Source organism: Pungitius pungitius, chromosome 5, assembly GCF_949316345.1.
Source record: "Pungitius pungitius chromosome 5, fPunPun2.1, whole genome shotgun sequence".
Classification (NCBI taxonomy): Eukaryota; Metazoa; Chordata; class Actinopteri; order Perciformes; family Gasterosteidae; genus Pungitius; species Pungitius pungitius.
In genome coordinates, this window is record NC_084904.1 from 13,070,672 (window position 1) to 13,131,619 (window position 60,948).

A 60,948-nucleotide genomic window follows, 5' to 3' on the forward strand; every position below is an offset into this window, starting at 1 on the left:
AAATGAATCCAACTTCCAATAATACTTTGTGTGACAGTGACCCAGAGCATGAAGATGAAATAAAAAAGGACATAGTAAAGCACATTATTTATTTTAAGACACAATCTAAAGCAGAAATAAATACACAACAATGAGTGTAGTGAACTTAACACTTTCAGTGATAACAAACAGAAAGAACAATGCCTCATCAGACCACTGAATAATCAGTATTTCTGCTTTTTTTTCCTTCTTTACAGATCGGACCATTGAAAAAAAGGGTTAATCTGCAACTGGTCAAACAATGTAAGCCATCAAGCGCTTCTATAATAAAAAAAAGTGATGTTAACATTAGAAATGTTTACAGACCTAGGCATGTGAAATAAATACCAAAGAAACAATAATCAATTAAATTAGTCATTAGGAAAAGCTAAATTTCACGGTTGGTAATTAAGAGCTCAGGAGGAGCTGGGAATGGGAGTGTTAAATATGTTTAGCATTAAAAATCACTTTCATCAAAATGATCTCGAAATCAGGCAGGATGGATACATTCGTTGTGTGCATATTCCCCATCATTTAAAAAGATACAAAACAGAAGTTAAGACTTTTGACTCCAGGAACTAAAACCAATGAAACGACTCTACTTGAATGTGTAAAAAGGTGGATTTCATGAATTACAGTTCTATGACACAATGCACTAAACGATTAGGTGATCTGTAATCAATCTGGCACAACGTAGTCTCCATTCCTGAATGGACTGGACAATCATATTGGCCGTTTCTAGCTATTTCTGCGCACATTCACCCACCAAAGAATTACAGCAGGCCAAGAGACATCATAAATACCACTGCGTCGTGCTGTGAATCAGGGCTTTGATTCCCTCATAATGAATCTACAGAAAACCGAAGGCCGCATAGTTGTAGTACGGTTATGCGTTTAAACAGTGGCGCACACACACCAAATCTGTAGCCATTGGGACGGGGAAACAGACTCACTTGGCACCATTCTAAAAATCAAAAATTCACACTTTGATCAATCAGAAAAAGATTTAAAACCGAAAGAAAATGGTTCCCAAATCCGCTTGAAAAACAACAGCTGGCTAAAAGTTAGCGAATAGGAAAGCAGACCAACCTCAGACAGTAGTTGGTATCATCCTCTTTTGATGTAAATGCCCGTTGAGTATACAGATGACCTACAGCAGAGACCTTATACATGCAGACACACAGACTCAAACACAAACCTCCACTGAGCCCTGAGCGCCGTCCTCCCTTTAAATCATTGATGATGGTAAAGAAAGAGCTCTAAATACTCTCATAACTTCTAAAATGGCTCAGTTAACACCGATGACTTTACAAGGCAGAATAAACATTTAAATACTTCAGCTTCAAGTCAATGAGATGTTTAACATCTTTCTCTTTTGTAGGAACAGCTCTTCATCAGTTGTCCTCTCTCCAGACTGCACCGTCCTCCCTCCTGCTCCCTCTTCTTTTAAGACTAGTTCAGACACTTCTTTGGTCCGAGGCAATGGAATTAAGTAAAAATATACACATATTTTAAAGTTTTGATCAAACAGTGTCACGGGGCACAAAAATAGCAGTTGTCAGTTTCCCCAAAACTTACGAAAAATACAAAAAGGTGATCTTACATGTGACCGAAGTCACATATGAACCTCCACCAACATCGCCAAAGGTAATGACCTAAATGTAGCTTCTTTACAATGCATCATTGTGGGAAATACGCCAAATCACAGACTGGAATATAGATGGTATTCAACGCCTAAGTCAAGTTGGTACCAACCAACATAACTAACTTAACAGCATGTTTCCACTTATGCAGAGTAAGTCTGATGTAACTCACTACTGACACACTGTTAAAGAAGCCTTAGTGAGCACAGAAAAAAGAAAGGATTTAAATTAGGACAACAGCCAGGAATCGGACAAAGACAGCCCGACTCAGAAGAAGTTGTCCCATGACATGAATGGAAATAAGCAGATCTGAACACTCTGAGAACAATGAAAAAGGAATAGTCATCGGGATCTGAGATTTAAAAACAAAAACAAACATGTTAACCTCATGTTTTTTTCAGAATTTACACAAAAAAACTGGACTGAATCCTCATTAGTAACCCAATGTATGACCTATGGCAGTTCCTACTCCTCTAACCCATGCTTTAGTCAATGATCAAGGTTTAGACATCTTATTCTCAAAATAAAAAGGTAGTGGATGTAGTAAAAACGATGACAAGAGTCATCTGTGGAGGAAGCACTGGAAGCTGAACCAGGAGCACTGATGATATGGTCAGTCACTGATGAGGTGGTCGGAGGGGGGAAGGAAGGGAGAGGAGGCGTTGCGGAGCCGAGTCATCGCCGGGCCTCCGCTACCCCGCCACACAGTACTTTCTGAGCGGCCCTCTGGCGACGTGACGGCGGTGCTACGCCGCCATGAGATACTGATGGTAGAAGAGGCCGAAGAGGGACGTGGAAAAGAGGCAGGCGGCGATCCACCACGTGAAGAAGGAGAAGAGGCCCCGGAAAAGCAACGGGCTGAAGACAGTCCGCAGGCCCCCCAGGGCCACCGACAGCTGGGCTACTGACGCCCGCGCTCCGGCTTCCACCAGTGGGGCTGGTGCGGGGGCTGCTATTGGTGCCGCCCCATTCACATAGTCAGAGTGAACCTCGTACAGGCAAGGCAGGGCTTCTTCTTCAGGATAGACCCCCCAGGAGTGTCCGCCTGTGATAGATGACGCAGGACGACGACAAGGCGTTGAATTCATTGAAGGCAAACGAGATGAAGCGGAAATGTCCCGAGCAGCGTTTGACTCACCTAAGGTTTTGAGCAGCAAGGTCGTATGCAGCAGCATCACGAGTGGTGCCACATACTGTAGTGCGATCACACACAAGTAGTAAAAAACACGAGCAACCTGGGGGAAATTAGAGAGGAGCAATTATTATACTTCATCAATACTTCATAAAATATAATAATATTATTTGGACCAGTTAGACTGGTCTGCTTTAGACAAGCCGTAAGTACTTTGTGTGGGTGAGGGCTTTTAAAAAGGGACAAACAGGAAGAGCTGGTTTACCTTTCTAGGCGGATTTCTCACAATGTTCTAAGATCACGCAAAATTGTATAATCAAGATCACATAAAAATAGAACTATTCAGGCTTCGGGTAGCGAGTTGTGTACAGTCAGCGGTCTCTGAGGCACTATCGGCAGCTTGTGGCAAGGATTAGGTTTGTGAGAGATGACAAAGAACAACAATGGCAACTCCTGCAGAGGTTAATGCAGATCCTGCAATACCATCAGTGTATATTTAATATATATATATATATATATATATGAGAATTGGAGAGTATTTATTCAGTGATGGGAAAGGTTTTCTGGCTCTACTGCCGGCGTGGCTTTGGTTAGGGTTTCATTCACAGATGGCTCGTACAATCATCTGCCACATATGTTTGTAAAACGTCAGTTTCCAGTGGATGGCTCTTTGTGACAAACCATCCGGTGTGTCAGGCTAGAGGCTGATGTGTTTAGCCACAACACGCTCACTGATCATGTATCCAATTCCAAGTCGCACCACAGACGGGCTGCACGCCTGCTGCATAACGAGTGTCCTGTGGACAGATGACTGAGTTTTGCGCTCTGTTCCTTAATACACAACAAAGGACTATGTGTCTGTATTTGCATTTAATTAATGGAACTTGCCTCACTCCGAAATTGCCTCACCTCCACGAAACCAGCAAGATTTTTTTATTCCTAAATGGTCTCAAAATGGCAGAATGATATAAAAAGCATTATTATATATTCATCTTGATCACCATCTTCTGCAGGTCAACGGTACTTATCCGTCCCGCCTCTCTCTTCATCTGGTCCACACCCTTCTGGGCCAGGTTGAGGTAGGCCTGCAGATGATGTCTCATCAAAACGAGCCGCAGCATACACATCATTATGATGGCCCATAACCGCAACGTATCATACGTGTCCTCGGTCATCCTTGTATTAATGGAAAAAGAGGAGTGAGTGAGAGAGATACATGCGAAAGAAGGCATAAAAAAAAAAATAATAATAAATCTACACATCATGTTTCTGCTCCATCATTTGGACATGGAGGGACAGCAGGAGCAAAGAGGTGCAAAGTAAAAGAGGGTGAAAATGAGAGACAACATTTAGCAGCAGAAAAAGGTTAACACATGACAGAATTCAAACTTGCAACAAATGACATTAAATGAATAACCAGCCAACACATGACAGCGGTTTGAGTTACACCAAAGATCTTCCCTGAGGTATGACTCACAGTCCAATATGAACCCACGTACACAATGTGTGTATTATCTCCCCATCTACAAGCTGAATACATTCAACAATTCCATTTTCAGAACTGCTGTTGCATTGTTTACATTGTTTCCAGCACAAAAGCCACAATTACTAATATTTTCACAGCTTGCCAAAGTTGTCCCATCCCTGTTGTTTGAATGGCGAGTAATTAGCTCACTAGGTATCAGGGGAGTGCAGCCCGCCGACCAATCACAGATCAACGGTACACCTCCAGCACAGTCAACAAATGCTTAGGTAATGTCATTCAACAGCTATAAAGCATCAATTCAGTTACTTGAACGTTTGCAAATAGTTACAAACTATTTATAAACCTCTCTTGTTAGCAAATTAGTTTTCCAAATGCAATGAGTGATGTTCCAGTGACATGTGTATCTAGACCACACATGTAAACAATGTTGGAAACAGAAAAGGACTTACAAAGGCACGTTCTCCTTTTCCAGAGTGGTGTTCATTAGGTAGTCCTTGGTAATGGGCTTCACCCACAGAAGGACCATGATAAGAGGGGACAGGAAGTTGATATGAAGCAGAGTCCTATAGAAAAAGAAAGGTGAATAAAGATGTGCAGTTGAACCAATAGTTATGCTAAACACTGAAAAACACTACAAAATCTGACGGCTGCCCAAAGGGTATTTGATAATAAATATAAACGACTCAATAGCATTTAAAGGGGAAAAACTCATCTCATGGAAATTGTTGCTTTTTGACCCTGCTATTGTCTGAGGATGTTCGCTTGTGACAGTTAAGAGGAAATGGAAGAGGAGGCCATTTTGATGTCTATGCCAAAGTAGATTTTCTAGATGTGACGTACACATCTCTTGTGTCGGACACAATCGGAGACGAGTACAGAAGCATTATGTTTGGCTTATTGTTATTCTAAAAAAAGATAGTTTGGTACTTAAGTACTGTTAGGAGCCATTTTGAACACCTTGTGCAGCCTATTCTGAAGTTCAATTATCATTACAAACATTTACATTCTAATTAACTATTCACTATAAACTAAAATGGCAATTTGTATGTATTCTGAAACCAAAAACAACACTGAGAAAAGGAGTGTGATTTAACATTTGGACTACTATTACTGCAGTGGACTCACTGTGTAAATTTGTCTGTGGTGAGATTCAGAGCATCGAGGTGCATCTGAGCCAATCGTAGACCGGGGAATGTTAGAAATGCTCCAATCAGGGAGCAGAGCAGAGCCAGGATCAGCTTGAAGGTGAGTTTGGATATGGGACCCCTGAGGAGGAGAGAAGAATAGTGAGATACTGCTGCTGCCGCTTGAAACATAATCACTATGAGAATACAAATGTCGCACTTACTGGGAATCTAAGCCCTGGTGCTCCAGAAATTGTAAAGCGCTGTCAGAGAAGTTTGCAAAACCTTAAAAAAAAGAAAAGAAAAAAAAGAAGTGAGACTCACTTGCTGGGGTCAAAATTCTTAACATTTGGTTTCCGCCAACAGGACCATTTTTTGCACTCACCTGTCTCCAGACCAAACTCCAGGTAGTTTTCAGTGACAATGAGAATGGCCATGGCTTTGACAAAGAAGAAGAAAGCGAAGGTAATGCAGAGTGAACGCTCGCCTCCTTCCTCCAGCTTGAAGTAGTGGGCCGTTAGAGAGAAAAGGGTCTTACTGTGAAGACAGAGTCAAGGAAACACATGGCTCCCACTGGCATATGAAGCAAATTTCAACCGCTCTGCAGATATATGTTTAATGCCGTCTACAGGTGCATAGGAAATAAAAATATGTTTCAGCAATGGAGCAGTCTTAACGCGAGCACAGAGTTTGGGCCTTCTGGCAGGTCCGTGTAAAACCTCAACCCCTATATGTCACACAGAAATGTGTGTGTACAGAATGGAAGGGTCTTTGGCTCCATGCCATCGAGCTTTTTGCCAAGGAGCTTAAAGTCGTTTCTCCAACAGGCAGGTGGCATTTTTCCCTCTCTTCTTTTCAAAAATGGTATTCAATTGAGGGAAGTCTTCTTTTTCTTCCCCTTCCCCACTCTATTCAGTACTAAGCACTCACAATTAATGTTTGAGCCAGCAAGAAGTAAAAAAGAGCCAAGTGGTGGACCACAATTAAGATAAAACAGAGTTCGTCTGTCAATGTTGGCCAAAAGTAAGGAAATGTAGTCAGTCATTCCAACAAGCCCCGTGCCATTCGATGCAGTTACCCGAAGAGCACGCTGCGCCAGGGGAATCAGAGAAGGTTAAGGGGGGGGGGGTGTCCCATTAATGCCTATATTGAGCAAACATATTCCCTCATCTTCATCGTGCCATTACATCTGACCCCCAGTGCGTCCTTTCCCCACCAAGCATTTGAAATTTGAAAATTGGGCCTCCAATCTGCGATGTAGGCAGGAAATGAAACACCGTCCGACCACGCGGTCAGCCAGGCTCGACCACAACCATCGGACAAATTGATCCTTATGGATAATGCATATCATTTAACCATCATTCAGTGTAGCAAAATATCAAGTAGCTGTGGAAGATAGAGCTTTTTCAGTCGTTTTATTGCTCTCCGCTACTGCTGCATCTACATATTGGAGCCGGAATGATTTGCTCTCCTATAGGCGAGAGATGTTAACCTTCGACATACATAGAGCGGTAGTGAATGTAAAGTGAAAACAACAAGAACGTGCGCGTGCTGAGAAGTGTCCGTAGGAAATACATTTGTTCCACTGAAACCTGAGCAAACAAAATGTGCATAAATGTTACACGGTTCACACCCAAATAGTGTTGAGATTCAACAATGTGATTTGAAGGCTGAGCGAGATGTAAAGAGTAATGGATGTAAGGATACAGGACAAAAGCGATCACTAACAGGCACCAGACCACACTGATGTTCATCTCTCCCGAGGGCTGAGCCATGCTGTAGTAGAGCTCTGTTATCAGATAGACCACAGTTGCCGCTACTGTGAAATCCACCAGCCACTGGAACTCCGGGAAATAGTGTAATGCTAGGGACATAGAAAGTACAATTAAATCAAAATAATCACAATATTCCATTATAAAATATATACACATCTTGTGGTGATGCTTAAACTATATTCATTGCACATTCAACCTATTAGATTCGTACCTAATGTGTCGACTTCCGCAATGTATTTCGTCTCCAGTTGCAAATCGATGTCCTTGGGAACCGTGAGTGGCTTATTCTCTATGTGGCCATTGTGCTTCCTATGGGAGAAGAGGAGAGCCATGAAAAACTGTTCGGATCAGGAGAACGGAAAGATGCAACTCTAAAATAGAGGCCAACAGGAATTTAGACCAGTCACATTTTGTTGTAAACGGGGGACCTTTTGTAAAGACATTCTTCTAGGTTGTTTCTCACATCTCGCCGTTTAAAGAGGTATCCGTTTAATCTAGTCTCCACTCAGTGTAGCGCTGGCTTACAAGGCCAATAGTTGGCAGAGGTCTGGTCAATTCTTATTACGGTTTATACAACTGGACTCGTCCATGACCAGGGAGAAGGAGGCTGCCATACACGGAGCAGCAGCGCTAAATTGCTAACAGCAGGCCATTGGAGAGGCGTTCTTTAAGCTCCGGGCTGGAAGAGCTGTCTGGTGGGCCTCCTCGGTTCGGTGCTTTGTTTGATCAGCCCCTGTGTGCACGCTGGATTCACAGGACAATACCACTGTAAGACTCTTGGCCCAAACATGCCCTGGACAGATTTCATCTGTGAGGCACCTGACAGGAAGAAAAAATAAATAAAGGGGGCTCAGCCTCACCCCTGACTGAGGGAGTCAGGCGGTCAACAAAGGGAACGGAGCTGCCTGGCACGAGCTGGCAAAAGGACAGTGGTCCATCTTTTTCTTGAAGGGATTAGTGAACATGTGCCGCTAGAGAGCCTCGACCTGCCTCATACGGGGTTAGAAGCTGGACACAGTCAGGACCAGTGAGGATTAACGTTCTGCTGAGACTTTAATTTAAATTCACACTTAAAGAGAGTACAAAAGAAATGGTACTTAATTTGCATGTTACAACATATGGTTCAACTTCCACCTGCAGCCGTAAAAATCTAATAGTGGGTATTTGAATTTCAAAGTAGTTTTGATGGAGACTCATCTTCCTGATTCAAATGTTGACATCTGACCACTTTGAAGACATCACAATGTTTGGGAAACTTTGATTGCAGAGAAGATGCAATCCTTTTAAAGTGTCATCCCTAAAATAGCCCAATAGTTATGGCTCCTAAAGAGGCCCAACTTCCCTTACATCCACTAGACAGGGACACTTCTAAGCCCAGTAGCTCTGAGCCTCCACGAAGATCCTAAACAACAAAAACAGACGGCTGCCTCCTTACTTCAAACAGGCCTCAAATGAGCCACATAAACACATCAACTTCATCCGTTTGCCAACACGACTGCGGTCTGCATCCATCTCAAATGAAATGTTTTCATCTTTTTTTTCCCCCTGTGATGAAAGGGGTGCCTTTTGTACCGTCTGTGTGCCCCTGTATTTCCTCAACTCTTAAACAATAGGCCGTCTTTGTAGCCCCGCCCTCCTCTCCCCCCATGCACCAACCTGTCTTTCTTCTTCTGTCCTTTTTGTTTTCCAGCTAAGCTCCTCAACTCATCTTCCGTAGGGTGCTGATACCACTGCAGACTGAACAAAAGAAAAGGAGAGAGATGTGGATTCAGAAGTAGAGACATTGTAAAAGCAGATTCTGGGGAAAATTGCTTACTTAAACATCAAAAATCGAATAAAACACACCCCCTCCCCCCCAGGCCACGCAATTAGGTTGTTATTCTAGGAAGATCACATGACCCAAAGCCTATATTTGCCACCGCTGACCACAGATAATGAACAGACTCAAGCTTTGCTTGATTTCAGCAACTTTGATACTCATCTAAAAAGCAAGTGTGAGAGGCACTACAACAGCAAGGTGGTCTGGCTTTAAATAGGAGCTCATTTAAGAGCATCCATTTGAACATTTCTGCACACTCCTTAACTTTGTTTATAGAAAACCCTCTAGTCAGAACATCTTAAAGAAGCAATTTGCATGCTAGAGGAGGCTAAAAAGCAACACATCTTGTTCCCCCCCCACCCCACTCGTACATTAATTTATGTACATGGAAATAAATTACAAATATTCTGGGGGGACACTCTTGACTTTCTATTCAGGCCAACAGTTACAAAAGTGTTTCAACAGTGGCCTGAAAAGAAGAAAATTATTAATTATTAAATGTGTTCCAAGTTGTTTACTGAATAACATATGCGGCACTAATTAGAGGAAATGATGAGGGAACATTTATTTTTATTCACAGTCCTCTCGGGTCATCCCAATATTTAAATGCCCTTTTTTTTCTTGGATTCAAACCCCTTATCGACAATCTGCTGTGCCGAGCTAATGTTTTTGACCCCATTGTTCTGAAATCTTTTTGAAATTAACTTTTCACAAGGCAAGAAAAAAGGAACTACAGCATTTAGAGAAATGATCTGAAACAACACGTGGAGGATTCTTCATTACCTGCCACTGCAGAGTAGCCATCTTGCGAAGGAATAATGAGGTATGATTTTCTGAATTACACTGGCCATTACCATGGTAACCACCAGCTGCACACCAATCACACCCTGTGGAAAAAGGATGGACGGGTTAAAAAAGACATGAAATGTTAATTATACATGCATGCATACATACCCTTCCTATAGCTCAACCATCAGGCCCAAAAATATTTTTTTGTTCAGTGACAAAAAAGCTGCTTGATGGAATGAAAATAAATTCTGCCCTTTTCTCCGTTTGATGCTTGATTAATGGCTCGAGGTTATATTATCTTGATAAAGAGCCAAAATTTAAACACAGAATAACCTTCATTTTACCATAATAGTGTACTCTGTAGAACCTGGGAGTTAAACTGTATTGTTGTCCAGTCAAATCTCAAAAGATGAATAAGCCATGTCAGAACGCTAAAACCCCTTGATTTCATATTTCATGTGAAGCCGCTGAGGGTATTAAAGGGTTTTTTTTCCCCATATATAAAATATTTGTATTTGTATGTATTGAAGGCACCAGTTTTTTCTTATTTCCCTAATACGTGATTTTATCATTAACCCACCAACTACAGTAATTTGAGTAATTGTTGTAATGCAAATACAATGTTTACTAAATCACACTGTCTGCAACACCTGTCACAACGTCTCAATGTGCCCAGCAGCACGAACAGCGAGCACACCTCCCAAAGATTTAACAACATGAGGAGCTCAATATCCACCCAGCACACTTGGATCAATATTCACTTTGGCTTAAGAGGCCAGAATCATTTCTACCATGCTGCGCTTTCATCCTTTCACCGCAGGTAAGGGTCTGCAAGTTGGTTTATCGTTTTAGCAATCATTGATATCTCTGCCTGCAGACACTTGAGCATTACATTACATGTCATTTAGCTGACGCTTTTATCCAAAGCGACTTACAATAAGTGCATTTCCACCATTGAGCAAAGAGAAACAATTAGCTAACCTTTCCCCAGTTAAGTATGTTCTTTATTATTATTATTAATTATTATCTGGTAGCACCTGGGTAAGTACTAGTAATTCTACTGTTGCATATCTCAAAAAATAGATAGTAATTCCGGCCGCCTTCCTTGTTTACACATCAATAGTTTAGGCCAAACAGCACTCACTATCCTAACTACAAACAAGCCTGCATTCACCTTTGGAGGGCGTTTTGAATTGCTAATTTCTCGCTGCCTCATGTGCGATTTGGTGGCAATTTAAGAAAAGTTTTTTTGGAATATGGAACTAATTCAGGTCTCAATCTCATAAAAAGTCCAATACAGACTGTGTTAGCATGTGGATTCTAAAAATGTGACCTCTAGGTCAGACACTCATCTATTGGGTGCTTGGCATATCCTGGGAAACTTGCAGGATGCGTGTGGCCTTTTAGTTATTGGCAATGTAGGCAGTGTTTGTCATACAATATCCTCCATTTCAAGACAATGCCCCAGCTAACCACTCTCTGGTTTGACAAATCTCCCACTATAAGTGGTCAGTGCACCATCGAGTCAAGTCAGCATACGGAAATCTTCCATCATAGTTAACTCTGCGCATAGTACTAGTAAATGTATTTCTGAGCGTTGGTTTGGACACACATTCTCACACTGTGTGTCAGATTGTTTTAGGTGTTTGGTGAGAAGGAAGGAAATGACAGCACAGATGATGTGGGCAGACTTGTAAACCAGACCTAGATTTTGAAATGCACACGGCATCCCAAGTGTCACTTAGCAGGGGGGTAGCTCCAGAAGCTAAAGTCAATACCTGTTCTGGAGGTACAGAGGGGAGAGTGCGTGACATTCATTTTGCAATTATACTTGGTAAGATGTGATGCGGGACCACACACCCACACACACACACACACTCTGACTCAAGACATTCACCCTGCGAGTAATGGTCATGATATATGGGTCAAAAGTCTGAGTTTGGTTGATGTTGACCATTCTCTGTGGGAGCCCTTCAAGGATCTCAGGTCTGGGAGAAATTGAGCCAGCATGGACTCTCTTATCATTCCGTCCGATTGACCCCCTCCACCCAAAAACCAAATGAAATCTGTAGGGGGTAAAGAGTCGGTACTACAGTGATAGCAGCCATCTTTAAGAGCTGAAATAACTCACTTCTATTTTGCCACATGAAACTAAATTGGAAGCAGTGAAACCCGTCATTGACCGATGCTTAGCCCAGTGTCCTACACATGGACTCCTCTTGGGTGTATTTTAGCTTCAACTATCAACTGGTAGGGATACAAGACAAAACTTTTTAAAATATAAATATAGCCGCTGCACGTAGGTACAGGATATACTGTATCTTGGAAGGACAATAGGGGTCAACATTAACAACAGTAACGGCGATCAGATTGCCGTTGGCAACCTTTTCAAGAAATTGGCAGCTAGTGCCACTTTTTGAAAACTGGGACAGCAAACTGCAAAACATACACATTAGCCAACTAGTAACTAATGGTGGTGTCCTTTGTGGGGCCCACAAGCCAAACCGTCAGTGCTGAAGGGCCAACGGATACAGTGGATACAGTAACACAAAACATCAAATTACGTAAACTATGAGAAAAAATAAAAACAAAACTACTGTGTTTGTGAAACACATTATTAACCTAGCCGATTACTACATAGTGTCTTAATTACTCAAAATACGGCAAAAAAAAGCCATTCATAGATTGTGTTTGGCCAACCATAAGATTAGATGGCATACAGGATGCTGAATTCTGATATATTGTGTAAATAAGGATTTTTGTTTTTCTTCCATTGCTAGCCTCCACTAGGCATTCACTGGTGGTGCTATGCTAAACTGGAGATTGCCAACTGAATGACCTGCATAACAACTAGTGTGCTGTCTCCTATAACAGAGGGTGGAGAACTCAGCAGGATGTAGGAATGATAGATGATTAATAGGAAACGTAATACACATCAACTAACCTAGTAACTAATGAACACTAACAGTTTACTAGTATTATCAGATTCAGTACTCGTGTTGAGAGAAAGGACACCAACTTTGTTTAGGTGGAAATTTGAAGATTGTTGGTTGCTATAACAAAATGAATGGAAGCATCCAAACATAACTGTAATATTAGCCGTGTCTTAAAGAGGTAAGGAGACATACACAGGGTGCTGTGGTTAACTACTATCACTTTCCTATCAAACACCTTCAAATGAAGGTGAGAACACCTTGACTTCTCCCAAAAAGCATGCTGCTGCCTGCTGAATGACAGCGCTAAGCTAACCGCTTGTTGGTAGGATTCATACTGTTAAGCTAGTCTTCCACTACTGACGTTACCATGAAACTCTAGCTAATGTCAGTGCAATTACTCCAAAACACTGCAGGTGAGTGCACACCTCTGTAGCAGTAACCGTTATGTGCTATTAGTCCATTAGACTGCAGCCTACGGTCACTTTCAACACCAGCTAGAGGGCTAGCGTTACACTGGTTAGCCGGCTGCAAGTACCTGCTCTAACTAGCAAGCTGAGATAAGCTAACGTTAACTTCCAATCTCAATAACAAATTGGTAAGCTATGTGGCAGTAGGTTCGGTAAGAATGCTGATATTAGACACTATTAATGTATCAGTGAGGTGCCACAGATGGTAGAAACCGTTGCGATCAGGTGCTAGCTGTCATACTCACCATGTTGATGCGGTGCAGCTGAAACGGACTTTACCCGAACAACACTGAGCACCCCGAGTCGGAAATCAAGCGGCGAGGAGCACATAAGCCCTTCGTGCGATGGTTATGCACACAATGAAGGGGATTCCTATTCAAATTGTCACAGTATTCTTGCGGAGTTGGGTCACATCGTAAAATATCAATGGATTCAACCTCCGGTCCCGAGTATTTTCAACTGCAGTAGAGGTCACGCTAAAACTCAGAGTACGAAGGTGTCTTAAAATATGCCTGTAAGAAAATACCAAAATACGGGGATTAAAGTATTGCATTTATCACAAATATAAATTGAACTTTAATTATAAAAAGATTGAACTCTTATCTCTGTTATGTAATGCTCAGTTCTACTTAATAAATACATAGCAGTTGTAATTCTGTGTAGGATTATATCAGACTACTATAACTATGCATCGGCATTGGGACCGCCGAAACCGGAAAAGAAAATTGATACGCCACTACCCGTGACAGATTTGTACCTTCATCCGATGATTGGCTGTGGTTTATTGTCACTCTTAAGAACAGACAAAACAAGACAGTCTCCCAGCTCCTGCTTTTGTAGTTCTTCGCATCTGGATGTGATTATTGTCATCGTGTATAGTCTTTTGCTACCGTGTTACCTGATTAATGAACCAGACACTGTGGGCTGTTACCACAACGTGACTGTTGAGGAAACCTTGACCCTCTCAATTTTTGCAACTGAAGTTGATGCGTTCTGAGAAGTCAACAATTTAACGCAAATCTGTAAGAAATGACAAAAACAGGTGACTGTAAGGTAGTCTGAACGAACCAAATGATATGCATATTTAGACCAATGGCCCCAGAAATTCACTCCAAATTCAACATCAAATCATAATTATGTTCAAAGGTTACACTGTTCTGATTAACAGTTCTACTCAAGCATCAAGTATAATGTCAGGGTCATGGCAATTAACTTGAGTGTTACCCTTTCGTGATACAATATAGTAAATTTTGTACTCATTTGTGAAGAAGTTACCAGATTGTCTATGGCAACTGCATGGGAATTCAAGAATAAGAAGTGAGGTTCTGCTGGAGTTTTAAGTATAATTAAACATATTAACACCTAAAAGGTACGCATTAATTAGTTACAACATTACACTTGAAGAAAAAATGAATTACATTTCATCGTAAAGTAATAAGATGGTGTACATTTGATGATTAAATACATTGTAGGCCATTCTCAGAACTTAATAATTTTACTAAAAAAGCTAATATTCTGTATTCGCAAACAAATGCTGAACACAAACAAAATCAACCATTTTTTGAATTTGTGTTGCAATTGTCACCTCAGTGTGGCTTCCACTCAACATGTGGGTATAATGGGGCCAGGCTGTAGTTGCACATGCGCATACGTTGGCTAAGCCCTCCTCTTTTATTGCAGGGGAGACATACCCCACCCCCTTGATGAATCATATCAGCCCCCCATTGCATGTAGACACAAACACACTGCACAGCATTGCATTTGCACGCCGTCTCATCCTACTCGCTAAGACATCTCCCGTGGAAGAAAGCATTTATTCACCCTGATGTCATCTTTCTAAGATTATAGTCTACTAACGATGATGTCAGGAAAGAATGCAATTAAGTTAAAGTGATGCAGAAATTCACAAGATTCTATTTATATCAACGACACATGTGAAATCTTGACTATTTTGAAAAAAATTCTGTTGTTTCACTCTATAAAAAACAATGTCAGTGCTTCTCTGGAGCAACTGACAATATTTTCTGTATCTTGGTTACTACATACATTCCACACTGATTTCCTTTTCCTTTATAGTTGAAGGAACTCTGAAACTGTACATTCTCCTCATTGTATTCCATATAAAACTTCATCCTCTATGGAGCATGTTTTTTTTTCATTTTATTGCAGTGTTGTCTGTTCTTTTTAGTCAGGCTTGTTATTTTTAGATGAAGCATTATAGCCAGGATCCTCAGTGAACTTTGAGTTTTACACCCTTTCCCAGTGTTTAATCCATATGACATCTCATCCATGCCTACTGCTACCTTTGAAGTTCAACTCAAGCCTTAGAATAGAAATAAAGATGATGAGAATATTACAGTAAAAAATCCCAGCATAGTCAATCAAATAGCCTTATTGTTCAATGTCACGATTCATTTTTAATGGCAGCATTTTTTCGTGAGTGAGTGCTGGTGAGTATTATACATCGTTTCCTTCTTTTATTAATCAAACAACAGTTTGAAATGTGTGCCACTGATCTCAGCAGTATACCTAGAAGCAGAGGAGGAAAGTGGAACAAAAATCCATGTCAACTCGTCACCAGTAAGACTAAAAATGGTTCAGAATGTAATTCTCTTTGGTGCAGCGCTTCCTTCTCCATTCTGTGTAATCTACAAGAATGCAAATCGCAATGCTAATGCAAATACTACTGAATTATTTATGTGCAGCGTAGTTCCGGGATGTTTTTGCTTAAATAGAGTAATGTGGCATTCGGAGCACACATTTGGTTAACCACAGAGATATACCATAGAAATGGACTGTTCAAATTTCAGTTCAACAATTTAGTGACCGGTTTTAAGGAATTGGGATTACATTTCTCCATTTTTTGAATGAAATGATCTCAAAGGCAGTTCGGAAGTGTGTCTATTTTATTGCTGAATGCTGAAGTCAGGCTCAGCACACATCAAACAGACATGTCTTACATTCTTGATTACTCTTTCGTGTTGATGTGTCATTTGGCGAGTGAATCGGAAACCAGAAACTAAATTGTTCTTGAACATGTAGGTCATGTCTCACAGAAATGTATTTATTTTTCATTTATTTTCATGTTTAGTGCAGCTGAACTGTATTTAATTGTGAATCCAAACAGTTGTGGACATTAGATCACATTTTCAGATATTTGATGCCTTTGCATCAATCACAGTGAATCCTGCCATTGAATACGTCAATCTAATTTCTGTAAATCAAATTGAAGCACATGCAGATTAGTTTTGTATTTTGTGTCGAGGCTGGGAAGAAAATGACACCCATTATAATTAATTTTGTTCATATACACTTGAACACATACATTTTGTATTTTTTGAGGAAAGGAAAAAGGTTCCATTTCCGTCCTAACCGTGTTGTATTAACGCTTCTCCCTCGTTGGTTTTTCCATCAAGGATTGTAATTAAGCAACATTCATGAGTGGGCATGCTCATTTAACCTCCGTCTGGGCTTTAGAGGGATGAAAGAACAAATCCTGGTGGAACGAGGCCATGTATGCTATAGCTGAAGTTACAAAATGGCAGACAGAATAACAACTAATCCAAAATTTAGATGCATCTTTCTTCTACAACATACATGTTTGTCTTTTTTCGTCATAGGAAGCTTACATATTTTCTGTTATGATGTACTGTTTTTGCAAATACCTCGACTGAAAATATGTTGTAAGCATATTTAAAATATCGCTATGTTTTGAATACTTTTCATACCTTTTGATATAAAGAATAACACCAACATCCTTGTATTCAGAAGTGTCTTTTATATGCATAGTTGCTTGCCTAACAGCTGACATTATTGGGATTACTAGAGTTAAAAATGTGGCAGTATGGTAGTTGGACGGATGGCTCAATTGCTCTGAAGGAAGGCAACAAAAAATCAAAGATATTAATAGAAAATATTGCAAACATTTTTTATAAAAGTAATTCAATCAATTTTTAAAATACAAAAAATATATGTTTAACTTGAACAAACTTATGTTTCATTCTCATTTCTATAAAATGGTCACGAAAAATTCTATGCTGTCCGGACTGAAGAATTATATCTGTTTTTGGGCCTTTACTTAATTGTTGAACTATTTTGATAGGTCACAGTCACAGTATCCTGAGCTACAAGTTTCTATGTTTTCTATGTAACGCAAACCAAAATTCGCAATTCATATGATTTTTTATATTCCACTGGGTTTTGAGGTTATCCCTTAGGTCAGAGAGTTTTGTTTTCATCGTCTATGTCTCACACTCAACAAATTAACAATGCAGCCTCGGGCAAAGAGCTATGCTTGGTATCAAATTAGCTTACCAGCAAAAATCAATTATTTCATTCATTTTTAGGATGGGTGTCACCATGGCTCGTTTTGCAGTTGTTTTTAAACTCAATATATATTTCTTGCTGTGAACTCTATCCGTCGGTCTGTTGAAATCACAGGAAAACTCTGCACAGCGCCAATGCATCACTAGGAAATATGAATGCAGATTCCTTTCCCCTATTCAATCAAAGGCTGATTTATATCAGAATAAGGCTTGTGTGTAATAGTGTGTGTGTGTGCTCAGTCAGCAACAGACACAGAGGAATAAAGGCAGAGCTACAGGGAGAGAGAGAAGCTCATTATAATCAGCCAATTATGCTGGCAGAATTAGAAGCGTCCTTATTTTCTCTTATGGCAGCCTGAGCACGGAGACGTTTTTTAAAGCGACTGCAGACTAATCCATGGATATAACTGACTGTTCTGTGCAAATGTGGAGCATCTGTAGTTGTGTATGACTACAAGATTTGCAGGTAAAAAGCCTTTGATTTGGGCTTTTTGGAAAACTGGGACTCAAGCAAGACTCCCCAGGTTCTGGGCTCTAATTTGCATTGATGAGGATTTTTTTTCCTTTCTCTCCAGCTGGAGGTTTTGGCTCAGTGGTAGACGAGAGCAGTTATACATGCCTACAACTCAGGACCGTGGATGTACACAATCAGTGGAATATAATTATATTGCATTGTTTTCTTTGAGACATTTTATTCGATTTCATGTGGTATGGTATGTGCATTGCTGCTGTTTTTGATGTGGTTTGTGAAAGCATGTGTGTATGTATTTAGGCGTGTGTGTGTGAGTGAGGGAGGGTGTTAGTCTATGTATGTATGCTTTATTCCTAAAATTGAATGCAATTGTTTTAGAAATCGATACACAGGAATATATATTTTAATAAATGAAATATCAAAATATGGCGTGTTCAAGAAATATTGTAATTAAAATGAATGGTTTTTATGATCAACTGTATAAAAAAATACAATAATAGTCTCACCTGTTTATGAAGACACTTAATTCAAAATAAATGCGCTGTTGTTATTATTGAGTCTATATTTGACAAATATGTCATTGTGCACCAATGGCATGTCCACGCTAAAGACTTTGACCTTAGGTCAAGGGTGTTTGAGCAGCATTTGACTCTTGACCTCTACTACACGTCTTATCAACTGGCCTGTTCATGTGTATTGATCATTTCTCTCTTAAGACAGAGACACTAAAACATTGTTAGGTCAAACCTTTTAGCAAAATATTTTTAACTGTTGACGGCATGTACAAAGATATTCAAAGATTTTCCCGATTCCTTTATAATACAAAACAAACAACGCTAATTTTTCTTGCTTGCAATGACAACATTTTACATATATAAAGACATCCTGAATGTCTGTCTGGAAAAAGCAGACCAAACACCCCACTTTACGCACCCATTTTCCACTTGTCAAAATTGTTGAATTGTGCATGGAATTTTGCAATGCTGATTGTCTGCTGGTGTGTATGTCTGTGTGTGTGTGTGTGTGTGTGGAAGGGCGGGGGTTAAGATGAAGTAGAATGACAACTCCCTGAAAGTTCTCAGGGAAGTGCTTGTGTCTGGCCATGGAGCAGGCAGCTGATTTGGGATAGGGTGTTAGCATAACAAAGGGCCTGAGCCTGTGAACTTGGGGCACCTTTCGACCCTGGCGCTGTGGGAATGAATGGTCTCCGGGCTTCCCCATAGAGCGCCCCCATGGCTAGCCTGATCGTGGCTAAATTGTTAATCAGGGTAATTTAATATAGTTTTCAATATGCCTCATCTTTCATCGGGAAAGCTTTCACCGCCTTCTTGCCTTCCCGCCCCTCAAAAATTCCCCCCCCCTCCCCCTATTCAACCAGGCGAGACAGGCAGCTGCAGGTCTTCTAGCCACCTCAATTGAAATGTTAAGACATCAACAATACAAGCCCTGCCTCAGCCCTGTGTTTGCATGTGTGTGTATATCTGTTTATATGTGTGTGCCATATATTTGGTTTGACCTGTGCTCATAAAATGAGGAAATGGGGCAGTGTCTTTACGCTCCTACATGACAGACAACCTCTTGCACTATTTTCCTCTAACCAGAGGACATAAGGAGGTCACTATGGGCAGTAACTCTCGCCCTCAGGACAGATGACGTCAGCTCTCCTGGTAGAAGCGTCCGGTAGCTGAGGTGAGTCATTGGACTCCTGGCCCTAGTTCTAGGCAGTGTGACTTGGAAAAACCCAACCACCCCTCCCCCCCACACACACACACTTAGACCCAAACATGCACAAGCATACAGGGCGTGCAGGTCCCGACTCTAGCATCTATTAATACATACTGTAATTGAGAATGACTCAGACACTTCATGGGTCTGTGTTGGGAGGCAGAAGATGGAGTTGGGAGGACAAAGAGTCCGTAGGAACAACTGAAGAAGGCGAGAGCGACCCTGTGTTGGTGTTATCTTTGTGTACATTTTAGCTGCAGGGCAAGCTGAGCAATAGTATGGTGGCAGTGAAGTGGAGGACAAAGAGCAGGAAGTAGGGTTTTTACTAAACGTGTTAAAACACAGGGTTCCGCATTTTATAGTCATTGATTGAAAATGAAACGTGATGAGGGGTGTGGTGACTCGTCGAGGTGATCAATATCATCTATTTGAATGAGACATCAATTTGCCTGACGTTGCTTTGCAAGAATGCTATGAATGAGAAAATGCCGTTACACACTTACAACCTTTTTATTTTCATTGCCATACACTGATGCAGATATTTCATTATCTTAGCTGTATTTTACTTCAGTGATAATTGTAATTTAGAAAGTAAAGTAAAAATACATATTATTCTGTTATAAAATCCAGTGAGAAAATTAACATGTAGGTCACACAGGTCTGTTTGTTTTTCACAGAATATTATTAGATAAATATTTAAATAATAATGAATCTTACTATTTATATTTATTTAGAAAAATAATCATTTAATTTACTATTATGTCTGGAGAGTCCCAGCCAATATGATATAATTTGGAATTTTCACATGCTGTGGCTGATTTTTTATGAACAGTGGACACCAAAAGCTACTGTCAGTGCTGTCAGCTTCTTGCTTATTTAGTTATTTGCTTAGTTTTTGTTCACATCCTCAAGTCTTTGTTCCTGGTCAGTTAATAGTTTTTGGCATGGAGACACAACAACATATTGATGCACACATATTCAACCAGCATATTAGCATAACACCTTGCCACGAGCAGACACTACAAGGATTCTCAGGCCAGCACAGCGGGTTCCCTTGTGGGCCGTTGAATAGATGAGGTCTCCTCTTGTGTCTAAGCCTGTGTGTTAATTTATGCGGTGTGACAAGATGATAATTCATGCCCAAATCACCCAACAGCAACCACCCAAAATCCAGACATACGTCAATAAGAACCAATGACCCTAAGTCAACATCACACCAAACATATTTGCAACCAAAGCATCAATTTAACTAACTATTGCTTTATTCTTTATCACCACTCATTGTTAGAAATTCCTATTACTGTTTGAACAACAAAATAAGTAGCATTTGCTATGTGGTTAACTTAGTTGGCTACTCTCTGTTAACATCAGTAATATTATCTATAAAATACAGCCTTTATTAAAATGAATTTACTCTGAAAGTCACTAAGTCAGTTACTGCTACGTGGGTGCCTGTATTCCAAGTTTCAAAGTTTGGATGTCACAGTATTTATTTTGTGGCTTGTAAGACAAGAAATCAAATTCATCAATATGGAAACAAAGGTATTATAGGCCCCTGGGGGGACAGGGTCTAACTGGGGTCAGGACTACGGTGACTTGTCTAGACGGCCTGCTCAGCCCCTGTCTCACCCTTTCAATGGGAGAACTTGACCTGTGTCTATAGCTGCCGTGGGATTCACAGAGAAGGGGAGAAGGAGAGATGGACTGGCGAGACACTGGGAAACCAGTCAAAAGACGTTTTGAGCAATGAAGTAGTGAAACTGAACATTGTACTGGAATCAAAATGTACTCAAAATTGGCCCTGGTTGACTTCAGGCCTTACTTCAACTCTTAACTTAACTAATTGTTAGTTCATTTTCTAGTTACCCTGTGTGCTCTTTCCACTCCAAACAAAATAATACAGAAAAAGTATTTTCATAAAAGCAGTTATAACATGACAATGACAATAAGAATACGGAATACAACCATTACTGTAAACGCCAAATTCAAATCATTCCCTCCTACTCTATTAGCTCCTGTCTTGGTGTGTATGCAGGGTGCAGGGCGAGGCTGCGGGGCATGCTATAATTGAAAGGCAGAAGAAGAACACAGCTTGTTTAAACCAAGGCAGTGAGGGCATGATGGGAAAACAAAGCCGGAGCCCCAGGAGTGCGTGACACGACATCACTAATGGCAAAGCAGAGAGGAATACTCCTGTGTTTAGTTCCTCGTAGTTCTTCTGAAAACCAGCAGGTTGGATACAATTAACAGAAATGTACAAATTTGAGTGTAAAGTTTGCACAGCTATACTAGGTTGGTCCACCAGGATCTGACAAGAATCCTGTACGCTGGTTCCAAAGTTTTTTCAAATTTTTTTACGGAAAAATATCGTCAATCATCTGTGTGTTTTGAATGACAAATATGTATTTTGTAGCCATGATGGCTTTATAAATGTTGATGTAAATGTAATTCCTTATTTTCACAATATTTCAAATACACAATGTTTGAAAGGAGCACTTGGGTTAATAGTGCACACACCATTCCCTTCTATGTAAAGCACTTACTGTATATAATGTAAATACACATAGCTGTGGACAGCGAGTGGTAGGAGGGGGAAATTGAAGAGGGGAAGCAAAAACAAAATCTATTCTGTTTAAACAATATCAAAAACCAGCAATGTTCACCGAGACCCTTTCATTCCTCAGAGCTGTTGTTTTTTTCTTCCTATGGATGAGTTTGACGTGTGCTCTATCTCAGCAGTATAAGCTACAGCAAATGTTAATTCCCTCAAATCACCAGGCATGTCTTTCTCTTATTGACCCACATCAGGAGTCCCCACCCACAACCTGGGAGACGGCGGCTCATTTTAGCCAGCAATAAATATCAATATTACATATCAATAAACCCATCTGAGAGGTGGGGAGGTGATAGCAGAGAGGAAAAGGGGTCAGATTGAAAGGGGGGGGGGGGCGGCAATGGATGTGGGGAAAGAGAGAGAGAAAAGTAAGAAGAAAGATGGAAGAAGAAAGTGGTGGCTGCTCGTCTGTTTCGGCCCTGTGGTCTCGTGCCTCCTGGGATGGCCGGAGACTCTATCGAGATTCTACACTCCAAAATCAATCTCGGTCGGTTTGGCGCAAAAAGAAAAACACACACATGTCTACACTCGCACACACACAAACAAATGTTCATTCCAGCTTAAACTAGCCTGTCATGGCAACACGCGATACAGGGCGGCTGTGGGGACAGAGTCCATCTCTAACTTTCTCCCAAACCAATAGATAAACGGTTTGCTAAAAGAAATGGGAATAGTTAAATGAATGGCTGTTTGGTTACAATATCCACTTCTATATACAGTTATACAGTGATATTCAGGACTGGTTACATTTGACTCCATCCAAAAGAAATTACAACACATTTTGTTTTTGATTTGTTTTTATTTTTGTTATTATTCTTTATTGATTTTCTCCGTACCTTTCATCAGTCAACGATAGAGAAGTGAAGCACAATATGAATAAACAATCATCACAAGTTTGAATACAGTTTGACAAATTGTGTTGTAATACCTTCAAACAGTGGCGATTGTTTCTCAATGAAGCTCTGAAGCCAAAGTGGCAGAGCCCTTTTACACAGGTTTGCAACCAAAAGTACAAAAATGAAGAAGTGCACCTGTACCTCATCGGAATATACGGGGCAAATACATTTGCAACACCATATTATCAAAGACACACATTTACATGGATCTCAACAGGATTGAATATTAAAGAACCCCACAGACCAATTCCAACACATGATTTGCAGCTCACCGAATGCTCGACAAAACATTACAAAAACACTCTTTTTGGGGGGAGGAGATGGTTGTTGGTTCCACCTAATAGCCGATAGTTAGCCGATTGACACGTTTGTCACCATATAGCCCCAAATATGATGCACTATATCTGGACTATGCACTACGCAGGTTGCTGGCTAGCCGCCGGCGTACATCAGACGAAAAGTATTGGGGACAGGCGATTTGCAGAATTGCATATTTAAGTTGTTGTATCTCATACGATAGAAAAGTAAGTGAAACACATTTCACATTTTTTTTTGTTGAAAACTTTTAATTTTCCAGTAAACCCTAACAACCTTAAATAATCCAATGAAAAGCCAGTTTCCTGCAGCAGATTTGTGTTGTCCTGTCAAAGAAGCCGGTTCATTAAAATCTGCACTTTATAACACATTTTATAGAGCTTGAACACTATGCAGCCTGCAGCTTCATTGGGTTCCAGATCTTCTTTAACCAGAGATTTTAAACACACACCAAAGGTTCAGTAAGACCTCATTTTTCTTGCTGTGAAGTTTCCAGACTTGGAGCTCTGTATCTTTTTGTCTGGTGGGATCATGGGGCAGATAGTACGTGTGAATCTTCTACCAAACAAAATAAGATAACACAAAGTGTGCTGTCTGTAGATAAAAGTGAAATACTGTGCCGTCTAGTGGAAAAATAATAGAAAGGAGACAAAGAAAAAAGCCAAAACGTTCCATTGTATTATAGAGTTTAGAAGGTTTATTCTTTACTTTTCTTCACCAGCAGCTTCAAGGTCATGTCAAATGGCCAAAAAGAACCTTCAAGTAAAAACAAGCTACTTTTTTATTAAACCTCTGCACTTTAATAGTAGAGAAATTGTGTGTGCATCCTTACCGCCTTCAGGATATAAATGCTGAGTAAGTGTTGCCTGAGATCTTTATGGTTTCCCAAATGCTTTCTGCTTCATTCAATTGTACTAAGCAAGTGACCTATATATATATATATATATATATATATATATATATATATATATATATATATATATATATATATATATATATATATATATATTCAAACACCTAAAGACACATATACATATGTATATGTGTCTTGGTGTTTGAATCTGTCTCTTTCTATTGGATTGCACAACGCCTTTATCGACCAGGTACTGTGACACAGTATGATATGTGATGAGGATTGTTTTTGGAAGGGGAAAGTTATTAATGAAGTATTCACCCAGACACAGAACTGTAATACTATTAGTCCGCTATTCCTGTGAATATACAGTATTGAGCGGGAGGGGTTATTTCACAGCACTGCTATGCGACTTTGTAAAGAAACATACATAAGACTCCATTTATATTTTAAATACTGATACCTTCTTAACGAAACTTCATCTGCGACATAAAAGTAAGAATTCCTTTTTGAATTTGTTTACTTTCTCCAGACCTCCAGACCATACAGTACTGCACTGACACGTGTTTCTCCACAAGCAGCTGTTCACAATTCACAAACACACATCTTTGCCTCTTTTTTGGAAACTAGTGTGTAATTCTATGGGCCGTCTTGCAGGCTGTGGGTGGAGATCCCTAGTCTAACTACAGCAGATAAATGCTTGATAAGCCATTTCATTGTAAGGCTAATTGTCTCAACATTTTGAACCATTTTCTATCAGCAGCAGGAAATACTGGATATCTAAGAAAAGATTTCGTGCTGCATCCTTCAAGTTGACACCAAGACACGTTGGAGCTATTTTAGCACTCCTGAGACACTATAGGTTGATGCTTTCCTTTTCCTTTTGCTAGTTACCTGTAGATGTGACACCGCTGGCTTCGGGGCATCCTTTGTCTCATGACAGAAGCTACTAGCAGGAGATACAAACATCAGTGGAGCATCTTGGAATACACACCACCTCACCTGCCACACTGTAACAATCACATCGACAACTTGGTGCAAACACGGCGGGTAAAAATGTACACAGACCCAGCCACCAGCTTGGATTCACGTCCAATACGACCATTGACGTGTGTGTGCGTTTGTGTGAGTGTAGAGTGTGTGTACGTATGTGTGCCGGTCTGTCTCTCTGTGAGGGGAGAGGTGGAGGCCATCTTTCATCTCTTGCTGTGATCAGATATTCTACATGATACGATATGATGATACAGACCCAATTAAGAGATGGGCTTGTGTGAAAAATGTGATGACAGGGCAAGCGGAAGAGTTGACTGTGATCTGACATCTGAGAGGGAGAGGAAGACAAGGGAGGGAGCGAGCGAGAGAATGGGTGAGGGCAGGAGAAGGCTGGGGTGGCAGACAGGACCGAAGACAGCTGTAGGATAGAAGGGAAGAGTGATGCCGGTAAAGCAAATGCAGATCGGGTTAGCGTGAGAAAAATAGGGAGAATGAATGTTAAAGAGGAGGAGACAGAAAATGAGTGTGATTGGTGAGAAGGGAAAACGAAGAAGAGGTGAAAAAGATGGGTCAAATGAAAGATAGAAAAGGGAGACAAATGAGGCCTCTTTCCCAAAGGAAACTATTTATCAAAGACTTTATGGGTCCTACTTGTAGTTTGAATGTAATTTAAGGAAAAACCTGCCATGAAAACTACAAAGAAATTGTTCTACTTTTTTATTTTATCAAACTTAAACCTGACATGCAGATTTAACATGGAGAGGAAAAAAGCAACAAAAGGAGTTATGCATACAATCATTGTAGTTTTTAATTGTTCCATATTTTGCACAAACAGGCACATTTCTTTTGGCAGTCAGAAGAAGTGCACAAAATATAAAAAGGAGCTGATTTTGAACAGTAAGGCTTCTCGGAAACTGTCTGAACCTGTTTCCCTACGTTTCGTTAATCTGTCAGGATAAACTACAACCATGTCATGCGTATGATGTTGATCTGTGCTTTGATCACCCTTCCAGCTTTTATCAGTATGCGTGCTCTTTTCATAGCCAAATAGGACCCAATTATGTCAAGCACATTGTTCTATACTTGGAGTGCACACGCACAACACATAAAGGAGAGAAATAACTCGCATTAAAACATCAGTTAAAAGAAGAAAAGGCCTTTATTAAGCTGCAAAAAATATATACTTTTTAAACTCAATAATAATATGAAAAGAAAACAGGTCTCAACGTGAGAACATTTTTTATCCTAAGTATTCTTCCATATAAAATAACAAAATATATAACACAATTAAGTATGTTGGTATGCGTGGTCACATGATTTGTCTGTGACCAGTAGTCTGCCCCGGGGTGTGTAATCGGGAGAGTTCCCGGTGGGCAATTTTATTGAACAAACCTTCCAATGGTAACAGTAATTTTTTGTATTATTGTGTAAGTATTAAGATATTTTATAGGTTGTAAAGAACTAAAATTGTCATTTGTTGAATTTGAAGCATAAGCAGGTCATATTTAATGAAATCAAAAAAAGTTTGAATCAAGAACTTCTTAACAGGTCACGTTACATGTTAACGTAGGACCCCTTCTTTGATTTCAACTTCCCAATTCTTGCATCCATTGAACTCGTGAGTTCTTTGATAGTTTCTGCTTTAATGTCTTTGCAGGATGCCATAATAGCCTCCCAGAGCACCTGTTGGATGTGAACTGCCTTCCACCCACATAGATCTTTTGCTTGATGATGCTCCAAAGGTTCTCAATAGGGTTAAGGTCAGGGGAAGATGGGGGCCACGCCATGAGTTTCTCTCCTTCTACGCCCATAGCAGCCAAAGGCCCAGAGGTATTCTTTGCAGGATGAGATGGTGCATTGTCACGCATGAATATGACTTTGCTACGGAAGGCACGGTTCTTCTTCTTTTTGTACCACGGAAGAAAGTGGTCAGTCAGAAACTCTACATAATTTGCCACGGTCATTTTCACACCGTCAGGGACCCTGAAGGGGCCTACCAGCTCTCTCCCCATGACTCCGGCCCAAAACATGACTCCGCCACCTCCTTGTTGACGTCTCAGCCTTGTTGGGTGGTTTAGGGGTGGTCGAATAACAGGTTTAAAGGCACTTGCAAACCTCTTGAGGATCCTACATCTCGAAGTTCGCGAGACTCCAGAGGCACCAGCGGCTTCAAACACCTGTTTGCTGCTTTTTAATGGCATTTTAGTGGCTGCTCTCTTAACCCTACGCATTTGATTGGCAGATATCTTCCTTATTTTGCCTTTGTCAGAACGAACCCGCTTGTGCTGTGACGCGGTGACAAATTTCTTCACCGTCCGATGATGACGCGCAATTCTTTTGGAAATATCCAATGTTGTGATACCTTGACCAAGGTATTGCACTATTTGTCGCTTTTCAGCAGCAGCGAGATCATTTTTCTTCCCCATTCTGCCTGAAAAATGTAGCTTGCTTAATAATGTGGAACATCCTTCTTAAGTCGTTTTCCTTTGATTGGGCTCACCTGGCAAACTAGTTATCACAGGTGTCTGAGATTGATTTCAATCATCCCTGAGACACAATACCATCCATGAGTTTAATTGAAAAACTAAACAATAAATCTTTATGACCCTTAAATTCAATTTGCATAATAATGTGGAACACGGTGTATGGCGATTTGGAAATATTATGCAAATATTCATTAAAAAACTCAAACTTGATCTGTGACTTAATCTTTGTAGTTTCTGAGCAACACGTAAGCTGAAAATGATGAGCCCAAAATTTGCATTGAGGAGGCCATGACTACAGGGACAGATAGAGAGGAAAACTGAGTAAACAATATGAATTAAAGTTATTTAATGTAAGAAAGAGCAGTATATGACACAGTTATAGATAAAGTGAGCCGATCTTGGGCCTGAAATTCCCAGACTGAAAAGTGGCCCCACTCTGGGCCTGCTAGTAGTGCAGTATTATGCAGCCAATTAACAGAAATACAGCAATGGAAAGTACAGTGCAGGTTCAAGGGTTGCAGATCATGTTAAGCTCACAGAGCTTATCACTGGAGGTCTTGATGCTCTTATTTTGAAGAAATTCAGCCCCCTCTTGTTGATCAGGATGACCCTACAAAGAGATAGAGAGAAAATAATGAAAAAACTGTTTTATTACATATTATTACATCAAAGCTCCACGAAGTAACGCTCGTAAATCTTCACCACATTCTGTGTAACACAAGACCTTCTACAGCAACTTCTCTTGTAGAAACAAAAAGTGAAACTAAACCCCTTTTTCCCAGCCAGGGGAGATCTGGCATTTTTTTCTGTGACAAACACATAACTTCCGTGTGTAAAATCTTCCTTTACTGTGGGAAGGCACTTGTCGTGTTTTATCACATCTTAAAACAAGATCCTTGAATGAAAAGAGTTCAGTGAGCTGTGTGTTCCCCGTGTGCTTGACGGTGACAAAGGCCTCAACAATAGTCGCTGACATTGGTCCCCCCTTGTATCGCGCTGCACTTTCCTCCCATTGTTTGCACTGCACTTCTCACATGTATTGTCTTACGTGATATCCTTAGAACCTGATAAGACGCCCGGTGGAAGTTTTTGTAGCTGAGGACACAGGCCTGGGAGTGTCTCAGGGTTACAGCTGCTTATTATTCTCGCATAGAGAGCGGGAGCCTGTAGGGTCTGGGGAACGCCTTATCGGATCCCCTTTGCACCCGGGCCGGACCCGGGTTACCTGCACTTCAAGCCCTTTCTCCATTACTCTAGCCATACCTGACACTCCTTCCCCCAGAAAGACATTATGGTATTACATTTCTCTGGAACTATAAAGCTTGTTGACAAGCTTGAAAGGTATTCTGGGGTCCAACATGAATGTATGGGCTGTACAGAACAGCAAGGATGCCCGACTGGCTCGGTTAAATCTTCAATGGGGTCGTTATCTGCACAAGATAACAAAGGAAAACCAACATGATATTTTAGGATCCCACGGAAGTGTTCCTGAAGGTCTACTCTAAATGAATTTGCTGATTCATCCAGTCAGACACTGGAAATCTCTGGAAAGTTGCTACAAGTCTGCAACTCCCCTCAGTGCTTTCCACAGATTTGAAAAAATAAGAAGGTACTTTTTTGGCCACATTGTCTCCTTTTTTGGCCTCCATTTCTTTGATGTTTGGCTTCCAGTATAAAACAGTTCAGGGCTGGCAGGGGGTCCCTTGGACATCAACACCCAACTCAACCCAAGTGCAAAAGATGAAGGAGGTGGATGTAGACAAGCCAAGCAAACCACCCTGCCTGCACACAGCACCTCAAGGGCACACGCTGCCTTCTTGGCCTGCCTGTCCATCTGTGGCAGCTGATCCTCGTCAAAGCTACATGTGCCTCCCTTGGCATCCTCCTCATCTTCTCTGCTGATACAGCAGTTGTGCAAAGCACCGGGATGTGTATATTCTGTGTGTGCGATTTCACTGCTTTGCTGATAATTCTTAGTGCCTTTGATACTCGGGTTACATCAAACAAAGCATTTGACATTTGCTTGTTGAACAGGAGAATTAGAGCTTGTTTTTTAAGTTGAATTAAAAATAGCGGCAACAATGATGCACAAAACTAGTAAAAAATTACTACACAAAAACATCAGTTGCAGAGGTACTTCCTTTCAATTATATGTAAAATTATGGAAAATAATTTCTAAATTATATGTAAGATATGCATTTTGCTTCCTAGCCGCTTGATGCCTTTCTTAAACTCAAACATGGACAGGTATGCAAGTCTTCTGTCTTTAAACCAAGCCAACCTTTCAAAACAGGATAATGGCCGTGTAGAAAAAGTAATGTCGCCTCTTACAACTTGGGGCAGTTCTTCTATCGACTAAATCGACTGCCGAGGTAGACATGTTGAGGTATTTCTCGATGTTGCTTAATAGCAGACCCACAGGGCATTGGAATATGTTTTTCTTATAAGGTTAACTTCTCTCCTTTGGATTGCCAAATGGACCCAGTTTGACTAATCCAAACAGGTTGGTGTTTGGTGGTTAAAGTGTTTCAATGTTCTGGCACTACTGTGGAGAAATGGAGGATTTTTGGGAGTGGTCCCCCACCCCCCCCCATTCCACGATAAAGGATTTTATGTCAAAGTGTCCCCTGGGAAATCGACAAGTGGTGCCTTGTCTGATAACAGGGTAGAATAGTTGAATGGCACTCCTTCTGCTAACTACTCCCAGTGGACTCTAGTCAGTAGTCAGATGCTTCCACTCTCCATGAGGAGAGGACTGATGCTGCTGCCAATCTAGAGAGAATACGACTCAACTAAAGTATCAGAACTGGAAGAGACAGTTGATACAGACTGAGTTGAGGAGAAACCTGATTAATGCACCAGCATTCACACATACAGGTGTAAACACGTGTAGGACTACTTGCATTATGTAATCTAGGACTGGGGTGACTTTGGACAAATAGGGATGCCAACAAACAGACTTTGTGAAAAAAGAGTCACAGATAAATAAATATACAGATATTAATACCAAAAACGGCCGCTTGCAGCGATGCCTGACACGAACACAAACACATCTCTTCACCATCATATTCTGTCCCTCTCATACTTTCTCTGTATATCTCTGCCCATGCTTCTGAACCTTAGGGAGACATACTATTTTTCATCTGTCAGTATGGATCGAAACAAACATGTTCAAAACGCACGACAATATCCTCGCCAGCACCAAGAAGGTTCTATGTTTTGTATGCTTGAAACACTGCATTACCTCCTAAGTGTCTAGCAACCCCAGTATAGTAAATAATGGATGCTACTCTTCCTTCAGAAACAACCCTATTTCACTTCAGGGACCAGTCATGGTTTACCTGTATAAATGCCCTTTCTGTGTCTTTGGAGAAATGGATAGCACTAAAAAATGTGGGTCAGGCAATTTCATTAGCTGAGAATTTTTCTCTTTGTGTCTCCATCAATCCTTCATCATTTGTCTAAAGCAATGTCACTTAAATATACAAACTCGTTCATATAGAATTCACTGAGAAGAAAAAGGCAACGACCGCTCATCCACAGCGCAGGATTCATAAAATATAGCCCATATAAGATGGCAGACATTTTGACGCTTAAAAGGAGAGAGTGAAGTCACCTTTGAGCTCAGCTGAATATCCTTGACGCCTGAAGAATCCACACATTGTGCCATTTATTTCTGAGTCACAATCCACAAGATCTCCATCCAACCTGGAAAGACACAATAAGCATATTGATTAGTACAGTAGACGTACAGATACACTGAGATAAGCACACATACATGCAAGGTGTCATTTCATTTCACAGATTCTGCCAAGAACCAGACTTTGAACAATAAGAGTCCAGGATGACTTATTGCTTTTGGCTCTTGACCTGCTTGTTTCCCTTTACTTTTTACTACTACTAACTCAAAACACTGAGTAAGAATGAAAAGGATGACTTTGTGCCACCATGCAACTCTTACTAGTCTCCATCCCCCATTATTTCTGAGGTTACATCGAAAGAGTTTCAGCTATTGTGAATTATTCACTTGATTCACCATTCCGGCCTTTAACCCCACAGCAAATGCACAGGAAGTCGGGGTTAAAAATACACTCCCTGAGGATCTGAGTCTGAGTCTACATGCATGTGTATGTGAGCATGTGGGCAGGGATGTGGGTTTAAAAAAACGATATAACCCATGACGTATAAAGCATCTTATATCATCTCTTGTACAGACACGCAGGATCTCATCAGAGCATCATTATGTGAGTACTCTATGAGTGAGCATCTGGGCCGTCCCAGATGGGATTATTATAACACAGCTTGATCTATGCCAGCGCTACTGTGTGTGTGTGTGTGTGAAATAGTTTGGGTCAGTGTGTACGCATGTTAGTTATAGATTCAGTGAATCCTGACCTGTGCTTTAGACCCGACTGAATGTGGAGACGCAGCTGTCTGTGACTCTAAAAGTAAAACACATGGTAAAAGAATGAAACCGTGCGGTACGAGAAGTTTCTTTTTAATCAATGCATACTGGTTATGACACAGCTGTCAAAAAAAAGCAGCAGCTTCCCTGTCAGAATGAGTGAATATTACTGTTACTGAGATATGTAGGACTTAATGGACCCCCCCCTCACCCAACCCCTCAAGGACACACACACACTAACTCTACCAGGCCATGTTGCCGTGGTATGTGCCTGGCATGCAGCAGTGTTGTCATGGATACCCCCAGACACATCCGCCATCCCGTAAGCGGGGGGATGCTGAGCGCTTCAGAGGGGCTGGCGCCGAACCCCCCCCCCCCCCCCCCCCTTTATTCCCCCTAACCCTCAGCCCCCTTTCTCTATCCCCTTCCCCCTAAACTGAATCCCTGTCCCTTATTTTCCCCGAAAACCAGCTCAGCCTAGAAAAAGCTTTCTTCCTGTCAGCTGGGTAGGCCTGCAAGAACACAGCTGCTATCTTGTCCCAATGTGGGGGGCGTGCGTCCATTGCTCTTAACGGGAGTGGGTTTTAATGTAACTGCGAGGGAGCAATAACATACAGAAAGAGCAATTGCTTTGCATGCACACGTTGAATCTTGTTGGAGAAAACCTATGAAATGTGTCAAAACTGTGAAGAAGAATGTAATGTAGTGTGTGTATGGATTTGTGTGTTAGCCCTGAGGGCCATGGTTAAGCGTGGAGTTAATCCTGATCCTTTTCTTTAGCCATTATCAATAATTCAACATTGCAGTTGGTTTAATGATTTAATGTGGGCAAACCCTCAATTCACCCACACACACACACACACACACAAACACACACACGCAGACGTGCACGGACACTCTCCTTAGTAGCAGTTACCCTCTTTGCTTCCGCCCAACGCCACTCAGATGAATATAAGTGTTGTAAACATCAATCAGACTTGTTTTTGCCCTAGCAGGCATATGATCCCTTTATTTAGAGAATAAATCCTTTATTATTTCTCTACAAAATTCAGTTTTACTATCAAAGTTATATTTGCAATAAAAAGGCACATCCATCTTCTACTCTGAGATGAGGAAATGAAAGGGTTAATCTTTTTATGACGCCTCCCCTCACAACGGTGCTTCTTTTGCCCTCCCTTTCATATTTTCCAATATGGCTGTGCAATGTCTGCACATGTGCTGCAAAAAAGGATCTACTTTGATTGGAAGACTAATTTGAAGTGTCAATTATTCTTATGCAAATTAAGGAACCGATTCTCTTGTCTGAAATGAGTTTGGGGCACAGATCGGTGAGTGTGTGTGTCTCCCTGCAAAAACATGCAGCGCCATTCCATCCCCCCATAAACTCTTCATCTATGCCTCTTAGGGAAGAAAGCTGACCTACAAAACAGCCGCCACAGTGGGGCAAGAATATATGCATGCACATTGTCTACCATCAACGTCAAAAGGATCAAAAATTCACAATACGATGGTTTAAAACATTAACTAAAGCGTAAACAAGCACCAAAACTTAACACAACAATACAGCGAGTGGGTTCTGATGTAAATCACTGGATAATGTTGGGCCAACATTAACACCATGAGATGTTTCACAAAGAATGTTGTGGTCAAGCAAAAAAAATGTACTAAATTCTTCCCTCCAACTTTTGTCATTTAGACACTTTCCTGTATCATTCTCCTCTGCTGTTGCCAAACCAGAGTTGCAAGCGAGAAATATAATCCCAGCGTATGTGTCGAGAGACCGGAACAATAAGATCCTGTTTAAAGAAAAACGGAGAGAGACGCAGGCAGGAATAGAGAGCGACAGACCGTGTCTAAAAACATATGTCCGTGTGTAAATACAGTTTGTGAGTGAGGGCACGCTCCTCTTATGGTAATTAAAGCTTCAGACTCAAATCTGAATCTGTGTTTGGATTTAGACTGACAAAGAGGGACAAAGTGATGAAGAAAAAGAAGAAAGAAGAAAAAAAGAAGCAGACAGACAGCAGAGTCTACAAATAGTGTCCGTTGTCTGAACTTCTCAACTGATGGGATGGTAAAAAAAAAAAAAGGGCTTTTCAAGGCGAAAAACCGGATCAAACAACCTGCTGTGGAGTCCGGTTACACCCTCACAAAGGCTTACATTCACTCTCAGCCCCAACACACAAGCTTTTACCTCAAAGGGTGTAGAGGGAGAGAGTGGTCGGACGGGTGTGTACGTACAGGTATGGAGGGGGTTACAGCGTTATCTTAGACGATAATGGTGTTCAGCAGATTAAATGGATAGCCTAACGTGTTTGTTTTCAACTGTCGGCTTCTGCAGCTAAACTGAGATCCGTGGTCAACCCTGCAGGCCCTTTAAATCTCAGTGAAACTTGATTTTGCCGTTGAAAGTAATAAACTCTTAGTGAAACACAACTGGTGAAGAGAGAGCAGTTGAGGAGAGACTATTGTCTTTAAAGAAAAACACATGTTTGTCTTTGTTAGAAATCCGTTATTCTCCAACTAATTGCTTTGAACATTTGATGGACTTTTACCAGACTGGTGAAGAAATAGTGGATGTTTTTTTTTATTCTTCGCTCAGATTTTAAATTCAGCCATAGTGACGGATCCTAAAGATCCCTGCAAGCTTCTCTGCCCACACCTGACAATCGGATTAATTACAGACACACAATAGACAGAGCTACTTTCCGCTATAAGACCCTGCCTCCCAAACCCTCAAGAGCAGACCTGGCAATTTGTGTTTGTTTTATTTTGGTTCAATAGTTCTGGAGAAATTAGTATGCAGTCAGGGATGGGGGAGCTTGTCAAGATCAGGGGGGAATCTCCCCCCCCCCCCCCCCCCTCCCCTGGATGGATCTACATCCATGAACAAGGTTGACAAGGAAGCTGACTTGAGTAAAGACAAGAGAGGCAAATCAAATGGCGGAGATCATGAATTTTCGTTTTCATGGGAAGGCAAATAGAGCTCCATCACAGACGGGCTCTTTCTCTCTCTGTCTGTCTCGTTTGTCAGTTCATCTGTCAAGACACTCTGACTCTCTTTCTCTTCTTCACACCTTCGAGCCCCTCTTCTCTTTTCCCAAACTATGTGTCACGCACATCAAAATGCTAAGGCCATTCCTTTTTGAGGGTGTTCTGCTGGACCATAGAGCGAATAAACATCTATGTCAGGAGAAAGCAATCCGGGGCCCTTCTCCCACTGAGCTCGATCCCTCCTGGGAAACACACCGCTCATACAATGGATAGAGGAGGCCTTTTGTTGAGTCTCTGGGAGCTGTAGGGCTAGCTCTGGATCAGACGGGGGTGTGTGTACATTTCTGCATTTTTTACACACACACACACACAAGAAGAGTCAAGAGCAAACCACACGCAGGAGTGAACACACACACACACACACCTACACGCAGAGTCACAGATTTTACGCTTCTTTCTAAACTTCTTCACTCTTTTAGCAATAGTTACTGAAGCTAGGAAGATTAATTTTAAATAGCCCGTAGGAAGGGAGACCAGGAGGAGAATGTTGACGTCGGATTGTTTTAGACTGGTTGGGCATCTGTCCAAAGGGGCTTTTTGTTGCTTTTCTGTACAAATCAGAGTTCAAAGCCTGTGACTGGCCTCCCTCCTGGGGTGAAAAGTGTGAACAAACGTGGTGGCAATACAGACACTAGAATACAAAACTTTTACAGTTCAGCCACGCCACCCACAACGTATTTTAATATGTTTCCGCTTGACCCTCTGCCTTCCTCCTGGGCGTCTGCCCCTCGTGTACGATCTGTGGGAATTCTCCTCACTGAAATGAACTGGCACCATCTGACCCTATTCATTCCCAGCGCTGCACTTTCTCTGGTTCTCCCCCTTTTCCAGTCCCCCATGTTTCCCACAGAACCCCCTCTTTCGTCTCTCCCTCTCTATCTTTGCATCCTCCACTTCTTTCTTTCAACCTTCCCACTGCCCCCCCTCCCAAGTCTCTGCCTTGCATTCAACTCCAATTTTGGGCACAATGAAGTTGTTCTGGCTGACAGTTTGGCCAGTAGAATAAGTGTTGTTTGAGCATGCTGTGTGGCACTGCAGTGGACCCATTCTCCCCCTCGCCGGCTCAGTTACTGAGAGCCTTGTTGGTGGGACACGGAAGCCATCCGTCCCCACGCTCCCACCCTGACCCAAACAATTAGCTTCAAACTGCACTCGGGCTCACCTGCGCCTCTTCTTCACACACTTTGCATTAGCTATTTAATCCTTTGCTTCTCTGCTAATTACCAGCACGAGCGATTTATAAGTGCATAGAGGTCTTTACGCTTCTTTCTTTCACATTCTTGTTTATGATACCAAGTGATTCGCTTCCATATTTTTTCCCTGCCACACAACAGCCAGGTTGGGCTGATTTACTCAGTTACTTTTATGTCTTGTAGGATGTGTCAGAAAGGATTCTGCATTGGGGTCAGCTGGAAAGACAATGCCTGCAGCCCTCTCTCCTCTGTCACTTTCAGTAAGCATCAACCAGCCTCCCTGCCATTTGCCTCCCCCCCCCCCCCCCCCCACTCTGTGTGTTTCCACGTCGGTTCCCCGTTCCTCCTCTGTTCAAATGAGTTATCAAACAAGCACAACATCCCACACTATAAACATGATTCCTGTGTGTATCCCCTGTGAGACGTACACAGAAAGAAGTTCACACACAGAAGCCAGGGCATGAGATAGTGGCTGAGAGGGGGCCCAGTATGGGCGGGGTGGGGGCGGGGGGGGGTGACCATATGTCCTGGCGTTGTATATCAGTCGGCGTGTCCTCAGCGCTCTGCCAGACCACCATAACTTAGTTTGTCTTGAGCACAAAGTTTGGTCCAAGCTTGGCTGGGTTCATTAGGAAGCCATTCTCTGGAGCCAATGAAGCCCAACAGACCTCCAACAAAGGAGCTAATCACACCCACTGCTGGTGGCTCTCTCTCTCCCTCACCTTTGTTCCGTCTTTAAAAAAAAAAACAGTGACACAAATTCTCACTCTTTTAATTCATAGAAACCAAAAAAAGGTATACTTTAGTCTGTAGAATAATAGTTACTGTCAACAAATATTCAGGCAATTCAACACAATATGTGGACTTAAGCTCAAGAATGAACAGAAGAATATCCAAATGATAACAAACATTAGCAATTGCCCAACAGTGATACCTTTCTTTTGTGTCTTGACTATTTATGGTACAGAAAATAACCTTGATAATTGTGCCGATTGGAGATTCACACCAGTGACTGTTAGTGCATGTGAGTGGACTTACAAAGTGTCATGTTCTCACCTGACAGACACTTCTCTGTCTCGGATGCAAGCGTTTGTGAGATGGGGTGTGTAGAATGTACGCCTGCCCACAACAATGCGTTTGCGCGTGCATCCGAGAGTGTGTGTGTGTGTGTGTGTGTTTGCAAAAGGATGTGATGCACTGACAAAGGACAGCCCCAGGCTGCTGAATACTTGAAATGACCTTGAACCTCAGCATTCTCCAGTCCCATGGCTGCAGGGACGGTGAGCATGTCTGTACGTTTGTGCGTGTGTGTTTGAGAAGAACAATAATGAGGCTTTGCACAAAATAGCTCTTACAAAGATTTTGTATTGCAGTCAGGGTCAAATATTTCCCAAGAATCTAGTGAATAATGTCGATGAGATTATATGGCCAAAGAGAAAGTAAGTGTTACTTTCTCCAAAAGTGGAACTTTTAAACAGTTTCCTACAACAAAGACATAGGACATCTTTTCGGGTTATTGCCTTTCTTAGAATAGACCTCATGTGTTTGTACTGTAGTATCATATGAGAGTGAGCTATCCACTTTGTTGTGTGCCTGCCTGCAGTGATTTGCTCACCCTGCATCCAGCAGAGAAAGAGGCTCGCTCTATACCATGTCCCCGACTGTGCACACATGCTACAGGCAAGCACAAAATGTGGCTGATCTGGACATGGCTTAAACACACAGCCTTTGTACACACAGGAAGGTCCCAGAGTACACAAATACAAACACAAACAGACACAAGTTCAGTGTGCAGGTGGATGAAGAGGAATTTGTGGGTTAAGAATGGCGGTGGGGGGTAAGTATGGCGAAGGGTGACCCAGCGAGGGGTAGTAAAGGCCATGTCATCTGGCGTGGCTTGGACACAAATGTTAGCAGCATGACCACCTGTACATGGAGACCCAGTGGTGAGGGAGCACAGGAGGCACTGAAGGAGCAACAGCTAGAGAGGAGAGAACGAGACGTTACTGACCAGAAAAACATAACGGTAGAGAGAAAAGAGTGAATGGAGATGGATGAATTTTTCAGAGATATAAAATCATGTGTGCATTCCTTTCTCCATGACCCACTTTTCCTTTTCCCCATTTACTAGATGTCAAACATTCCAACTTTCGAAGTGGAGTAAGAGCAAAATGTGCAGCCTAAAAACACTGAATACATTATAAGCATTTGGCAGTTAAATATTCCAAACAAACCAACACCTGTATATAGTAAATAAATGCTATTCCATCACTTTGAAAGGTCAGAACACAACCTTGCACCATTCTGTAGCACTGTGAAGAGCAACAAAACACTTCTATGCATGCACTCCATGTTAAAAGAGATAAAATCCACTTTACAGCCCCTTGAGCGAGAATAGTAAGTAGATGCTTTTCTATATTTATGCATTAGTGAATGTTAGCGACTGGTATTTCATCTACAATGTAATCAACGTGTGTCTTATTTCAATACTTTTTGAGGTAAAAAAACAAAAGTTTAGTGGGATTTAACTTTAAAACTGAAAGACAAACACACATGCAAACACAAAGAGACACAAAATTGTGCAAAACAAAACAAAAAAAATGACACAAAGTCAGTTTCCAAAGAACAATAAAGGGGCAAAATCCGACAACCTGATATTGACTTAGCTTTAGTCAGTGACGTGAAATGTAATTACATACATGCATAAGATGGACAAGCTACACATTAAACAACATTGATTTCAATTGCAACGTAAACAATTTTTTTCTTTCTTAACTTAAAATTGCACTTTTCTGACAAAACTAAAACACCATCACAACCAAATGCCCTCACTTGCCTCAACACAATCATCTTCTGGTCCCTATTTGATTTGCCTTCTCTTAGCATTTGATCACAAGATTGGCTTAGTTATCTGCAGTTTTAAAAAGCTGGTAATAGAAATACACAACAGGACAACACCATTTTTGACTGGATCAAACTCACAATCCAGATGGCCAAAGAGGGTACATGACCTGTCAAACATTTATTCAATAGATGAACCCGAACCAAAGGCCTCCATCTATTCATCCTTTCGCAACTATGACCTGGAATCACAGCAAAATTCCTCAGTGAAAGCATCGTGTTTGACTCATCGCTGACACTTTCACAGATCTCCAGCTGGACAGCGGTTGTTTGAGCCTGTGTTGAAGCAGAACTACTCCATGCTTCTTTGACAATATACAACACTACCATTATCTTGAGCTATTCCTATAGCTGCCTCAATAAAGGCATGGGAGGAATGGATGAAGAAATTTCATCCATCTGCAAGAATTTGCATGAGATGAGATTGATAGACAATTTGGTATCAGAACCAACTTGCATTGGTAAAACCTACAGGGTTTGGGATTTTGTTTGGTTAATATACCTTAGATATATATATATATATATAAATATATTATTTGATGTCAGCACACATTCAACCACGCGCACAGACACACATTGAGCCCGGACCATTACTTGCAGAAAAACCTGGCTAATATTTCAACTAATTTGAGGTGAATGCGGCGGAAATGCAAATTCAACGGCGTTCCCTTTCACGTTGATGAGTGAAATCAAATCTTTTGTGGCCCTGGGCATTGAGGGTGGGAAAAAACGGCAAGGCGAGGGGGTTCCTTTGGCCACTCGTTTGGGCCATGAATGAGCCTGTACCCAATCAGGAAAGATTGTGTGCCAGTGGTGCGCTCTCTGCTAATTGATTGCCTCAACTAACAAGAGCATAATGTATTCTATTGTGATCATCCTTTGCCTATGTTCATTAAGCCAGGAAGCAGCGTGATCTTTTCTTTTCGTCTCGCTCTTGCGCCTTTTCTCTTCCCTGCTCCTCTCGTCTCCCCCCTCCCAATCCTCTTTTTTTTCTGCTCCTCCTCTCTGTCTCTCTCTCCCGCACCAGATGGGAGAGGTGATGCAAAGGTGGTATGACAGGGATGCATCCCTCGCCATCCCAAATGCAAAAACGAAGAGGAACAAAGGACAGATGGTAGGAATAGAGTAGGTGGCTGTTAGGATAATGCAGGAAGGAAGTGTGGATGAAAGGATGAGGCGAACAGACGAGGATGAGGTCTCATGGCTGAGAGGATAGAAGGGTAATGAAACAAGGGGAAGATGGAGTGAAACGAAGACACAATGCAAGTGTGAAAAAAAAAAAAAGATCAGAAAGCAGATCTCACCCTTTCACTCCATCCCTCTCTTTTTCTCCACTTCCTATGCTCTGTTCCTGTCAGGTTCCCGATCGCGTCGGCTCTCACCCATACCTTTTCCTTTTTAGCCACCTTTACCCCACTTGCCCCTTTTACACCCACCTCCCTTTCCCACTTCTGCCCCTCAACCGTTCTCTGGTTCGACTCTTAATAAGAGCTGGCAGGACAATAGTAGCACTGTTGCCTGTGTTACGAAACCCTGCAGCGAAACAATCTATGTTTACCCAAGCAGAGGCACTGCCTGGACCCTCTCGTTCATTACAGCTGGGCCAAGTCTGATTAAGTCTGTTCCGCGAGGGCAAAAATAAGCCATTTAGCTAGAAACTACGACTCATCCACCCTCCTCTGGCTTCCTGCTGCGCCTCTGTCTCTTTCTCCAACACTTTCTCCATTCCTTCTACAATGTCATTTCTTAATATGTATAAACCCTGCTTCCACTTTCAAACATTCTTCCAACATATTGTTGGATAAGCAAAATAAACCCAAAGAGAACTAAAAAAATACAGAGCAGAGATGAATAATAATAATAGTGGATGAATGGCAGAGTATTTAAAACATTGAAACTGATTTTCAAAATGACCTTCATAATATAGGACAAAGCTCAGTTCGTTTTTAGAAATTCCCTCTACTTTTAAACATGCTACAGGCGGTTCTTTCCATAATGATCATAAAAATAAAAATAATTGTTATGTAGGTAACCTTATCAAACTGATGCTTGTGGCGGAGACACACAGAATCACTTCATTTAAAGCCTTTTCACTCAACCACATTTTTCAGCTGTGTGGCTTGTAACAAAAGTATCCCACCAGCACTATTAACGCAAAACATCAGCATCAACATCAGCATCATGAATACGTGTAATTAGCTGGGTGTAATTATTCTGTTATGGGATGTGACATTTGTGGGGCAGGAGCACGTATCAGCATAAGCACGACTGACAAAGGCAGAATCCCTTTCTCTGCAATAAGGCATTTTATAAATCGCAATTCAAAATGTACAGTTTCCCTTCATACACTTAACAGCTGCTCGGAAAAAATGAACATACACATAATCACATGCAGTCACGCATGCACTGCTGGACACATTTGCAGTAAAGAAACTAGAAAAAGGTCCGTACATACGGAGAATATGGATGTTTGTTCAAATTTTAACAAGTAATACAACAGAAAGAGCGATAGCCAGAGTGAGGATATCAGAGGGATATAATTAATGATCATGGAGAAAAACGGAAATAAAAAAAAATATTCGACTTGCCTTATAAGGCAAGCCACAATGACTGCTATTGCTAAGCAACAAGGTTAAAACAGGAATAATACGCGCGGCTGTTAAAGGTAATGTTCTACAACATATCAGTTGGCAATGAGCTTTATACATTGTTTGGTTTGCAGCACAGCTGATGAGAGTCAATGCTAATTTCCATCCACTCTTTTATGTGCACATTGTTGTTAAAAAAATACCTGGATAATAAGATTTTCTTCTTTTTTACAATTCCATTGAACAACTCAGCACCTTTTATACACTGCATTTTTCTCCTTTTTTCTGCCTTATTATTGAATTCAGATGAACCTTCAAAAGAACCCAAATGTGAATACACAAATAAGGACAGGCACATAAGTACACGAACAAAAGCATCTGTTAATAATTGGATCATATTCTTAAACAACCAGACACACTTCAACACACATGCACACTTTCAACACACCTCTCTGGCTCTTCAGAGAGAGACAATTTATAGATACTGTACTGAACCCCCCCCCCTCACCACCTCTCATCTCCCTCTTTGCCTTGCCATGCCCCTTTCCCTTTTTCCATTCACCCATACAGAGACAGACAGACACACACACACACACACACAATCAGCCGCCCTGCCACACGTACCGGAGGGGAGGACACATCCATATAGCACCCAGGAAATTAACTTGACATTTGATGCAGACAGAAAAAATATATTTCAGGGTGGGGGGTGGCGGGGGAAACAAAGTGTACTAAAGCAGAGATAGCATAAACCCATCCCTTGTTCACCCTTCCCCACCCTATCCCCCCTTAAGCCAGGGATTCATTTGAAGCGGATTTCAGCGTTCTGCAATGCAGACGCCACTGGGTGTCCACGGAAAAATGAGCTTCATATTTTTGGCCTGTCCGTCTCTATGTATGCTGTCTGTCCCTCTTTGTTCCATCCTTTACCATGCGGGCGCTCCAATTTTCATATCCACTTCCCCTCCCTTTGAGTTTTTGTCTTTCAATTTGGGATGAAGTAGAAAGAAAATTTAGAGTATTTGAAGATCACCTGATGGTGCCGTCGTATGAAAATTTAAGCATACCACTCTTTTTGAATACAAATATTCATTAAAGTAAAAGCAATTTTTTTTGTTTTTTAAATTCTTTAGATTTAGCATTTGTCTTATGAAATCCCACACAACGATCCCTGTGTTGACTTGTTACATTTAAACAGCTTTGGAGAAACGGGGGGGATCCCTACAAAATAAGAAAAGAAAATAAGCAACATTAATAATCAAAATGTGTAGAAAGCATCAACAGCAGTCATTCCTATTACTCACCCATATACATATTACAGCGTTCCTACAATATCATCCAAGCAGACTCGAATATAAAGTGCGGTGTGATCTTGCATACATTTGATAAGATTAACGATCACATCAAAGGCTGCATAGTAACCTCGGCCAGGAGCCCAAACACCACAAGCTAGATCAGACCAAAATTAATACATCATTATGCTGCTACAGTTCATACCCGTGAACACACACAGCAAGACCGCCAACCAGCTAGCGTCTGTCTCAATATCCCCTGCATTAGACATGCAGGAATGTTAACATCATTATGCACAATTGTGAATGTCTGTCTGTGCCCTCCCCCCTTCACTCCTCCACCATATTGTGTCTGCGGGTAAGTCTGTGTGAGTGTGTGTGTGTGTGTGTGTGTGTGTGTGTGTGTGTGTGTGTGTGTGTGTGTGTGTGGTGTCTGACAGAGGGCAGCATTATTTATAAATACGTTTTTTTTGTTTGAAAGTTGAAACAAATCAGTGATTGTTGTATGGCAATGAAAGCCACTTAATGCAATATTGCCAAACTATGTCAACATTAATGACAACATATTGTGATGGAAGTAATGCTGCTGTGCAAAACAATATGTATTTTATTACTTAAGTATTCATACGTTAGGTTTGAATAACAATGTCATTGTGTTAATAAACTGGCATATTTAACATGTCAAACACACTTTGTTTTGTATTATGAATCATAAAAAGAATATAATGTACAATTTTGGAATTAATCAACTGTACTTTACGCTTTCAAGTGTGTATTAAATGTTGTTGCACTTTCTGCGCTGTTGCATCAATGATATTGTCCTGATTTAGCATAAAAGTGACATTTGTCTTTGAAGTATCTGAATCCTTGAAAATGAATACAAGCATATTCTCTTTTCGTGGCTAAAGCAAAATGGAGGCCGACCCCTTTCCTCCCCACTTAATCCGCCCAGTTACTGAGCACATTCATAAAAATGTCATATCTCTGATAGAGTTGAAGTTTTTACTGGGGAGGCAAAGGGGCAACGAGGAAGACGTTCATTAACACTGTGATACCATTACCCGCACTGCATTTCTCTGAGGCGGTACCGTCAAAGTATATCATCGGTCCAACACACACGTGCTGCAATGCTGTTTGCAGCCATTGTATCGTATTTGCAGTCAATGTGTTTTATAAAAGGCTCTTGAGTGAACACTATTCCTTTTGTTGCATCACAAAAAAAACAAAGAACAATTTCCCCCAGAGAGGCTATATTACAAATGGAGGGTACACATTATTTAGGCATTGAGAGCAAAACAGATCCATCCAGTATTTATAAGCAGAAGAAACTTTACAGAATCTTGCTCTACAGTGCAAAATACATTTGGAATCTTATTGAAAGCAATATATTTGAAGATTGTCCAGCAAGTGTCGTATACAAAGTGCTTGGCATCCTTCTGTTTATACAAACCCCCCTCCTGCCGCCTCGCTATTCCTTCCTGCCGGCGATTTGCATTCATCTGCATGATTTTACAATGTGCATATCCTTTGTTCTGGCTCTATGATGATGCAGAAGGAACCTCCCCCCCATAGCAACGCTATTACACAGCCCGCTGAACGCTACTTGGATATTAAATGAAAAAAGAAAACTCTAGTTGTATCTGTTTTTATTATAAATTGATCATACAAGAATCAAACCACAAAAACCAGACTCATCCAATGGTACACCAATGAAGATGAGGAGTAAGAAAAGGACATAATGTACTGTTGCTGAGAGGCATGAGCTTCTGCAGTGTACAACATGGAGAATGGATTGCATCCAAGCATGAAATATAGAATTACTAGACAAGCAGGACATTTTTTAATTTATAGATGGAAAGTCAATCATTGCAAAGGAAAAAAAATACCTTTTTACATTTTCATGAACAACGTGAACTATTTTCTTCCTCTTTTGCCGTCCGGCAGTAGTTATTTTATAATCGTTTGCTACTGTATTAGGCCGTCATAAATAATCAAGCCATTGCATTTAGCTTGCTACATTCACTGTTTCTTCATTTCAATATTTGTAAAAAAAAACTGCAGCAAAAGCTTTCCTGTAGTTTAGATATTTTGTTCTGTGCCGTTGTTTTATCTGAGACAACATGCACACACACACTTTATGATGCTTTAACACTCCTTAATCATGCAGACAAATGGAGACGCGACTTCATCAATCGCGCTGGGCTTGCACTGATGATACGGAAGCAGGCCTGCAACTGCACAGCTTATATCCAAGAATGCAGGCACCATATTATAAAAACGTATCCCCACCAGCCCCCTAATAGTATGCAGCCATAGTATAAAATATTCATATCTGATGAATAATTATGACTACAGCATTGGAAATTAGGCGGTGCAATGTAAACAAACTATGCTGTATATAGTATATTGTTTTCATGGGTGGATATTGTGTTGGGATTTTCAAAGGAGTAAAAAAGAGATTAGGATCATAGAAATCTATGTATTGAGTTGCTGTCCTTCGTAGTAGTAACATTTCCTGATGTTGTCAAAGCACATCTCTATCTGCAAAGATAATATATACAATGCAACTACTCTGGTATTCCACACAAACCATAGAAACTGAATTGAAAACCTTTTTAATGCTATTTAGCAAAGTGTTGGATGATATTGACCCACCACTATTGTGAAGTCAAACAATCCAGAGGTCTCCATCAACAACTTCTTCTTCCATAAATGGCTAAGTTGCCTTTTTACAATCTGATTAACACTTTCAACAATGATCCTGGTTACACTTATTATGGCCTTACGAAGTAGCAGGATTACTAAATGATAAACTGAAGCTATGCTGGAATGAAGATTTTGACTTTTGAACTCTCAACATGTAACATCACAAGGGTTTATTTGGTTTATTTATTCACCAAAATGTGTCACTTTGTAGCATTGTCTCACCACCGAGGTAATGGGCTTGGCAGAACAAGTGCTTCTTCATCATTCCAGTTAATTGTTCTCAGTGTGTAACCCCCACCTCAGCCTCTGTACAGTTTACTTAGTTGTCATAAAAGTGGGGTCAAAGTTGAAATTAAATTACCATCCTTCTATGGCATTGTGATAAATATTTGGTTGTCATGAGAGCGTAGCTGAGCTCATTAAAATGCCCGACGCTCTTAAATAACATAAAACGTGTCATGTAATAATATCTGCAGGTCAAATTAATAGAAAATAAATGTCCTGCATGCAATGCAAACAATGGCAGGGCGAGGGAAATTACCACGACGATTGCAATGGAAAGCTGATGCCAGTGAAAACGTGTGTGTGTGTCTGTTTTGTTGTTGATGGACAGCGAACAGTAACCTCTGTTTCCTCGTGTTTTTGGTCTTTGGTGTGGATCACAGGTCAAAGGATGGGTCATGGGATTTGATATCGCCTGAGCTCAGTGTTATTCTGTTTACTGTGTCCTCTGGACCACCACTAACATCTATGGCTTCATCCAACACACATATGTGCACGCAAACAGAAACACGGGAACACAGACTCACACAAGAGGTAAGAACGGCACATGGGGAGGAACCAAACCACTGCCAACCAATACATTCTGTTTTTGACATTTTCAAATTTGTAAATGTAAATAATTCAGAGCTAGGTGACTTCTGAATTCAAAATATAGAACAAATATCATATTGCCATGATTGCAACACATTATTTTTCTCACATAGAACAGATATGTTGAGTTTACGTACTTGGCCCATTTTAGCTTTAACTGTACAAAGACATATTTGGGTTAAATAATCCAAGCTTACCTTATGTGGGTCCAATGGACAGCAAAATCTCAGAGATGTCATCTTGACCTCTACTTCCTGCCTGTAGTTCTGCGTAGTTCTCCTCCATCACTGCAGCAATAAAAGCACACACGGAGGGGGTGAATAAGTTTACTTAGATCTAACCTTTACATGTTCAATAACTATTCTTGAGCAAATCTCAATTAACATGTTTCCACTAAAAATAAAAAAGGAAAAGGCAAACACACAGTTATAGAAGAAGGAAACCAAGGTAGAATTTACCATTGCAAAGTTGACTTGCAGGAATTTAAATTGGCAATAACTTTGTGCAAATGTCTTTTCAACCTTTACACTTTGCTACAAATAGCCACTCTAAGGTAGTCCATCTTTTATAGCACAGGAGGAGCTGGTTTGCACATCAGAAGAAGTTTAGTTTTTCCATACTTGAGAATATTAATCTGAAACTTTATTTAAATGTTAAAATAAAGGGTCTAAATATGTATTTTTGACCCATGTATAGCCTACTTTATCATGTTATAATAAGTAATAAACAGTTCAGAGATGATAATAACAGTCAAAGTCTTCGAAGCTTATTCTGATGTATGCTGCTTGATCCCTGCTTACTATCGACATATTTAATGCATTTTGAAGTATTGCAATAGTACTGATGCATGAAGACTCAAAATGTATCAATCGCTTAAAAAGGAGTATATGCGTCTCCTTCACTCTTTTTTTTCCTTCACTTCATTTAAAAACTCAAATGACTGATGAACTGTTTTTCATCGTCTTCAGACAGCTTTAAAGTGGTCAGCAGTACAATCCGACACACTTGTTTGGTCTATTCCTGCTATTTTTTACTGCTATGATTATCATGTAGCGCCAACTTGAACAAACAAGCCTATTCGCTCCAAATGTCAAGGCTGAAGGACGAGTTCATTTAAGGTGAAAGGGAACCGTTATAGACTGTAAACGCAGTTTGAGAAGAACTTTTTGGTCTCACAACAACATGCAAATTAAATCCATCCTTAAGAAATTGGGGGTTAAAGTATTTCTCTTAGGTTTTTTTCTGGGACCACTTACGATAGTTTTTTTCAAAAACTGGTCAATTATCAAAAATATTGTTGATGAAAAAGAATCACCAAAAAGTTCACTTTTGATATTAGAAATAGAGCAGTGCATTTCATTATTTAATGTTCGTGCACATACATACATACATACATACATACATAGGTACACAAACTGTAATTGCAGCTGTGTGTTTTTAAATAATTCTTACTGGCGTGTCAATATCGTACTAACAGATGCCACCTTTTATTAGAGCTTCATATCAAAGCGCACACACACATACATGCATGCATATACAAAGACTTGCACTGGCGCTGCCACACTCACTGCCACAATGCTGCATGTCAACATCAAAAATACAACCTCACAAGATTTGTAAGATCAAGGTCTATTTTTTCCTTTTTAATTAGGATTTGATGCATACAATTACCTACAAACCCCAAAATACTTTAAAATTAAGGATCCTAAAACACATACAGGAGCATCAGACATAAGTCATAATCTCTCAAATCAATTAACACTTCAGGAGTGATAAAAACAATTCTCACATTCCCTTTGCAATGCTCTGTGCTGTTTTGTGGTTGTGTGGCAAAGCAGTGTGTGAGTATATGAATGTGTGTGTATGTGTGTGTTTTTCTAGCCCTACGGCAGGGTTTAGGGTAACGATACAGCTCGCCCCCCTCCACCTTCACCCAGTTCCCTCTGTGGCTTGTGTGGCTTGTCTCATCCCATCTTGCTCCTGCTCTTCTGTCTCCCTTTTGCGCTGTGCCCCCCCCCCCCCCCCCCCCTGCCCCCCACCCCCTCTCCCCTCCACTACCCTGCTTCTAGCCTAGTGTGTGGGTGGGTGGGTGGATGGGTGGGCTATGCTGGCGACGACAGTGTGTTTTCTCTAAAACATTAGTCTGGTGATGCAAATTGCGTTTGTATTTGTATTTTACACAATCATGCAATAATTCTAAGATAACGTGACAATGAACTAACATCCTCGTCCTACTCTTTTTATAGAGTGGGAAAATAAAACATTTGTGGGGTGAGTTGAAGTGATTTGAAACCGTGTAGGAAATGTAAAATTGGAAAACTACATATATCTTGACTTCAGTGATGCAGAACTGAATGCCTTGCTCACTCAGTGTGACTCCTCACCAATTGCACCTACATATACGACAAAAAAGAAGTAGTCAGAGAACAAAAGCACTTCCTTCACAAGAGATGTGTCTACTCTCCACCGCGGAGGCTTTCAGTGTTTCATTATCCAAAGTCGAAGTCTGCTTTGCCACCCAGCTCCCCCATGCTGCCTGTCTCATTTCCTCCCGGTAACAATCCATTAGCCAACACCAGGATCCAACATGCAGTCACTTAATTATTCTTGCTTCTTTGGCAGCACAACATGGCGTAGCACTCATCACAAGAAACAGGGGAACAGCTGATTTATATGACTTGTATACTATACTTTTATACATAAAAATAGGCAATATTCATACTATGATGGGGACACACATCTCGAATGTACATAATATCCACGCACACATGCTTCTATAATACAAACATAATCACTTGGCACCAACAGCCATATACCAGCATCTATAGAAACAAATCCCAAAATCAATGTACCATTCTAGCCAAAACCTTGTAAATTGTATTTGAATACCTTCCATTATATATTTCTGATGAACAGCATCTATGCGTGTGTCTGCGTGTCAGTGCCACAAAAAAAAAGTATTATGTGTGGCATAATTCATCTTGAATAATTTCCTGCACATTCTTCCTGATGCTAGGCCTCAGGAGCACTTCAGGATGAAAGAGAATGCTAATGTTGTGTCTGCATCTCACTGAACAATGTGTCTTTTTGGACTCTAAGTGCATATGTGTGTGCATGTGTGTGTGTGTGTTTTCCTGCCTCACTAAGCACAGTTATGATAATTAACAGATAGGAGAGGTCTGCTACAGCGTGTGCATGTGACAATGAGGAGAGTACGACAGAAAATGATAAGTGGAACGGTGTAGCGCTGATTTAATAAATTTGCAACATCGTCCCTGACTTTGTTCTCAGTTAAAAAGTTATATTGGAGATTTTTGGGAATAACAAATCTAATGTTCTTACAGAGTGAGCAGATTTGACCACTTTCACAAAAGGTCAAGTGCTGCACCTTCCTCTTAAGGTTGAGGTAAGAATATACATTTGTGAGGTATACAAAGTGTTGACTTATATTTCTGTGAGTGGCACTTTTTGGCATGCTCTGGTTGAAGATTATCGCAGTCATATTATTTAATGAACTGTTTAATTTGTAACTTGTAATATTTGCAATATGTGCATATTGGATTTTCAATAAATGCTTTGTGTGTCAAATCAAAATGTTTTGTCAAACTCCATAGAAAACAACCTATGGATTTTTTCTTGTGCAGAAAAGCGCAGCACTGGTTAATTGAAATTATTTAATATTAACAAATACCAGTTCATTTCTGATGACAGGACTAGTATTAGTATATCCTGTGCATTAGAAATCTAAACAACCTGCCAATCTCATAGGTGACAGCAGCAGAGAGAATGAATACATTTGAAAAACACAGCATGCAGAGCCGCTGATGACAGTAATTGAATAATTTACTTTTTGAGCGCTGCGATCCTCTCTATTTACTGCACATAAATCTGTATGCGTTAATGTGTATGCATGCGCGTGTCTATGCCAGCGGACATTTTAGGTCTACCCTCCTCACACTCTCACTACTGCCAAACGCCTTAAGATGGTGGCACCTTGAGGCAGAGAGAGACACTCATAGAGAAGCCAACCTCCTCCTCCCTTTCCCCCGTCTTCCACCTCAGGTCCTCACGACAACACAGGACAGACCCCCCCTTCCTAACCCTTAGCACCCCCCCCCCCAATAAATATTTAATTCACCCCTCTCTAATAAGAATATTAGGTGAGTACACCCCAGCCCTGGCGTGTATGCATGAGTCCTTTCTCATCAAATTTCCATAAAAGGACTGGATGTTAATGCGAGCATAGCACCTCCCGCTCACTATTCCATATGCACTGATATGGCTCCTCAGTCTGAGGGACCGTATAATTTAATTTCTGAACAGCATATATATTTTTCAAATGGTTCGCGTATATTCAAATTGAATCTGTACCTCAACAACATTTTGCTTTACGCAGAACACAAAGACGTGCATATCTTAATTATAGCAGCGTCACGACCACATTGTTTATGCTCGTTTTCTGAAGCCCCTCCTCTTCGATGAAATGAATACCGATGTGCTAATGCGTAAAAAAAAAAGTTGAGGCCTATTGAAACATGAAAAGACAATAAACTGCATTACTAATAGAAACATTGAGATATTAGCATTGTGGTTTAGAGAAAGATTGCTTGATACTAACAGATATTGTACGTACGTAAGATGCAATATATGTGGGAGAAACAACATGCAGACTACCTACAGATCATAACATGTTTCATGGTGAGACTGAGTACCTGATTCTTGTAATTAATATAGAATGAATAATGCACTGACATGAAATATATTATTTACACCCCTTTATCTTCAAAGAGGATTCAAAGCATATTTCAAATGCAATTATTCTAATTTATTTATAATGCATGTTATTTTAATAATCAAATGCCAGCAGAGCACAGATATCCGGGAAGACAGCTTTAGTGCAAAAATCGTATAAACACACACAGCCTCATTGTGCACTACTGCTACCACACTTTAGCTGTCTAATAGTGAGGCAGCATAGTGGAAATTATTATATATTTGTTGGCACTATTATCCATATTATTACATTAGCTATGTTGGCAATATAGGAACAAGGGTTAAAACATTGCATTTGCATTCTAGTCTACCTTAAATCCCACAACACGTACACTAGTTCAAATAGTATTACTTTAATATTCTTGTATTCTCACATATTATCTGGACAATAAATTCACAAGGTTTACACTAAGACAAGATAACCACTACGTTTTCTCAATACTGTCACATATAATTATAAACAAATTATTATCCTAAAAAATCCAAACTGAACATATATATGTATTTATATATCTATTATTTTCTTGTAACTATCAGCATGATGTACAATTAAGTGTATAAATAAAAGCTAACAAAATTAAATAGGCAGGCAATATTTATAATAATCATCATCTTTATCAGTTTCAGACATTTGTGTGTTTCACTGAAGATAATTCTGCGATTAATATTTAGTTTTTGGCTCAAGTTTCCCTGACTGGATTAACTGTATGAATCCGTATTATTGACATATTATTCTGTATGTCATTCTGTTTGTCATCACATTATGTTATTTTCGGAATAGATCTTCGGTCCACTAGCATGTTGGTCATGTACATTGTCGCAGTTAGCTGATGGGGAGGGATACATACAGCGTGGCAGAGCACAGCATGCCCGCTGCTCTCCACAAGACGCTCAAGTGGCCATGCATGATGTCATTAAAAAGGGCCCAACCATGACATTCCTCTGTGGCTTAATGGCAAGTTATGGCTGGCGGGTCTGTTATGGAGTGAGGTCAATCAGATCCCTGTTAATCGGCAACATTGTGGTTAATAAATATTAAGTCTTTTGACTCCATTTCTGTGTAAATGACCAATGTACAATCTCAGACTTTTTAAAATGTTAACAGCTGACCTTATGACATCAATTCATGGAGAACACTAGATAAACTAAATCAATTAACCAATGCATGTGTGTCCTGACAGGAAACACATACAAACAAATCATTTGTTTACAGTAAGCTACGAAGCGAAGGAGTTGGTGGCATTTGGTTTCTTGCATAGATCACTCTACATACACACATCCCCCCAAACAGAGAAAAAAATCTGTCCTGTATTGGCAGAGGCTGATGCTGCCATGCGCTCGGTGATCTCACCTACCGTTGCCGTGGCGACACCAACCAGAGGGAAAAGCCCTATTGTGTGTGCGCATGCGTGTGTATGTGCTTGTGATTGTGACAGAAGCTTGAGCTGGAGGAAGAGAGGGAGGAGGAGGAGGAGGAGGAGAAGGAGGGCCTGCAGGAATTCACATTGTGCCTGGCTTGTTTCACTTACACTTTATCAGTGGGAATACTGAACCGGCCCTTTCAATTATCAAAGTAATAAATTCAGCATGGCCGTGCTGTTGAAAAAGCAAGCCAGTGCTTAAATAAGGAAAGGGCTGTATATGGGAAGGGAAAGGGTGCATGCCAATTCATTTGCATAAGCCTTATAGGGAATGAAGAGAAAAATGCAGGGCGTCATAAATACATGATTAAACACTGAGATACATACAGATGCATGCTGGGAAGCATCTCACGCTGCACTCACGTATGTAAGCTTGACTACTACTGGCACATCACCACTCTCACTACTCTCAGGCAAACAAACAAAATAAACACCAATACTACCAGCTGGTATTGTTGAATTGTATTAGTGATGAGGAGCTCAATCAGACTAGGGGTCATCTGCTCATCAATGGCTGGCGGTGGCCTGGCTTGCACCACAGCCATGAATGCATTGAATTCATTACCCCTGGTGAACAGATGGTGTCTGGCTGCCTGTCTTAAGTTCAAGTTCATGTCCAGGAGACACACACACACACACACAAAAATAGACAGACATGGCCAGGCCAGACAAACAGACGTTGTTGACTGAGACACAGCTATTGTTCCCTTTCATTAACATGTAGTGGCCTCACTAGCGGTCCAAGACGGCTGGGTCACTTAATTACAAAGACAAACGGACAGGACAAAATACACATGTGCAAACACAGACATGCAAACGAAGATGCTCACTGAGCCCCCAGCCACAAGTACAAGCCTCAGCAGCATGAATGCGCCACTACTTTTCTCCTCAGTTAACATGGATGAAAGTGTTTTGACTGTAACTAAAATGGCAGACAAACGCGTCAGCACTGAATATTACAGCTTTCTTCTGAAAAAAAATGAGTAATACGTTTACTATTTCGTCAATACAAAACAAACCGGCACTCAGCCAGTAGGCCGCAGTGAGTAAGAAAAAATACATCAAACGGCAGACGACTATATTCCCTTTGTGTGGCCCAGAAATGACCCTGGCCTGATACGTCTTATGAACCTGCTAGTGCACCTGTCACACACAGCACAGAGGCAAAGAGGAGGCACGTTAGAAAACCCGGCAACGCTCATATGGAATATGCTGACTGCCCATCCAATGAATATGAAAACATCTTCCATGGTCGCCATGGTTTTCTTTTACTCAACCAATCACGTGACAACAATGGCTGCGGCGCACTGTGTGTGTGAGCGTGGAAGTCAAGCGCGTTTACAGAGGAGAGGGAAAAGGGGGCCGTCGCCACCCATTTCTACGCATAGTCAAAACACGCGGGTATATTTATATGTGAGGAAATGGGTCTCCTTGAAATGGATGGTGAGGCCTTTCTTCCTCACCAACATGCAGGAACACTTCTATGAATAATATAAAAGCATACCTTTGGCCACCTCGCACACTAGAAGACACTATTTAGCCTCATTCATAGCGACAAGAAGATGCACATCAGGTGCGCTTTTAAATCTAAAAATGGAGTCCATGCCATCATCGCAGATAGAGTTAACTGGTTTTAAAGAGTCATGGCAGCAGTGGTTGTCAGTGTTCATAAAAAAGCACTAATGTGAACCATATTGACAAGATTTACTCAATCTCTGGAGACAGACAGAAAAAGAATTTTCAAACCTCCGCCAACTAAGACTTCATCTCCCCCCCAAGCAGCTCAGGAGTACTGAATATGTAATGAGTAGGGAGATGCATGGAAGTGTGATTTGCAGTTGTTTAAACATGTGATCCTGCTCTTTCCTGGCAACATACATTTCTAGATTGAATTTACAAATGACTGTTTGAACCCAGGTCCTTTTTAATTTGATCATGTACCTACAGGTTAGCAAGTGATGAGTCAAGCCAGAGATTTAGATTATCTGGTGAGAACTTAAAACTGTATATATCTAAAATAATATAGTACATCTTATGGCCATAGGCTTACATATAAATGCACAAGAACAGTTGTTTTAATTTCTTGCTTAAATGAAGAACGCACAAAATTAGCCACTCTTTTAAAAATGAAAAATACCAAATAACTATAATAGATTTTTGAGAGAAAGATGGAGGCTTTGTTATCCTTGTCTGTCCTTGTCAAAATAAAAAAAACTTGTTTTATTCAACGCTTCTCAACACAAATTATTCTTTTGGGTAAATTACCTGGTATTATGTCCCGTGTTGGACAGGGGTCAGTCGGTACAAGAGACACTAGTTTTATCAGACGGTTTGATAAAGAGGGCAGAAGACCTTTTCAGAGAAGGCCGTGTTGAATTCATCCACTGTGGCTCTGTCTAACACTGGACTGAATAATCCAGCGTCACAGATTTATGAACATGCTAGACTTGAACTATATGATTTAATCACACAGTTTGAAACCCAGAAATCTAACACACCTTCGACCTAGCTATAATCAACGTGTTAAGATGAGTTCTATAATGGTCCATGTCATGCAATGATCATAAATGTTTTCAACACGTGGTGTTGGCCGGTCTAACATCTGAGGGTCAGGAACAGCCACCTCAAGTTGGGTTGGGACTTGAGGTGGTTGGTTGTTTATGATAAAACTATTGCGACTAAGATATATGTGCAATCAAACCATTTATTAAAGAATACATTATTTGTAATAATTTATTCATATCTAAGACCTGCCATATCTCTAATATAAAAAGTCACTGAACCACCGATATTCCACTTACATATTGTTTATATTTTTTCCCCCACTCATTTAAGTTCAAACACAAAGGATGCACATATTGAAATGCCAGCCAACTTCTCTATGAAATATCTTTGGCTTATTCTAAGAGAAATACAACTGGAGCCTTACGCTGATATCAGGCCATGCATAATTCCATACTTGCAGCTCATCCCTTTCTAATTCACAGGCCCGCTTGGTTTAAGTTAATGACCTTAAGTCCTCATTATCAGTAGGATTGGCGAGACATCACGCATTCAAGACCGTTACTACTCCAACTCCAGGAGCGTCGCGCCGGCTGGGGCTGTGAAACGTCGCCTCTTTCTTTGGGGATGCAGATGAGTCTGGTGCACTTGACGTCTTTTCATGACCCCTGTCGGTCCCCATCCCCCTTCCCACCCCCCAGTCCCACACGGCGCTGTCTGTCATATTGGGCCGAGGCATGGCATTGCCACTTGCCCCACTGAGCGTGGGAATGGGATCGTCCAGTCGTTCACATCTCCTGCACTGCGGTTAACGGAATCAATTAAGCAAGCCCGACCCCCCCACCCCGCACCCCCACCCCGCATTTCCCCCAATCCCCTCACCACTTGTCCCCTCCTCTCCCCTCTCTTCTGCCACCTCCCTCCTTCTTCTAACCCCACTCCCCTACGTCTCTCCCTCTCCATTTTTCTCAGCTCAGAATACGTCCTAATTGTTACTGTTTGGGATACCAGCGCCGTTTCCTGGCCAAACTTGATCATGCTGAAATAAGAAGCACATGGGTTGCGACAGAAGCAATAGATGTCACTCTTTCATTTCAATGAAATGCTGAGATGACCCTCTGAATTCAAATTTCATTCAAATGAAATAACATTAAAATCACATACCTTATTCTAAACAATCACATATGGCTATTTAACATGCAATAGTGGGCCTGAAGGGAAGTTTAGATGTGTGTGTGTGTGTGTGTGTGTGTGTGTGAGAGAGCGAGAGAGATAAAGGGTATTTGTGTCAGCATGTGTGCATGTGTGCATGTGTGCGTATGTTTAAATCTAGATTGGTGTGCGAGCATGCTCCTTGAAAAAAGTGAATCATCAAATTAAATAAAATGCTAAAATAATAGGCCCTTACTGGTGAAAATATGAAATTAAAAAACATATGCATTTGAGGAAAAAAGGCAAACATGCTCTCTAGATAAATATCAGTTGAATGAATAACATCTGGTCCTTGGGCGAATGCAATAATATGTCATCAGTCATCAACAAGTCCTCGACGAGTCTTGAAGTAGTTTTTACTTTCGGTTATCTAGCTTTATGACGAGCAGAACACTCATACAGCTAGATAACCAAAGATAACAACCCACTTCTAAATCTTCAGCAATAATCCACATGGACATATCCTCTTCTGGTCTCCAAGTTTCCAGCTCCCAGGACTTCAGATATGTTAAGCAAAAGTAATCAGCGTCGCATTGTGTATTGTATCCCTTATATTCCCTTTTTTGCCATTGAGGGCAGCTATTTCAAAGCCTTGAGTGTTGTACACCCCGCACAACAAAGAGATAAATTCTTCAAAAAATGATATATAATCCCAATGTTAATGTCATATTCGCATGACATTACCCAATATTACTGTGTTGAAGAAGGCCTTGAAAATCGCGGGTAAGGTGCATTCTTCCTTGCACACGCGCCCTAATTTGCAATGCAAATAGCTCCATTCCCACAAAAGGCCGTTTCGTATCTATTAAGTCGTTGTGGCAGTAGCAATAGATATCCTGTGAGGCCGGCGGAGAAGACACACAGCGAAGGAGGGGGAATCCGGTTTCCTGTGGAAAGGGCAATAACGGCACAGGGAATTACGACGCAAATATTTCGGATAATGAAGAATGGAAGTTGGGGTTTTTTGGACAACGATTGTCAAATGATCCTTTCACATCCAGCAGTTAGTTATGGAAAGATGAAGCCGGTGACTCTGAGCCAAAGGGGTCCGTCCTGCGTGCTGCACGGTCGGTCTGTCTGAAAAGAGTGGGGAGAAAAGGGCCATCCCCAAACGATAGGGGGGTAAGGGGTGGCCAAAATATGGACCAACCCCGGTGATGTCAAAGGCCTCGGACCACGACAATGCAACTGTGGTGATGTCATGAAAAAAAAAATCGCAAATGCACCCTACTATCCATGCAATCTCCATCCATTACAGTGAGCGCGCTGGAATAAGTCCGCCTTGCACCGCGCAGTCTGCGCGCACTCTCACACTCGGAAATGAAAAGAGATGGCAGGGAAACCATATGTGGGTTTTTTTTGCAAAAAAGAGAGGGATTCAACTGCTCCTAATGGAAGATGCGATCAGATTTGGTATCTACTACAAGAAAAATGAAACATCTCTCCGAGAGCATCCCGAGGCTGCATAGACGACAGCGTCTTCTGTTTCCTGCGCAGGCTGCCTTTCCTTTTCGCAATAACACGCGACCTGCTCGCTCATTGCGATCCTTCTCAAATAAAAAGGTACCACTGTATGCGTTAAATAGATTCCACGTACTCGGTTCTACGTTGACTATCTTACTAAGCCCGGGTGTTTTTTTTTTTTTTTGTCATCGGCGCATCCGATGGTAGACTGCGATGGTATTCGGGGAGTCTGGCTACGTCGGCTTACGCAAAAATCCCAGGCGCTTCGCCCTGTGCGAGTGTGAGTGAACTCGCTCATTTTTCCACAGAAATGAAAACCGTTAGCGGATAGCTTTTCACAAATGGGTTAATATCTGGGATCTATGGAAGTGGGTCAACAATAACAAGCAGTGGGACATGTGATGGATCATGCGCAGGAGCATGCAACTGCATCCGTTTATTGTACCTTGTGCACAACTTTGATTCTGTTTGGACCTTAAATCACCCTGAATTCAGGAAAGAAAAGTTAGCCTCCTAAACATTAATTGTGCATCAGCATGTGTGACAGAGAGAGCTTTTGTATGTGTGTGTGTGTGGATGGGGGGGGGGGGGGGGGTGTCGGTGGGCGCGCGCTCATATGACAGATATAGGATAATGGAATTATCAGGTGGTGATAAATTAACACGACGTTATTTCTCAATGGCATCATCCGCTTCTATACTTTTTCCCTGCAGGGGTCCCATTCACTTACTACTGTTTTACATCTAGCTCTCAAGTTTACTCGCTGGTGGGAGGGGCGAATCAGAGGGGTTTTAATGAGCAAACATAAGTCACAAGGCCTGTGCAGTTGTCTAACTATAAACAGCACTCTGTCCCTCAAACGTTAAGCCACAACTATTGCATTCATATTGTTTTGTCTTACGTATCACTTTATATAGAAAAAAATCCACCTGCAAAAATGTCACTTGCACTATATAGAAAACATTCCAAAATTCCATATTCATCTTCTCTAAATTCAATTCCTACATATCCACAATCAGTCTTTCCTGATGCGGAAATGGTGAATACTTAGCTGTAGGGCCATAATTCAGATCATCAGTATAAGGCACACCTCATTAGGGTAAAAGGCGCTTCAGAATCGGCCTGCCAGCCATATTTTAATCACAGCACATCATTTGTGAAACTTACAACCAACTGATTTTCAACAAAATTATAACAAACTTATTGCTACAAAGCTGAAACCCCTCCCTCTGCAAAAAAGAATAATTCCAAAAATACTCGATATTTGTTTTATTAGCTATATTTCTTTTTATAAATTAGGCATTTGTGCATGATAACACATAGATAAACCATACAGTGAACGGTTTGTATGCAATTGTGTGGCTATCTGGTGACCTATTTTCATTCACTGTGAGCCAAACTTTTTACCTTTGTTTCGCACATTTCAGCACAAATGGTGACGTGCCTCTGCCACTGAAACTGTACATTTCTATAATAATAATTTCTAATCTCTCAAACACACACACACACACACACATAGTTGTAATATTTAGTTGCATCTAAAAGGTGCCAAAAAGTCAAATCGGTGCCTCTTCATTCCAAAATGAGGAGATTTCTGTCTCAAACTACACATTTCCTTCTCAATACGTAGAATCTCGGAGTGAATCGTCAATCCTAATCCACTTTTTACCCCAAAAATACAGTCATAAATAGCCTCATATTCAACTTTTTTGCCCATACGCAAGACCTTTAGGCACCCTATTAAAACAGACACAAAAGTTGCACTTACTTCCTCGAGGTGATTGAAATCACAGCAATCGTCCAGAAAGCGTCCCGAGCAGGGGGAGAGCAGCGGTGTTCACATGGCTCCCTGTGAACCGTGATGCGGTATCTGTTCCCCTCAAATATCCCAGCCGTGATATTTGATGGGGGGGGGCACTACTTTAAAATTGCCGTTAACACTCAGTTGCCTGCATTAGTCGTGCTTCGGCTGCTCTGTGCAAAGCATGAGCATATCCCTAGCACATGACAGACGGATAGAAGGGGAAGGGGGAGGGGGATGTAGGGAGAGAGACAACTTTCCCATAACGTCTACAAGCACCAAATAGAAAAGTGCATGCACAGTTGAGCTCTCAGAGTGTGCATGCCCCCCCCCCCCCCCCCCCCACACACCTCCCCCTTTGGTGGGATGAGGAGGGAGGAGGCGATGAGGAGGAGGAGGAGGAGGAGGAGGAGGGGAAGGGCGGGGGGGGGTGTGAGGGGGGGGGTGTTAAGTCCATCCGTCTATGTGAGGAGAGGACGTGCTCTGAAATTCAAGCAAGTTCCCTCGGTTCTTTTGTTGCACGCGCGAACTGAGGCAGCATTGTTCGGCCCGGCGTGGACCTCTCCCTCCTTCCCCTGGTGACCAGGTTACGAAGTGAGCCTCGCAGTCGGGCGGTAATGAATTTGCTGCAGGCGCTCCGCTAACGCGCTTTGACAAACGGAACGCATTTACCGGTTTTCAGACAGAGGGGAAATGATTTGCTACATGCGATTCCCAAACTAAGTATAGAAAGTGGTCTATAATGGAAAAACAAGCGAAAACACACAGCTTAAAAGTTTCGAAATGTTTTGGGATCTTTGCATGAAGTTTAAATTACGAATTATACCTCTGTCCAAGAAGTAATCCCTTAAAACTCAGGACATAAGCGTGTGTTTCCCTGTCTAAAATGGACACA

At 41.2% G+C, this 60,948-nt stretch overlaps 1 protein-coding gene and 1 long non-coding RNA gene across 2 annotated transcripts; both read right to left on the bottom strand.

Annotated features, from left to right (window-relative positions):
* Window positions 1-75: 75 nt before the first annotated feature.
* tmem161b (transmembrane protein 161B) lies at window positions 76-13,667 on the bottom strand. Its single transcript, XM_037482885.2, has 12 exons — window positions 13,435-13,667; window positions 9,781-9,884; window positions 8,835-8,915; window positions 7,390-7,487; window positions 7,111-7,267; window positions 5,789-5,940; window positions 5,628-5,688; window positions 5,405-5,545; window positions 4,729-4,842; window positions 3,795-3,969; window positions 2,800-2,896; window positions 76-2,706 (listed from the first exon to the last, which is right to left on the bottom strand). Exons 1-12 carry the CDS (start codon window positions 13,435-13,437, stop codon window positions 2,408-2,410), a joined length of 1,482 nt encoding a protein of 493 aa, XP_037338782.1. The 5' UTR covers window positions 13,438-13,667; the 3' UTR covers window positions 76-2,407.
* A 14,532-nt stretch (window positions 13,668-28,199) lies between these two features.
* LOC119224530 (uncharacterized) lies at window positions 28,200-60,355 on the bottom strand. Its single transcript, XR_005121054.2, has 4 exons — window positions 60,021-60,355; window positions 47,078-47,167; window positions 31,485-31,576; window positions 28,200-28,478 (listed from the first exon to the last, which is right to left on the bottom strand). It is a non-coding gene; the product is annotated as an uncharacterized LOC119224530 (long non-coding RNA).
* Window positions 60,356-60,948: the final 593 nt, after the last annotated feature.

Bases quoted from the DNA above. Each gene is read 5' to 3' on its own strand.
- tmem161b (XM_037482885.2), bottom strand. The intron at 7,268-7,389 runs GTACGAATCTAA...CTATGTCCCTAG, and splicing joins TGCGGAAGTCGACACATTAG to CATTACACTATTTCCCGGAG. The intron at 5,941-7,110 runs GTATCCTTACAT...CTGTCTTCACAG, and splicing joins TTAGTGATCGCTTTTGTCCT to TAAGACCCTTTTCTCTCTAA.